Source organism: Podarcis tiliguerta (genome assembly GCF_965153285.1).
Source record: "Podarcis tiliguerta genome assembly, chromosome: 14".
NCBI classification, from domain to species: Eukaryota; Metazoa; Chordata; class Lepidosauria; order Squamata; family Lacertidae; genus Podarcis; species Podarcis tiliguerta.
This window is the reverse complement of record NC_139547.1, coordinates 10,853,762-10,925,850: the sequence shown is the minus strand read 5'-3', so window position 1 is coordinate 10,925,850 and position 72,089 is coordinate 10,853,762. Positions and strand designations below refer to the sequence as shown.

The 72,089-nt window shown below is 41.1% G+C and overlaps 2 protein-coding genes across 2 annotated transcripts; both read right to left on the bottom strand.

The window, feature by feature from the left end:
- Positions 1 to 919: 919 nt before the first annotated feature.
- ARPP19 (cAMP regulated phosphoprotein 19) lies at positions 920 to 10,337 on the bottom strand. The gene is made up of 3 exons (XM_083412357.1): positions 10,006 to 10,337; positions 7,253 to 7,375; positions 920 to 4,082 (listed from the first exon to the last, which is right to left on the bottom strand). Exons 1-3 carry the CDS (start codon positions 10,048 to 10,050, stop codon positions 3,912 to 3,914), a joined length of 339 nt encoding a protein of 112 aa, XP_083268483.1. The 5' UTR covers positions 10,051 to 10,337; the 3' UTR covers positions 920 to 3,911.
- Positions 10,338 to 13,939: 3,602 nt separating this feature from the next.
- On the bottom strand, positions 13,940 to 65,471 carry ATOSA (atos homolog A). The gene is made up of 12 exons (XM_083411920.1): positions 63,588 to 65,471; positions 31,956 to 32,140; positions 30,944 to 31,146; positions 30,214 to 30,339; positions 28,134 to 29,976; positions 26,898 to 27,008; positions 25,064 to 25,143; positions 23,645 to 23,753; positions 21,155 to 21,313; positions 17,129 to 17,197; positions 16,315 to 16,514; positions 13,940 to 14,945 (listed from the first exon to the last, which is right to left on the bottom strand). The coding sequence occupies exons 1-12, from the start codon at positions 63,601 to 63,603 to the stop codon at positions 14,792 to 14,794; spliced, it is 3,255 nt and encodes a 1,084-aa protein (XP_083268046.1). The 5' UTR covers positions 63,604 to 65,471; the 3' UTR covers positions 13,940 to 14,791.
- Between the last annotated feature and the right edge of the window lie 6,618 nt (positions 65,472 to 72,089).

Sequence of the window (72,089 nt, the reverse complement as noted above, 5' to 3'; positions counted from 1 at the left end):
GCTCTTAACCGCTACACCACACTGGCTCTCCATTGTGAGCCATTGTGGCATAAGGTAAGGGCTGGCTGCCATATTTCTTCAAAATGATATATCTACTATTCAGGGCTATAACCTGTATTTGGTTGACCAATACAATTTATTAAAGAAATAGGCAATCTTTGGGCAGCCCAGCTGAACATTACTCAAACAGCCTTAAAAACGTAAGTTCCATTGTAAACAATTGATAGACCACAAGGCACAGCAGATGAAATGCGTTCAGCATGGCAGAGAAAATGTGCAGTTGCTTTCACGCTTTGAATGCAAGTTCCAGGTTCAAACGCCATTGTGCCCAGTAAAAATATAACAGTCACTACCAGTCAAAGTAGACAAGACAGGACAGATAGAACGCAGGTTGGATTATGTTCTTCGATTGTGAGCTGAAGCTGCAGTTTGCAGATGTTTGCATTCTAAGGCAGTCTTGGTGATCGATAAACTTCCAGCCAAGTTGTATGCTAGAGGTTGTTGAGAACCTTGGTTTTTGTATTAGAAAGCACCAGATTGACTAGGCATTAAAGGGCTTCTCCAGCTCCTGCTTTAGACCCTATAATAAGAATCCCATCTGAAGGTTATTGCTGTTCAGTTAAAGTTCAGGTTAATTACCACAAACAACACTTACATCTCATAAGCATAGAAACAAGCCTATTATGGAATTAAAGTCAAACAATAAGCTTTAATACTGTTATTAGAAAAATAGGTACTGATGTATATAAAGGTAGTTACAATAAAGTATGTTATATTTTTGTAGTTGGAACATACACTACAAAAACAGGCCTAGTCATAGAAGTGCAAAGCAAGTTCTATTGGGACTTTTTAAGCTAAAAGATTAAATGAGTTGTGGAAGTAAACACAGTAAGAGACCAGACAAACTTCTACAGAGCGATGAAAACTAATTAGATGAATTTATTATGCATACTATACAAGGTGGATGTTGGTAAGGAGCAACTGAAATTTTCACCACTTCAGCATCAAAAATGCATTAAGGAATATATCAAACCAAACAGTTCTTTTGTGGCCTCTGCACACACACTCTCCTATGACAATGAATAATGAATGGATGGGATGGGAGTGAGGGGAAGAACACTTCTGAATTACTTAATTACTCCACTAGTTAACTACTGGGAAGAGTTTGGGGGTTACAACATACTGTCTTCATTATAGACGTACTCAAGCACTACTAATCACTGCATAAAGCTGATCGATTGCTAGACTATAGTGCAGATAGATCTCTGAAAAAGGTCATTTTATCAAATAGTAAAACTCATATTATACAGTATGTACACAAGTTTTACAGCTTTATCTTGTTGGAGTAAGCTTAGAGTTGAAAGTTAGTAATCCACTTGCTCTTCTATAAAATGATTGTTGATCTAGCTCCTTGTCTCCTTCACAGCATAGATGATCAAACTATCTTCAGTTGAGGTTTATCCAGAGACACAGGTCCAACATCAGACTGAACTGGTTGGTACTGTAGTATATATTCTTATGGATCACCAGCTTATGTTCTCTTTACAGTCTTTAACATTTTAATTCATTGGTGGACACGGAAAATTTGCACAGTCACAACAATAATATAAAATAGCAAACTGTAACTGGGGGAATGGAATGTTTAGATTTACATGGCTATTTATACCTCCCTATATGTCAAACCAGCTCATCTAACTATGATCTGTGGTGTAGTAGCAACTAGGAAATATTCCAAGTCATTTGCTGTTCAAAACTACTACTTTTAGGCCAGTCAACTTTTCAGAAAACCTAGCTTTTACTTATTTCTACAAAAATAAATTGTGAATGTACATTAGCAGCCTTCAATAAAAAGCCACTTAATGTTACCTTGTTCCTCTTGCATTAAACAGAGGGCTGTTCTCCTCAACTTCACTTCACTAATAACAAGGTATTAACTTCGCTATTAAGTCTGTTTCAGTGAATATATTCATGTTACAGGGAGATGAAATCAAAATTAGATACAACCAATTACTGAATTACTTCCCATAGACAAAAACTGATATGCTAAAGACTTTGCAAGTATTTTCCTCATTTAAGACAGAACAGATAATGAAAAAACAGCCCTAATCTCCAGTATATCTAAACCTATCACCCAAATATTTTAATATGCCCAATTTTGATACAGAAACAAGGTTAAGATTTTTTTAAAAAAATTAAGAGAGAGATGAAGACAATGGGAGTTAGTAGTAATCAGTACCTTTGAAACCAGGTCTCTTGATTAGTATTACAGGTCAGAACTAACATGATTATATTATTAGCTATATTGTCTCAAATTTGCTTTTTAAAGGGTGGGGGCTTTGCAAAACAAAAAAGGTAAGCTCTTTTGACAACTTTCCCCCTCCCCACAAAAGAATCCTCTTGGAAGAAGCCAGCAGAGTCTTGTTTCTTTTACAGTGAAGGTGTCAGGCACAAAGAATATGAAATTCCTTTAGCACAGACAAAAATACCACCATAGATGTTAACTAGTTTTAACTGTCATTTCTATCCAATATGCAAGACAAATAGGTCAATTAACTGAACCACTCCTGCTGTAGTATTGATAACATACTCTGACAAATAAAGACTTAGAATGTTTATCATGAATCACTACAATATATGGAAGAAAAAAATTCACTAGCACTTCCCAATCCAAATGTATCGATTACTTAACAACTACTGAATTAGATGTTCTTTATGTGTCAGAGACCTCTAACAGCATCAAAATATACCCATATTTTCACATTCCAAAATATCCTGCATAGATTTTAAAAGATGCAGATGTTGTAGTAGCTTTGGATACCCTAGTTATCTACAAGTTGCTTAATGTGATATACTTGCCTTTAAACTAATTTAGCCCCCTTGAAGTACTTTGCCTTAAGGTATACTAGCTAAAGTGTTTTGTATCTATAGTATATATTTAGACTAATCGCTGTAGGTTATTGTTAACACAGAGAAAGGATATACTAGCAAAGCCTTTCTATTATAGTTCTTTAAGTGATTTCCAGATTTTAAACGCAGAAGTCTGTTATTTTCAGTAACATAGTTTGACTCAAATGAGGATTACGACTTTCAAAGGTACAGAATTATTTGTGCTTCCAGTTGGCACATTTTTTTTAAAATGTAAAGTTAACAGATATTTGCAAAAGTTGTGCAAAACCATCTTATTTACAGAAATGGCACAAAAGTGAATTCAGTCTATGCACATGCACACTTCATTCACTTCAAAAATGTGTTCTACACTACAGGACCAAACGGAATACCAGCTTCAACAGGCAGTTGTCGATAAGCACGAGTTTTACAAGAATTACACCAAAATGAGCAAATATTGCCCAAGTAAAAAATCTATTGTTAAAGCTGAAGTAGGTTTAAGGCCATTCAAGTTCAAGAGCAGATACACAAATTAAGTCAGAGCCCCATCTTTTTTTTTTTTTTTAAATACATGCTTTACCTTCTAGCAACTTGCGGTCTAAAACCTCTAGTTTACAAAACCAAACACAAGAAACACAACAGGTGGTTGTATTCAATAGAAACATACTATGCTGTAACTAAGGTGAACTAAAGAAAGCAGAAACATAAAAAAAATTGTCAAACCTGCTATGTCACTTGCTGGAACCAGCCCTACACTAGCAAATAGGTAATATGTACATTTTTCAAGTAGATTACTTTACATTGCTCTAACAAAACGTGTCCTTTTTTAAAATCAGTGCATTGTTCTCAATTCTTCCATGGACTACACAACTTAATTCTTAACAGGACTCTCTTACAATAGCAGCACAAGCTACCACTACCTGCAAAGCGGTCAGTCAATGACTTAGTGGAAACAAAAAATGTGAGAAGTAACTATTAAGGAAATATTAAGGGAATGAGAAGATTCATGCAGTTCTGCCATCTAGTCAGCCAGCCAGCTTGCTAGCAACAAGAGAGGGTTTCCGCTGTGGAAGGTCCTGTGGAGTGGGAATGTGGTCACCTGTAACTTCGGTCTTATCAGGAGCTGCAGTAGGGAGTTGCTTATTCTTCATCTTTGCTTTAGCCATATTGTAATCCCCAGAATCAAAGTACTTTTGCTGTAAGGCAAGAAAGAATCGGTGAATTAAGTACAACAGAAACACACACTAAATATACTTTCCCCAAGAATTGCCTAACTGTGCGACATTCTGGGCTTACTGTAAGAACAGCATCCTGTTTGTTCTCGCAGTGCTCAACAAGATGCCTGTGGGAAACCCTCAAGCAGGTTTTATATAAGTTGAGACAGGAAAACGAAACTTATACCTGATCAAATAGTTACGACCCATCAAATGTAGCCTGTTAGTCCAAGACCAGATATGTAAAGGCTAAGGAAGTTTAAGAATAGTGCTTAAAGCATGTTATCTATCTTAATGAACAAGACAGGCATCTTTATATTGCAGCCATGTGAGTAATTAGCACCTATGAACGAACAGAGCAAAGTCTGAATAAAACTATTTCAGCCCTGCAGAATTATAAATAGAAATAATATTCAAAGATTATGGGTTAATTTTATTGCTAACATTTTCTTGCCATCAACAAGTGGAATTATTGTCTATTAGTAAAGGTGTAAAGCATTACAAAACAGGCTTCTCTTAATTGGCACGTCCACACTTTTAAGACAGATTATACTACTGTAGATTCCGGCATATTAGGCGACTGGGCGTATTAGATGACCCCCCAAATTGGCAGCTGCAATTTGGGGGTTCTTCTTATAAGCCCAGTTGCCTAATACGCTGGGCAGCTCCGAGCCGAGAGAAAACAGCCTGGCGCGGAGCGGAGCCCGCCGCCCCTGCTGCTGCTTCCGAAGCAGAAGTGAGCAGGCTCCGTGCCAGGCTGCTCTCTCCCGGCGCGGAGCAGAGCCCACTGCCGCTGCAGCGAGGGGGGGGGCCTCCGCTCTGCCCCGCCCATACCCAGCGTATAAGATGACCCCCAAATTTTTAACCTCTTTTCCAGGGTTAACAAGTCGCTTTATACGCCAGAATCTATGGTATTTGTTTAGGAAAGCATTTGTTTATATTTCAGACAGTCCTGGTGGTGAAGGGGTTAGTGTTGAGATATGACTACAGCAAGTATGTTTCTAGACTACAGGTCCCTGACGATTGGCCATGCTTACTGAGGCTAATGATAGCTGGAGTCCAGAGGGTCGCAGGCTCCCCATTTCTGAACCAGAGAGATGAAGTTTTGAATTCCTGCTCAGACACTACGCTCACTGGAATGTTACATTGCATTTCTTGGTTCTACCATGGTTCTACCATGATTTATTATCTTCTGCTCATTTTAAATTAGATATAATCCAATATATTTTAGAAAACATATTTGGTTTATTTTCTGTTAATTTTTTTTCACACTTTGCTCTGTTTAATATTTGCTTTCAACCCATTGTGATTAAATATGTTCTTATTTGTATAAACTGGGGAAAAGGAAGTTGGCACTGTTTAATTGCTTACTCAAATGTTTCTATCTATTCCCAGTCTTCATAAAGTTCTATATGGCATATTTTCTTAATTGTAATGTGTTCAGGTACAAAAAATATAAAGTTGGAGAATTATCACACCGAAAAATATATTCACACCTCAGATGAATGCCCCCAGTGAAATCCCCATTTGTCATTACCAGACAGTGGCTTAAACACTAGCTGGCACCAGTGATGGTTATAAAGTTAAAAAACTATTCTGGTGTACGCTATAGTATATAGGTAAAAGCCACTTCCATAACACTCTGGAGATAGCAGCTATAGTCCCCTTCAGAAATTGGTTACTTGATAAAATCAGAACTCTGCAGTCAACTCTCAATACAATCACGAAATGTTGGAATTAAATTTCAGAACTACTGAGTTACTAGTCGAGGCCTTGACAGTTATTTCAGCTTCACGTGAAAAGATGCATAAAGAGGTCCCTCTCATCTGAAAGGTTATCCTGTAGCAAGTTAAATACAATCTAATCTTAAGGGGTTGTTGGGCTGTGTTGTAAATTTCTTGGTGATGGAAAACAAGAGTACTTGCCAGACCTTTTGAAAAATGCTGTATAATGTTCTAATTTCAGAAAGCCTTTTTAAAAATTCACAGTATTGCTAAGGCATTGTCCACCACAATATTAATGTCACTTTTAGTACTGCTGCCCATTTGTGGTTTGTAAATATTTGCTTTAGACATTTGCTTTATGCCTGTTAATTTTTTTGCAGAGGGACAGGACAAAAAGTTCATATATAATTTAAATAAATGATCACTAATATGGAGTATGTGAACACTTCAGCATGTATGCTTTCACTGTTCCAGTTTAACAATCCCCACCTTCACAACCAAGTAGGCCACAAAATACTCTGTGTTCCCTAAAGCCTTATTAGTCTTTAAAACTAAAGGAGAATCTGTACCAATGGACCAATTTTAGTTTTCAAGTTAATGTAACTCTGTGTTTGAAACTAAGCAGGTACCAGTCACATTCCACGAATGGCATCTGGCCTTTTGTGAGCAAGTGGAGATGTCTGGTAGCCACATTTGGCGCCTAACATTTCCATCTGGCTGGCTGGTACTGCTGCAATGCTTGCTGGGCAGCTTGCACTAAAATACATGACTCTTTTACTGATGCTCTGCCCTGCAAATCAGCTGGCTTGCAACACCAAAACCCGCTCCAATGTAAAGAGGCTGTTTGCTGGATGCCTGATCTGCAGCTTCAGGTGTGTGAGGGTTAATGCTGCCTTGCACACCTCACATGTTGAGGGAGAACACAAGGCACTGCCAAGTACAGCCCGAGGGTAAGTGTCAATGGTGGGGACTGAGGCGAACCAAGGCAGAGATGCCTTGGTCCCAATAATGGTACTGCCCAACTGTGGATGCTGGTTTTTATTTTCTTCTGGATCAACAGTTACATTTGCTTTTTATTAAACTGTGTGTTCTTGAAGAAACAAGTAATTCACGCAACATATTTTCACAGCTCTTTTAAGCAAAGTGTGAAGAATGCCTACTTTTAAAAACACACAGAGATTGGAGGGAAAATGTCAATTTAGAAAGCACCATGCACCGTTTGTGGGCTCTGATATGAAGTGAAGTATGCTTTCACTGAATCACAACTGAAATCGATAGGCCTTTACTGCCCAGAAAGTATGATTGAGGTGTTGGTTTCAAAGCAAACTTCTCATACTTATGAGCAAAACTGGCATCATTGCAAGCAGACAGATTAAAAGGCTTTACTTGCTTAAACAGAGTAACTACACATGGTTCAAGCTTACTCACTCCTTTCTGGAGCCGCTTTCTCAAGAAATCTGAGCCCCCAGGCTTTTGTCCCAGATGAGGATATCTGGCCTTCAACTTTGCTTCTTCAGCTTTCTCAGGACTAATCACCTTGTCTTCCATTTCCTGAAAACACAAGGAATTAGTATTTCTACTACATTACTTATGCCTTCCTCTGAATCATCTTGCAATTTCACAAAATGCCCATCTTTAAATATTCAACTTTTATTGGCTAATCCCCCCACCAGCAATATATGATGTGATTAGCCCTATCAATTTTCACATTCAACATATACCACACTGTTTTCACTAACTGAGTAATACCAGGGTTACTGCCCATTTTACAAAAATATGTACACTGCTACCTTTTAAGTTGGGTAAAAATGCATGAACACCTAGAGATTAGACCTGTATATTTTGTAATCCACCCAGCTGAATAACCCTTCAAAAGATGTATACCCCATTTCTCAGCCAAGAATGGTTCTCAAAGCAGCTTACAGACAATTACAACCACACACAAAGGTTCAGTATTTCAATAATACTTTGCCTCTTCCCTCACTCCAGAGAAAGAGTAAAAGGCACTGCAGAACCCGGCTAATAGCCCTTCCACTGACACGCATGTAGCTCTTCTGCAGCCTAGGAGAGGTACAATAACCTTGGTCTGCAAACATAGGGGTTGTCAAACAAGCTATAATACAGCTTTGTAGGTCACAAGTTATTTGCACCCAGCCTACATTTATTGTCTGCTATTTGAGGAATCAACATGAGCCACAACCTGGGATTATGTGGCCAGTAACAGAAAAACATCAGAATATCCATGTGCTACCCCCTCAGATAACAAATAGATGCTGGACCGTAGTTTTCAATTAAGTTCCAAAGCTTCACTCTGATAATGACCTCCTGTAATATAAATGGTGCTAATATGAACACATGGCATAATAAGGATACAATCCAAACCATGAAGGTGTGCTTAGAATCCACTGATTTATTGGGTTAAAGCAGGCTTCCTTAAACTCGGCCCTCCAGATGTTTTGAGACTAAAAATTCCCATAATTCCTGACCATTGGAGGGCTGAGTTTGAGTTGAGGAAGCCTGGGTTAAAGTATCTTCAAGTTGCATGTGTGAAGATATTGTTTTTATTAAAAGTCAGTAAACAAAATGCAAAAACAGTTAATTGTTTTAGACTTATAATACATAACTCTTAAAAAGAACCCAGACCAATAAACAACTTTATATCCCATGGTAAGACTTCTTCAATGCAGGCCAGTTCAGAACAAACAAACAAAAAAATTACAGGGAGTTACAAGGTCTCTCCCCTCCAATGCACTTTCAGCCCAATCCTATGCATATTTCCTCAGAAAATCACACCAAGTTTAATTCTGTCTACTCCCAGGTATGCCCGTGTAGAAATGGCATATTGACCCTAGTTTTTGTTCTTTATAGGCTAAAGCAGTGTTTCCCAAACCTGGCAATCCAACTGTTTTGGGGGGACTACAACTCCCACCATCCCTAGCTAGCAGGACCAGTGGTCAGGGATGATGGGAATTGTAGTCCAAAAACAGCTGGAGTTTGGAACACTGGACTAAAGCATAAAACCGGTCCATTACAACTTCTTTACTGCACTAAAGCAGCATCAAAGCCTGCCTCTTTTGTATATACCAGTGATGGCCATACTTGGCCCTCCAGCTGTTGTTGGACTACAACTCCCATCATCCCTAGCTAACAAGACCGGTGGTGAGGGATGATGGGAATTGTAGTCCCAAAACAGCTGGAGGGCCAAGTTTGGCCATCTACTGGTATATACGAAAGAGAATGCTGGCAATTAACAAAAAAACTAAGGGTTACACCCATGGCGTGTTTTCCAAGCTGGGCATGAAAAAAATACCTTGAAGCGAGGAGGGCTAAGGGGGCTGACGAGCCGCGTACGCGGCCTCCACGCTGCACGTTGCGGGGGAGTGAGCGAGCGTGATGAGGGGCCGATGTCGTCACATTCACGCCGCGCTTTCCCCGGCTTGCTGCAAACCAGACAATACGGGCCCAAGGAGGCGCTTGCGCCCTCGGCGGCGGGCACGCCCACCCCGGGCTCCCTCCCTGCAAGTTGGGCACAGCGAATGGGGCAAGGCGACCCGGAGGCCTCATCAGCCCGCCCTACCTCGCCGGCGTTGGGAAAGCACACTCCCCGCGGACCAAGGGAAATAATAAATAAATAATAATAGTAATAATAATAATAACAAACGTGAGGCGAAAGTGGCGCCGCCACCCTACGCGCTGCGGAACAAAACGCCTCGGCGGCGCCCCTCAGCTTTCGCCCGCCCAGCGCAAAGTTTTGTGGCTCCTGCTGCGGCCGTTTCTCCACGAAGGAGGGAAACTCGCCTTCGAGGAGCGGAAAGGGAGGCTCTTGAGGCGACGGCAGGGATACCCACACTCGCATCCCCCACGGAAACTAGCAGCACACATACATATACATACATACAGAGAGAGGCCTTTCCCTAGACTTTGCGCCATATAACGCGCGCGCGCGCGCCAGGCGGCTGAGGTGGACGAAAGCTTCTCTCAGGAACCGTCCCCCTAAGCCCTGGATAAAAGAATTTGGGCCGAGAGAGGAAGGCAAGCCGGTGTGTGAGGGGAGACTCCCCTGACTAAACTTTCCCCCTCAGCCAAGTCGCGGCCTAAGCTGCCTCCGCCGGCTCCGGACATGGCGCCTGAGAGCTCTCCTTCCCTCTCGCACCGCCTCAGGCCCGGCAGCAACGCCTCACCTTCTGCTCCTCCGCCGAAGCGGGCTCCGGGCTCTCCGCAGACATGGCTTCCACACAACCGCGGCAGCAACCCACCGGAGGAGAAAGGCCTGGAGCCGGCGATCAGCTGCTGCTGCTCCTGCTGGTGGTACCACAACCGCACACAAGATGGCCGCCCGCGGACGACGGCGAGCCGGCAGGCTCAAATTTCTGCTCGCGTTCCGGGTTGCCCCGCTACCCTGCCGCCCCGCTGAAGAGCAAGTGGATGAGGCCGGAGAAGGGCAGGCGCGGGATATGCGGCTCTCTCGCAGGAGGATCACGGCTTGCAGCTTGCGTGCGTCACATTGCGCTCCCCTATGGGATCCCGCTCGTCCGCTGTGGCATTCTGGGAGATGTAGTTTATTGGTGCTTGGGGCTGAGCTTGATGTTCTCGGCAGCTCTCCTCTAAAGTAGACGCGGGTGTGAGAAGAAGGGTGCCGTCCTAACCCCAATTACACGGGAGTAAACCCCGTTCTTGGGAGAAAAGCAATGACAAACCTACACAGCATCTTAAAAAGCAGAGACATCACCTGGCCAACAAAGGTCCGTATAAGCTATGGTTTTCCCAGTAGTGATGTATGGAGGTGAGAGCTGGACCATAAAGAAGGCTGATCGCGGAAGAATGGATGCTTTTGAATTATGGTGCTGGAGGAGACTCTTGAGAGTCCCATGGACTGGAAGAAGATCCAACCTAGCCATTCTGAAGGAAATCAGCCCTGAGTGCTCACTGGAAGGACGGATCCTGAAGCTGAGGCTCCAATACTTTGGTCACCTCATGAGAAGAGAAGACTCCCTGGAAAAGACCCTGATGTTGGGAAAGATGGAGGGCACAAGGAGAAGGGGATGCCAGAGGACGAGATGGTTGGACAGTGTTCTCGAAGCTACCAGCATGAGTCTGAGGAAACTGCGGGAGGCAGTGGAAGACAGGAGTGCCTGGTGTGCTCTGGTCCATGGGGTCACGAAAGTTGGACACAACTAAACAACTAAACAACAACAACAAAACTCTGTTCAGTTCAGCATAATCCTAACTTGTAGAGTTGGAAGGGACCGCGTGAGTCATCTAGTCCAATCCACTGGGATGTAGGCATTTATTTATTTTTGCCCAACATGAGACTCAAAGCCATGAGATTAAGAGTCTCATGGCTACCGACTGAGCCTTGGATCCATCCATTGGCCGGCAAAGGATGAAAAACAGCAGCAGCCTCAAGGAGTTTGCTTCCCTGCTCCCTGCCTAAATGAATGCTTACAATCACTTTGTGGGTGGGGAGTTGGCCTTGCAACACCACTGAACCCTTTGAGAAGAAGTTGCGCCATTTCAAGTGGGGCTCTGAGGGCCGAACCTCTGCCATAGTTAAAATAAATCATGCTAGTGCAGGCTGCTGGAATTGCAGCACTTCATTCCTCCCCTACTATTGTTATTCCTCTACTGGGAAGGCAGAAAAAACATTGCATGGCTTGTTACTCAGTAAACATACATTCACTTCCACTTGTGGTTTGTTGTAAGAGAAACAAATCATAAGCCCAGGTTCCATGTAATGACAAGCCAGAATATGGCTTGTTTCTTCCCTTGGCAGTAGGGGAGGAATGAAGTGCCTGCAATTGCACATGTGCTTGTCCAAATTAAACCATAGTTTAACTGCTTCAATATGGTGTGTGAACCAGGCCAGTCTCATAAGTAGTCTAGGAGGAGGAAACTAAAAACCCTTCAAAATTAGCGTAACATGATCATCTAAGGGAGCCCCTTGGTGGTTGTGTTTACAGGGCTGTGGCGAAATTTAATAACTTGTCCAAAGGAGTAACACCCTTTGGTATCAAAGCAGTGCTTCAGTTCTAAATTGAGATGTGTTGATTTTCAGCACTGCTGAAGTCACACCCCTGACCTAGAACCTCAAATTGCCCTAATTTCAGATATGGGTGTGGTAGCTGCAGTTAACAAAGATGAAAGACACTCTTAGGCCAGTTGGTACTATTACAGCTTTCATGTGGAGGCAAATTTAAAGTAATATGCTTAGTGAGCAGTTGCCACATGGTGAGCTGTTTGTATGCAGTAGCTTATGATGCCAGCTTGGTTATTTCTTTATATGTATTGCAAAACCTCCAAAGGAAGAACCTGTTTATGGTCATAGGCGGCTGCATGCAGATTGTTATGAGTGAAATGCAACAATGTCTGTCTGCCAATGGAACAGACACTATTAGCAGAATAGATTCTGCAGCCTTCCACACTCCTACAATCTGCTCCAGAGGGCTGGGAGACCCTTAGGAGTCAGATTTGGGGGCACAGGGGACAAGAAAGGGAAATTATATTACATGAGCAGAAATCAACTTTCACAATGTTGGATATTGCCCTACGGAACAACAGTTGGTAAAGGTGTAACAACCTTGAGTTTACCTTTGTGTAATTGTTTGTTGAGACCAATGGGGCACTTTCCAATAAATTTAAATGACATTAATACAACACACACAAAAAGCCTTTGCTACTAACTGATGGTTAAATTATTGGCATTAAAATGCCTATCAGCAAGCTGTTTTTCAAACAGTTTCTTGAACTCAGAAAGGTTTCAAAGTCATCTTGAATCTGTAGAAGGTATTTGGGTTGAATGATTTACTTGAAGAATTCAGTTTTTTTTTTCTGCATATGACATTTCTGGTTTTTGTTCCTGCCACAGTTCTAGCACCACAGGACTCAAGTTCTTTGGAGGTACTGGCTTATAATCTGTTGCAGTTTCCTTAACCAGCTCCACACTCTGGAATACTGTATGTATTTTCTGGAGAATCCTCACAATCCATACAACTCCAACCACAAAATTCATGGTGATTTCTCACTCCCTTTTCAAAAACATCTCCCCCCTCCAAATACTCAGAATCTTAATTTAGTGGAACTGTTGCACACAAGCAAAATCCCACAATCTCCTTTATTGTGTTGGAATGTCTAGACATTTATTTGCCAGTATTAGAAACTGCTTTGCTGGAGTTTCTTGTGGGGGAAGATGGAAGGAGATCCTAGTGTCTTGGATATTGGTGAGTGAATTGTTTAAATTATTTCAAGGTACAATCAAAGGGATGACTTTCTAGAGCAGCTTTGGGGAACCTATGAACTACAGGCCAAGTTAGGCCCAGCAGGGATTCCTATTTGACCTGCAATGTTGTTTTCCCAAAACCGCACCCAACAAAGAGGAGCCTCAAAATGCTTGCTGTAAGTGCTGGTCAATGGATTGGTGCTTGCAGCAAACCTTACCTGCCAGGGAACAATCAGGAGCATCAAAGTGTGCTCCTGGTTGGTTCCCAGGAAACAATTGTTTGACCAGCACTTACAGCAAGCTTCAGAGAGACTGACTGCACTATGGAGTTCCCACAGTGGCACTTATTGCAAGCCCTGCAGGGAAAGGCTTCCTTTGCCCTCGTGGATATCAATCAAGCTGTTCAATGGTGGCTACAAACCCACTTTCTTTTCCTCCATGATTTGCTTCTCACAGTGGCCAAACAGATGTCTACTCGCTGGTTTCCCACCGACATCTGACTGGACTAGATGTGCCACTGGCTCGATCCAACAGGCTATTCTTACATTCTTCTGATTTATGCGGGCAAAGGAAAAGGCTTCACCTGAAGTCAGGTGATGTCAGGTGACTGAAGGGTGGGCAATCCCACCCATCAAAGTTGTCCATGGGTGCTGGGAAAGGTCTGGATACAGCCCACCGGCCAGGGCTTTTTTTTCCAGCCGGAACTCACAGGAAGTCAGTTCCAGCACCTCTCAGGTGGGACCTCGTTCCGGCACCTCGTTTTCTGGAAAAATAGCACTGCCGCTGGCTACCTCCAATCCCCCACCTCTGTTCTAGACTCAGCTAGTGGCCTATAGTGGACAAAAACAAAACCCTATTAAGAGCACAAAGACCATCTCCAAATAAAACCAATACAAATGTTGCTGTTTTCACATATATTTAAGATATAAATACTACTTTGTTTTCACAGTACATCTTTTTTTAAAAAAAACACAGTCTGAGAAAGTCAGGTATGGGACAGCAGTGTTATGTAGAATTTTGATACTGATTAGAACAATGTGAAAGGCTTTGATGAGGGGGTCTTTTAGGAGGGAAATGGGTGCTATTATAGGTTGGGGCCATGATTTGAATGAGTAGTCCCACAGTTTTGAAGTATGGTTTCATGTGTTATCATGGGGTGGAGGTGGGGAATTAGCAATATGGGGGGGGGGGAATACACAACCCCTCCTGCCCTACATGCTTGCATAGTATGATAATGCAATGGAAGTTCAAAATCCCATCCTTATTTTAAGCAGCTTACGTATCACTTAAAAACACATCACACAAAGTAAAGACTTCTGTATATATTTCAGATTTCAATAATAATGTCAAAAATACGTAGTATGATTTTACATAGGATTTGTGCTACATTAGAACAGTAAAGACAAACATCACTTAAGTAAAAGAAACATTAAATATTAAATAACCAAAAAATAAAATAAGGTGTAAACACTAAACTAATTTGGGAATCGGCTATTGCAACACGTCCAATGAAGTGGTTTATAACCAGTATAAAAAGATTAGGACTAAGTATGTTCCAGTCTACTTGGAATACACAAAGCTCATTCCAGAAGCATTTTTAAAAACTGGTCCAAGAGCCTAGAAGAGCTTTGACTCTCATCTGACCACCACCTCACTTTCTTCACTTTTAAACAGTTTAGTTTATGCCAATTGTTCATCTTATTAAATAGTAATCTGGTAACTGAGCAAATACTTTTCATTGTTGCATCTTGCTAACACCGGGGAGAAAACTGAGGGTTTGTTGGAGATTCAGTGTAAGATTTGAGTTCATATGCAGCGCCACTGTCAACTTCCATGGATTTTCGAGAGAACAGGAGTCTTACATCTCTGTAGAGGTAGATCTTTCCAGACTTAGAACTCTGGAACCTAGGAGAACAGATGTCAGTATTAGTCACTGCTGAATGTAAAGCACATGTAAGAAATGTCACAGAAGAACGAAGCTTGGAGAAGAAATTTCTTCAATAGTCTAAACTGTTACTTTTTATCTAGTTCAAAAGGAAGTGGGTGTTTTTCCATTTATCCTTATATAACCACTGCTTGAGGCTTGTACTCTAAGGATCAGACTGAGACATTTTATTTGAAGCAGGAAGAACAGATGAAAGAGTGACTGCAATTTTCAATTATGTTTATGGCACATTATTGAATCAGAACACATTAGCGCATATATTTAGGGTGATGAGCCTATTTGTTTGATATTTTTATAGCCTGTATCCCATTCTTTCAAAGCCAATGAGAAAACAAGATAAATCTTTACTGCAAAACTGAGCATGTCTCTCAGATTAACATCCTCTTGGAACATGCTAAGTCTGGGCATGAGCTTGTTTAAAAATCTTACAGAAGCTGGCTAGTCTCTAGACAGACAGCTATGGTTTGTGTATCAGCAGAATGTTATCCATCTCACAAGAGAAAATTATAGGTTATGTTTTCAGTCACATAGGCACAAAGTACAAAAGCAACCTGCCAAAACCTACAGGAGTTTTGATGAACACACAAACATGGACATGAAAAAATGAAAAAGCAAACTGACCCTTAGGTTTTAAAGGACTGCTTTTGTTTTTTAAAAGTCTGAATGGCAAGTTTCAGCCCTAGGCAAATGTTTCTGCTGACAACCTCTTGCTAAGGGGCTTTCACAATGGAAGCGCTGACACAACTTTAATTAGGGCCTTCTAAACAGATGCTGCCACAAAGCAGTTTAGAGTTGTATGACTTCATTTGTTTGGGAGAGAATGTGTATGGCTTCAGCAACTAAAACTTGAGTCACTCGTTTCACATCTATTGTTGGAGCAAAGAATGAAAAACCAATACATGTGGCCCTTTTGACTTTTTATCTGCATAAGCAAAAGTACAGTTAACAGGGTCCCAGTGCCTTTTTCCAAAAGATTTTTCAGCATTAATTAAAAAAAACAAGCTGCTATTTTGCTTCAAAGAATTATCTGCACTAAGTAACACATAAGAACACTGGGATATATCCAACATAGCACTAAGTCAAAATCACTAAGTAGTGTATTTCTTCCGCTGGTGACATGCTTTGCACCAGCAGGATGTGTTGCAAAGAGGATGCCTAAGCAGGTTGCTGTTAACTTTGCCCAATCTGTTGCACAGCAAGTTTCCACCAGCACAGCTACAGTGCTGGACTCCTCTGCTGCGTAATATCCAACCCCCCCCCCCCAGTGCAACAGCCCTTGCATTAGCAAGAAGACAGTGATGGATACAGCCCTTTGCTCAGCAGCCTTACCTCAGATGAATGAGGTAGCGTAGTAGCCGTTCTTCAGTATGTCGAATATTTTCTTTATTAATGCTTCTCTTTGTTTCTCGTCTCACAGGGACAGAAAAGGTTCTTTGCCGTAGGAATGTTTGATGATTGGCTGGCATCTCTCGTAAGTCATATATCACCACAAACATCTTCACCACAGTCTTGTTAGGATTAAATAAGGTCTGAAAAGGACAAACAGGTGCTTCAGAATGGCACTATTCTGTCGAACCAACAAACACTTGAAAATTCACGTGTCTTCAGTAACTGAACTTTCATACACAGCAGTTGCTTCTGGAAAGAGACTAAGAACTAATAAGCTTCTCAATCACCTTCCATATTATCCAAAAGTGACTGAGACCACCTCTGCAGTTGCTAGATAACTGCTGGCTATCTTCTCAAATATGATCTTTCCAAATACTTTCTGCTCTTCTAGCCAATGGCCTTTGGATAAAGAAAGGAGCTTTCTATCAGCTCATATCCAAGAGGTCCAAGTGATTAGCAGTACAGTGGTACCTCAAGTTACAAACACCTCAGGTTATAAACGCTTCAGGTTACAAACTCTGCTAACCTGGAAGAGTTACCTCGAGCTGAGAACTTTGCCCCAGGATGAGAACGGAAATTGTGTGCCGGCGGCGTAGCAGCAGCAAGAGGCCCCATTAGCGAAAGCATGCCTCTAGTTAAAAACAGTTTCAGGTTAAGAACGGACCTCCGGAACGTATTAAGTTCATAACTAGAGGTACCACTGTATGTTGGAAAGAGAAATGTTAATGTAACTCTTATGTCACAAAGTACATACCACTTGTATCGTTCCTGAAGGAGGTACCCGATAACCCCTTTTACCAAGTGACTCTAAAGCAATTACACCCTGTAAGGATCAAACAAGAAACGGAAAATTACAAATAGGCATCTTAATGTAAGCATCAGTATATCAAAGTGTTTAACTTTCAAAATTATCTGCAATAGAAACTTCAAAAAGTTTTTTACATGGGTAACACACCAGTAAAGTTAAAGGTACAGTGGTACTTCGGGTTACATACACTTCAGGTTCCAGACGGTTCAGGTTACAGACTCTGCTAACCCAGAAATAATACCTCGGGTTAAGAACTTTGCTTCAGGATGAGAACAGAAATTGTGCTGCAGCGGCGCAGTGGCAGCAGGAGGCCCCATTAGCTAAAGTGGTCTTCAGGTTAAGAACAGTTTCAGGTTAAGAACGGACCTCCAGAACGAATTAAGTACTTAACCCGATGTACCACTGTATAGGTAAAGGTAAAGGTACCCCTGACAGTTAAGTCCAGTCACAATCGACTCTGGAGTTGCGGCACTCATCTTGCTTTACAGGCCGAGGGAGCCAGCGTTTGTCTGCTTCCGCAGACAGTCTTTCCGGGTCATGTGGCCAGCATTGACTAAGCCGCTTCTGACAAAGCTAGAGCAGTGCACAGAAATGCCATTTACCTTCCTGCTGGAGTGGTACCTATTTATCTACTTGCACTTTGACGGGCTTTCGAACTGCTTAGGTTGGCAGGAGCAGGGACCAAGCAACGGGAGCTCACCCCGTCGCGGGGATTCAAACCGCCAACCTTCCGATTGAAAAGTCCAAGCAGCGCAGTGGTTTAAACCACAGCACCACCTGCATCCCAAAGTTAAGTTAGGAGTGTACAAAAATGTGGCTTGTAGAGGACAGTTTAGTCTCACCCACTCTGGTACGTAGTTTCCCTTTTAAGCATCATTCAGGACGGACAAATGATTATTTTGACATATTCACATACTCCTAACTCAAGGAGTAAAGAACAGTGTCAATTCCACAGGATAATAATCACAATGCATTTATTTGCAGGAAGGAAGACAGGACAACTACAATAGCTTCCTTTCCTAACTAAGGTGACTGGGCTATAATGGGGCCCACATAGTCTTTTCAATTCAGTCCAAAGCAGTTCATGTAATGTATATTGGATGTTTTGGCTGCCACAAGAGTGGGAACCGAGAGTACTGTTGGGTGCTGTATATGTGTTTTCTTTTTGTGAACATACGCACCTATTTAGTTTGGCTGACACACAGGAGACAAGTGAATATAACTTATCAAAACAAGATGTTCATTGGTAGCTTATATAAAGGGCTGCTTTGCATATGATGCTTTCCCCACAAAAAGGAAAATGTGCAAAACTCCGAAGGAGTTATGTAAAGTTGTAAAGAAAAACAGAAGCCACCAAATGGTGGAGGTTGGTATTGCAGTCTTACTGTAAGGCACCCAAAATAGAAAGGAGCCTCATTTGAAAGTTGGGTGAAGCTGCAACATATCCTTAATGATATGTTAACCAACAAATGGGTGCTTGGGACACCTGTGCCTCCTCCCCAGCCACCTTCAACAAGTAAGAAAAGTAAGGGTCTGTTGTTACACTCGGAGCACAAGGGGCACTCAAAGTACAGGGTAAAAGATCTGGTCAGGAAAGGAGACCAAGACCAGGAGTCACTTTCTTCCTTGTGAAGATTTAAAAGCTAATTCAAGATGCATCTTGATTTCCCAATATCTAAATGAGCTGCCCTCCCTAGACCAACTAGCAATGGCCTTACTTATATCACAGGGAAGATCTAAAGTGTTATTTATAAATGTTTATATTCCTCCAACTAGCTTAAATATTGACACCGATAGCAAGTGGCAAAGATTAGAAACCTTCGTTAAGTTGCTGATTTCGGATTATCCAGGGGAAAAGCTCCTGCTGGTGGGTGATGTAAATGCAAGGCTAGGGCCAGATGACTCCAGTTTAGCAACCAAATACAGGTGCAAAATCGGGTTTCCGGAGACATCTAGCCCAGAAGCCCACCAGACCCCAAGGCTATCTAAGGACCATTATTCAAACTATGCCGGCGCCTGCCTTTTCAAATTTTCAAGGCAGCTAAGTTTACACATTCTAAATGGCCGCACAAGAGGTGAGATCCCTGGGGAATATACATTGCTGTTAGGGTAAAAACTAGCACAATAAACTACATATTGGTTGATAGCGAATTATTAGCAAAAGCTAATTCGGTGCTATAGTTCTGCTGAAGGAGAGATTTGCTAACCTTTACAATAAATATTTTACAACTCCTTTTGGCTGAAATTATGAACAAGCGAGTTCATCCTACCTGGATGAGATCAGTACTATGATGTGACGTTTGTAAGCCAAACCAGCAACTGGGTTCTGATTGATTGGCTGACGCTGCAAGGCCAAAATGAACTACAGAAGGCTCTTTGCAGCCACAATCTGATTGGAATATGAATTTACTGCCACCAATGGTTGGCTGCAGTCATTAACTACTGACACCTTGCCAGGGTGTTCATGTTAACTGTGCTAAAGTTTTTGCACCTTTGTGGAACAAACACACAGCATGCCACTAGATTCAGGTAGGCAGCTGTGTTGGTCTGACGCAGTAGAAATAAATAAGAATAAGAATAAGAATGTCCAGTAGCACCTTATAGACCAACTAAGTTTGTTCTGGTATAAGCTTTCGTGTACATGCACACGTATCTGAAGAAGTGTGCACGCATACGAAAGCTTATACCAGAACAAACTTAGTTGGTCTATAAGGTGCTACCGGAGAATTTTTTATTTTTATTTCGACAGCATGCCACCGCACTGACTTCATTCTTGAATTAATCATGGGAAAGGCCACTAGCACATCTAGACCCATTGAAGAAGTAGACAGTTTTGCATTTTGTCTACGTTGCCAGTCTCTTGTTAATGCAGATGTTGTTTGTTAACTTGAATAAATACTGTTTAGCCATGCCAAGCTGAAGTCCCAGGTTTTTCTGGGTGGAGGTATGAGTCAGAAATGAGTACAAAAGGATACTAACACCTAGAGGTTGAACTCATCCCTGTGCGCTGATCAAAGAATTATAATCATTTCCTATCTTTTTAAAAATTATTTATAATTTTTATTTTACGAGCAAAAAGCTCTTTAAAATCAAATTATTACATTTATCATATTTAGACTCTCCTTTCCCTCTTTCTGCAGTTCCTTATGTTTACAATATTTTTACTGCATTTCCAAATCAAATTCATGTATTATGGTTTATCACATATAATCAATAGTTGTTTCATATCACTGCATGTTTTTACATTAATCCTGCTAATGTCTTAATCTGTTCACAATATTTTTGTAAATATTCAATAAATGATTTCCACTCTATATTAAAAACTTTTTCCGTCCTGATTTCTTATTCTTCTGGTAAGCTTCGCCATATCTGCATAATTCAATAGTTTCTGTTGCCATAGTCATTCCCTATCAACCAAAATGAGTTACAACAGGTTCTTATTTTCTGTATAAATGCTGAGATACACAGGGAATGTCCAGTGGCGTAGCGTGGGGGGTGCAGGGGGGGCCGGCCGCAACATCTGGGGGTTTGGGTTAGGGGGCGCAAATCCACGGGTTAGGGGGCGCAAATTACTTGCCTTGCCCTGGGTGCTGACAACCCACGCTACGCCACTGGGAGTGTCAACAGTTGTAATCATGCATTTTCATTTAAACTGCTCAGATTCCACACAAGAATGAATGGAAGTGGTTATTAGGCAAGAACTAGGTTGCAGTCTCATATTTATTGCAGGAAAACCCAGCTTAGCTGAACGGGTAGTCTGCCATTAAAAGTTCAAAAAGTAAAAGTGTGCACAGGGGACAGCAGGGACTACAGACCTTTGGCAACGAACTGCTACCAAAGCTGTGGTTCTGTGAATGCAAGAGTAGTATGCTTTGGATCCAAGGCAACCCAACTATCTTTACAAATGTAACAGGATTTAGTTCAGACATGTAAATGTATTTCCATAGCTAACTGTAACATTCAGATGTTTACCATATATGGAGAGGGTGCATTGTCATCAGAAACGCTGTAGAATGAAACTTCAACCGGAAGAGTCATGTGCGTTGGACAAAAGACCCCACTTGCTCCCACTTCAGCTGTGAAGCCGTCTACAATGCCCAGGGGATCCAAACGATAGTTCAGAACAGACTCCTGGAAGAATGGAAAAAAAACTCTGTTGAAAAAAGCTACCTATGAAGTGTGCAAACGGATGACAAGGCAGACGCCCGCTATCAGGTCAGATTACTTGCCCATCTAGAACAGTATGGTCTACACCAACAGGCAGCACCTCTGATGGACCTTTTCACATCACCTGCCAGTGGACGCTTTTAACTAGGGATGAAGGATTTCAGCCTGGGGTCTTCTGCATGCAAACCAAACACTTCACCACTGAGCTGTACAGTGGTACCTCAGGTTACAGACGCTTCAGGTTACAGACTCCTCTAAGCCAGAAATAGCACCTCAGGTTAAGAACTTTGCTTCAGGATGAGAACAGAAATTGTGCTCCGGCGGTGTGGTGGCAGCGGGAGGCCCCATTAGCTAAAGTGGTACCTCAGGTTAAGAACAGTTTCAGGTTAAGAACGGACCTCCAGAACAAATTAAGTTCTTAACCTGAGGTACCACTGTAGTCCCAATGTGGCAAATGTTATCTCAAACCTAGTTAACCCCAAGCTGCCATGCGAAGCACACTGACTGGAGTAGAGATTTGAAATGCCTGGTTTAAATTGACTTATGTCAGTGGGTTTTTTAATTTACACATATTGGGCCAGATTCCTCTAACCAGCCCTTTCAGTATAAGCCCTGCTCAAGGACTTCCGCCTGTGTAAAGGGGTTTTCCCCCTGCACCACCATTGGCTCTGGGGGGTTGGCAGACAATATAGTACTGATTCTGTAAAACCCAGAAGAATTGTTCAACTTGGCTTAAAGATACTGAATTTAACAGGGTTTGGCAGAATTTTGGCTATTAAAAATGAGTATTATGCCCCGGGGTCTTGTTTTTATTTTTAACCATAACGTTATAGCTGAACCTAATCAAAAAATGGCAAGAACTTCTGCTTAAATTTATTTGGGCAGATAAAAGATATTGAGTTACATCACAAACTACCAACAGAAAATATGGAGAGAAATGGCTTTTCCCAAAATAAAATACTATAATAATGTTTCTATGCTTAAGTCACCAGAAAATCTGGTTTATTTATATATGCTTTGGCCTAACACGAAAAAGGGGTCTTAAAATTATTAATGCAAATCCTCTCACACAAGATATATACATCATGGGGGTGGGGATCAAAAGTAAACCTAGCCCAGGTCTATAATCTCAAACCACAGTTTACTACAACAAGGAATGCAAAAAAAAAACCCAAACCACCCCAAAAACCTTTTAGGAGACATGTCAGAATGGTAAGCAAATAGACAAAGCAAATTAGGATAAATGATGAAATAAACTTTAGGCAAATTATACCATCAAGTAATCTATGAAATGGGGCAGCAGCAGGCACCCCTGAATTCAATTCTGTAGATGCAGCACAAAATACCATCTTGGGATCTTCAGATGAACAATGGTATACAAATGTAAATAACCACCACCAATTAAGAAGATTTTGTACTATTGAGGAAGCACAAGATTTGAAATTTTAATTTCAGGAAGTGACCTGTCAAAAGGAACCTTAAGACAAATATATAAAATAATTACAGAACTAGAACCAGCTCAGGTATCATTCAAAGTGGAATGCTGATATGTCTAGCAACATATACCCACCCCCAATGGACCTGGGTCTGGAAAAATGTTTTGAAATTTACACTTTGTATACATTTAAAAGAAAATTCCTATAAAATAATGACTCCAGCTAGGCTAAATAAAAGATATTCATCTGTTTGAGATGCAGAGCCCCTGCCCTGCCCCTCTTCTGGCGCGGTTTTCAGCATGCATGTCAACAGGAGCACCTGTGCTTATTGTATGCAACTTTTGAGATGGCTCTACAAATATTTCTGTACTTATCTATTCATAACATTATATTTATCAATGTTTTTTAAAAATCTGCAAAAGAACAACCACCACCACCCCATTTATCCTTAATTAAAAAGTCTGTACACAGCCATTTGCACCTGGCACCAGAAAATGAAAAGAACAGGCACCAAGTGTGCTGAGAATCACACTGGGCATATCGTAGTGGTGCAGGGGTCAGCAAACTTTTTCAGCAGGGGGCGGTCCACTGTCCCTCAGACCTTTTTGGGGGCCGGACTATAATTTTTTTTGGGGGGGAAACGAATTCCTATGCCCCACAAATAACCCAGAGGCGCATTTTAAATAAAAGGACACATTCTACTCATGTAAAAACATGCTGATTCCCGGACCGCCTGCAGGCCGGATTTAGAAGGCGATTAGGCCGGTTCTGGCCCTCGGGCCTTAGTTTGCCTACCCATGTAGTAGCGTATCAATACATCAATTGCAAGAAGTAGAGTATTTTAGGAGCATGTACATACCTCAAAGTTTCCAAGGAGGCTAAGACTTGTTACAGGTGGTGCACTGGAACTCAGAAATGGTTTCTCGTGAACATCTGGATCACTCTCTCTTCTTATACACCCTCGTGGGCTATTTAAAAAGTTTTTTAAAAAAATAAACCAAGAGTCACTACTTTTAACCTCCACAGTTACCGTATTTTTCCATGTATAAGACGATCTTTTTTCTGATTTTTCTTGTGATAAATTGAGGGCCGTCTTATAAATAGGTTAATATACTAAGTAAGCGAGGGCTGGTGCTGCGACAGTAGCACGGAAATGTCTGAGATAGGCTGCTTACCCGCTCTTCCTGGCTTAGGAAGAGTATTTGGTAAGTGCCAGTATGCGGTGTATTACGGCACCAGTTCCGTCAGCCAGATCGTCGAAAAGCTGCTCAACAGCTCAGCAAACTTACAAAATATGCTCAGCAACTGTTGAGGGTTCCCAAAATAGGGGTCGTCTTATACATGGGGTCGTGTGATACATGGAAAAATACGGTATATGCACACAGACATTTTCCACTGAAGCTGCCAAGTTTGAACTACGTATGCCAGGAGTGACCAACATGTGGCTCTCCAGATATTGCTGGACTACAACTCCCATCATCCCTTGCCACAGGCTATGCTAGCTGGGGGCTGGTGGAAACTGTACTTCAACAATACCAAGAGGACTACAGATCAGCCCCCTCCACTGCCTTATGCTTTGAAGTTAAACTAATGTACATTTCAGAATGTATAAACACCAATTAAAGCTACTCTTTAAAATGGCAGTTTGACACACACTTTTCACAGATTCTGCTTCCACAGATTTGAAAAACTGCTAGTTTGACATTGCACAAGGTAACAGTCTAGCATATATCATCCAGGCATCTTTCTTTGCAATCATTGGGAAGTTCCCAAATGTTTGGATTCATCAGCATTCCACAGAAGGCCTGTGTGCATTCAGCAACACAAGTAAGGCACAAACTTGTCTTAGCCTGCCAGTTAAAACAATGACAAGGTACCCATTTTTGCCAAGAAATTAAATAGGTGTGACTAAGTGACTATATAATAAGTGATCGTGATTAAGTTGTATATAAATTGTTGAAATAAATACATCTGTACCTTTTAGAAGTTTTTTTCTAAAAAGAATTTACTGTCTTGCTCAGTTAATCAGGGGTATCTTTTTATTTAGTTGGTTTTTAAACCAGATAGATTTTAAATCAACCAGAAGGTTGCAGCGCTAGTTACTGTATGCATAAAATTAGCTGAGTCCGAGGAGATCTTGTTGAAGATGCACATTGGTGCTTTCTTCATAATACTCTCTCATGCACGCCCACAGTTACAGATTATATTGTAAAAACATACAAATATTATAAACCTTTTGGTAAAAGGTTTTTGGTGGACAAACATTTGGAGGACAAACCTTTTGGAGGACAAACATTTCAATTGTAATAATGATGTATCTAAATCAAAGCATCCCGATCGTGTTTTTCTTTCAGGAACCTCAAAGGAAGGAGATTGGGGAGAAAAACAGACTTAGGTTTTGACCACAAGACCTTAACAGAGTTTGAAATCTTGGCATCAAACATTTAAAAATGTTTTAGGGGCATAATGGAAGCAAATGGATATAATGAAAGCAGAGTGTATCTAGCCTCCCACCATTGGCCAGCTGGTACATTTGTCCCAGGCATTAGAACTGAAACGGGACTCTGTAACAGGGGTTCCCAAATTGTGCCCATGTGGACCACCAGTGGTCTGTGAACTTCATTCAGGTTAATGGTTGTAAAACATTCTGCGTCATGTTTGTGAAAATTCAATTAAAAACAATACTGCCTATAGCACAGTGTGTTACAATTGCTGCAGCAGACAGAAAAATAATTTAAGTTGTCCTCCAACACCTTTAGTAATATTCAAGTGGTCCACAGGGGTATGGGTGACGAATCACTACCATATAATCAGTAGTTTGAATAATATTTATTGGTTTGCTTTTTGAATTAAATCATTTAATATGGCAGATAGTCATCTGTGATGCAGATAGGCTCTCTCAATTTATATTAATTGCCAACAACGCATGAAAGCAGTATGTGCAAATTCGAACACAAATGTATTTCCACATCAGAGTGCAATCTAAATCTATCATTATGTAGTTAAATCTAAAATTATATATAGCGTTAAGCTAACAACAGCTCTAAATGTGCAACAGAAAGCTCAAATTTTCTTGACTTTAATCTATTGTAACCGTTTTTTAATATTTTGCTTTTGAATTGTTGTAACCCACCCTGGGACCTCATGGTAAAGGATAGGTATTATTAATAATGCTGAACCAAGAAGTAATAGCTGTGTGAAGCTTATCTTTTTGGATAAGATCCTGTTTAAAGGAAGCATCTCCTACATCAATTGTCTGGGGTTGCACACACACAATGACCCAATGTTGTGTGCATTTTGTTCAACAAGTTACCATAATACTGTCACTGACAGTAATTTGTATGGGAGGAAATGACCCATTCAAGTTTTCTCCTTTCCCAGCAGGCAATCAATGCTATCTAAGCTGATTGCATTGACAATTCATTTTGTGGGAAGATACTTTTTTTTTTGTAGTGTTATCTATGGATCAGAACTAGGGTCTATGAGTTTCTTCTCAGTCGCTGCCCCCAGACTTTGGAACCCTCTCCCTAGGGAAGTTAAAACAGGCTTCCTTCTTGATGTCCTTTCACCAGAAAGTGAAGACCTTCTTGCTCCCACAGGCTTTTGGGAACTGACTGTTTTAAATGATAGGGTGGGTGCCATGCTGTCTCTGTTGTGATTATCTATATGTTTTAATAGGTTATAAATATACGATATATAGTTATATAATTGTTTTTTAAGAATTTCCCCCGTGTGTTTAGCTGTTCTTCTTTTATCTGTAAGCTGTCATGAGTCCCTGTCAGGGAGAAAGGTGGGTTATGAAGCAGCAGCAGCAGTCCATGCAAGCTAAAATTGTGCAGTTTAAATTCTGGTCCTTTTTTGGTCATTTCACCATGCTTTCATTTGCACTCTGAAACTATAAAAGAGACTACTATAATTGTTATCTCCCACCCACCAACTGAGGCTAGCTTTTCCTAATTTATTGCTTTGTTTCTACGTATAAATATTTTAATAGGTTAATGCCTTAACAAGGAGTAAAAATAATTTGCAGGCAAAGTATCTAAAATGCAGCACCTCCTGTGTTTTTAAAATATTATTATGAAATATAACAAAACTATGTAACGGCAACTTACAGGACTTGAAAGTAGAGGCAATCCAGTTCGAGGATGGAAAGCCTTCGTAGAAGTCCCAACCAAATGGTGAAAATTGTTCCTATGCAACACATGTTTGAGTGGTGCTGTGCGCTGTCCACAGAGGAAAAACAATCAGTTATAAATAGGAAACCTATCAAGTTCAGTTCTCTTGCACATTTAAAATTGTATTTGCACAGGTGATTTCTCAGGGACAATGTCTCATCCTAAGTATACAGAGCTTCCAAAATTCGTAAGGAAGTGACAAGTGCAACTTACTCCATGCTGGTTCTCCATATGTCAGGGCTACAGACATATGGCAAATGTCATATGTCGGGAGCAATGGCAAATCAATGCAGGTAGCATCTACAGTACAACACCAGTAGAAATCCCATTAAGGCAGGCATCCCCAACCTTCGGCCCTCCAGATGTTTTGGACTACAATTCCCATCATCCCTGACCTCTGGTCCTGTTAGCTAGGGATCATGGGAGTTGTAGGCCAAAACATCTGGAGGGCTGCAGGTTGGGGATGCCTGCATTAAGGGATTCTCCAACAGCAAGTTCCTTGCTTTGGGCTAAAGAAGGGCCTATCTCCATGTTTCTGATTTAGAACTAAAGAACCAGACTGAAAGCCTAAGGAAGCTCCTTTGCGGATGTGCCTTCAGCAGCTCATTTTAAGATTACAGCTCAGTTCAAACAGCTAAATTGTCAAATTACAGTTCACAGAGCAACTCACTTACATTCCAATCAAAGTAGATACTGCATGCTGACTTGTTTTTTACTTGCACTACTGCACAAACAGGCATTGTTTATTTGTACAATCAAGCATGCATTATGGAGCATTGATGCTAGGGTAGCCATATCAAAATTAAGGGATAGCATTGGAATCAAGGTGCTTTCCCTTGGGAATTAAAACAGCATCTGTTTTATAGCAACATAATGTTTTGGAAAAATAGATAATCTTCTAGACAGAATAAGCCACAGCGGGCAATCAGAGTTTTGGTACATAAGTGCATTATTAGCAAAGATTATAAAGAATCTACAGACATTCAACATCACATGCAAGGGTACAGCATGAATGTGCTTTTGACTGACGTACTGTCAACTATAAGGATTTCAGTTGACCCACAAAACATTGAAAGTGTCACCTTCAGCACTTTATAGTGGGGCCAAGTATGATAGAAATTAAATGCATGAGTAGTAGCAAAAACAAAAACATGCAAGTTAGCTAACACCCACCAGCATCTCTGCATTCTTCTTTTGTTCAAACAAAGCCACCGAGCCTTCTTCAACCACCTTCTTCTGAGAACGTTTTTGAACTTCATAGTCTGTTGGGTCTTCATTCTCATCGTGTTCATTTTTCACTTTGTCTTGTTTATTCTTGCATTTGAAACTTTCATGATCTCTATGTAAATAATTTTCAATACTAGTCAGTTGGGAGCTTTGTTCACAAATATTTGGTTGTTTAGAGTCTTTGTTTAAGCGCTTAAGTTCATTTCTGTGCAAACTATCAGGTGCCTGTGTTACAGTCACTTTTATATTTTCAGGTATTTTGGACTGATCCCACGGTGGATTTGAACAGTCTGGGATGTTGTTTTCGCTAGTGATTGTTTTGTCCTTATGTTTATCTGTGCAAACTACTTCATCAGTGCTACTGAAATCAGAACATTGCTTGGCAATACCTTTCTTTACTACTTGAGATTTATGGGAACAACCAGAAATCACAGATTCTAATTTATCTGCCAGTTCAGATTTATAATCTTCTTTGCTACATGATTGGTTTGTATAGGTTAATGGACTTTTATTTCTATTGACAGGAGACAGCTGAAATGTGTTTTGGACTACTTCATTAGGCTCTGCTAGCAGGAGTTTTCTTCTTGCTTGGGATTTTGGAGATAACTTCATTTCAACATCATATCTAAATGAATTCAAAGGGGTTGCTGGTGTTTTACCTCTTGTTTTTTGGTTGTCTTCCAAGAAAGTCAATTTTGAACTAGAGAAGGAATCTGAAAATATTCCCTTTCCTTTCTTCAGTGGGCCGTCCTCTTCACAGGAAGTGTGAAAAGTCTTTGGATTTACTGAACTAATTTCGTGGACATTAAACACTGGATGACTAACATGAGACACGGGTGGATCACAGTGAATCAGGTGTTGGGCAATCCTTGCTATGACCTCCTGCCGCTCTTGAAGTAAGGAGCTTATCAGAGGGTTAGTTTCCTCTACAGTTTGGCGAGAGCACTGGTTCATTGGAACATAGGCATCAGACAACGGTGTTTCTGGTATTATTCGAGGTTTTCCAACATTGCTATTTTCTGATAAAGGAAGTTCTGAGTTAGCAGTAGGAGAAGAGAACAATTCTCTTCCTTTCTTCTGCAAGCCCTCCTCTTCGTACGCACAACGTGCAACTTTCGAGTTAACCAAACCTGCATCATTTGTGTTGAATGGCCGTCCTATGGTGGGTGACGTTGCTGGATCACAGTGAATCAGATGTTGGGCAATTCTTGCTATAACTTCATGCCGCTCTTGGAGTAAGCAGCCTATCAAAGGAATAGACTCTCCTAATGTCTGGCGGGAAGAGTAGCCATTATGTACGTGGCAGTCAGCTAAACAAATTGATTTTAACGCTCTCTCTGACGGTTCCTGCGGTAACCTCTTGCTGTCAACAGAAGCTGTGTAGCACTGAACTTTAGACTCCGATGCCCCAAAGTCAGACACAGGCCCAGTTGGTGGATAAAGTTTCATATTTTTAACAGCTGTACTAAACTCAGGGCCTTTTCTCACACCAAGCAAGCCTTCAGTCCTCATTATTCTGCCACAAGCACGCTGTGAGGTGGGCACAGTGCATTGCTCTGCCTTGATGGAATCACAGTGCTGATGTACATTATGATCTTCGATCCCCTTTTCATAAAACCCAAGGTTGGTGTGAATACTGCAGGTCAGGACTGGATAGTTAGATTGTCTAGGCAAAGACTGGACACTGACTTTCAAGGCCACGTTGTGAGAAACGTTGGGAACAGGGAAAAAATGCTCAGTTGGGGTCTGGGAAAATGTCCACTGAAGATCCACATGTGCCGCACTTACTCTGAAAAATTAGAAAACATATGGGATTTTAAATGCAAACCAATTCCTTATACGCAATCCAATATAGTTGTGGGGAGAGGGTTCCTGACCTCCCAGCACACATACATTTTCTTTAAATAAAAAACCTCCATTTTATCCCAAACTAGGTCATACAGAGAAACACAACTGGAAAAATCTTTGTTTCTTTCTAATCACCAGATGTCTGTTAAGTGAGAGGTAATGTCTCATTAAGGCCTACCTGTAGAGTATATTACGAGGGACTGCTCCATGTGATACACTCAGCCAAGCACTTAACTGAGAAAAGAACACAAAAGAGCGGACAGCCAACAGGAGAGTCTTCTCTTCAATAAATCGATCACCACTTCTAAAAATACATAAAATATAAACAAACATCTGTTTATTAAAAACATTGTATGGAAAAGAAAGCAAAGCATTAGTTTGGCTTTGATTAGATTATCCAAAAAGAGAGTGAAAATACTCTCCCATACACACTTTTGCTACAATAATTCCCCTCATAAAGGGATTCTTTTGCATCTTGCAAGAACTGCACAAGGAATCAGAATTATTAAAAGCCAATAGCAATGAGTAGCAAAATCTAGCCTGCTTTCCAATTTCTACTGTACCTACAAAATATATCATTAAAAACTAAGGTAAGAAATTAAGCACACACTTTCAGTGTCATTAAGAATAGAGAGCCTTGTGGATTCACTGAAATCTATTCTAATTACTCACAATCCATTAGCTCATAAAGCTGGAATGCACTATTTGCAAAGTCAATGAGTATGTAAAATTACAGAAAAGTAAAAATCAACTTCAATTTAATATTTTCCTTGCACAAAATAAACAGTCTGACAAAATGTAACTAATGCCCAAACCAAATAAATGAAAACATATACACTAGCCTGTTGTAGACTTAAGATTCTATGCCAACTGTTATGTATTTCACCAACCCTCATATATAAACTTACTGTCGTGGAACTGGCTCCAAAATCCACCTTTCTAGTAACAATGCATCTTGCTTGATTGCAGGATCATTTAAGTCATTTCCTTCTGTAGTAGACCCTTCATCACTATAACAACAGTCTGGAAGTAGCATAACTTCTATCATGATCGGAATATTGTTCTTCCACAACAACGTAACCTCGGACCTAGTGCGCCTAGCTTGACGACACTTGAAAAAAATATGAGAAAGCAGTATATTAGATTTAAATCTGCCTCTTATGTACAAGACACACTTCTGTAAGATACAAAGTTTATAATGTGTTTTTGAAAAGGTGACACAGCTTGGCAAAGCTCTTCTTGAGCTATTTCCAATTCATCCAGTTTCCACTTCATCCTTGATTAAAGCATGTAAGTTTCTATGGCTAACGGTACCCAAGAGGGTAACATGGCCAGACTCAAACGCTGCAGCTTTCTAAATTCAATGACTTGCTTAAGTTTTTAAAAAGTGATTAAACTAGCTCAGATCCAATAAATGATAAGCGTTGAACTCAAAAGCATCAGGAATACGGTCGTATTTGCTCAACAACATGTCCATTTTATATCTCCACTGTATATTTGATTTTTTGTACTCTTTCAGTTTCTGATATTCTACAGCCTCTTAACTATTTGAACGTTAGGACACTAGAACAGTTTATTCCCTAATCAAAAGATGCAAATTAGAATGTTCTATTCTAAATTTACCTCCTATACACTGATTCTGCATAGCATGCATAATCTACAAGTCCCACCAGTGGTTTAAACAGATAAATCTTATCAGAACACCAACCAATATTTGACTATTGTGCTTTAAGAAAACTAGGGATTCTAGCATTTTATTGAATGACAAATACTGATAAGATTTTAGCCAAGTGTCATTGTACTATATAGGTGGTCTTTTTAAGGTGTTAAATACAACACACACAGTACTATACACCATTTGCAATTTAATTTATTGGAAGAACTACTTTAAACTGTAGAAAAGTCTATTGATCATTATACCTGGGCCAATTTGTCACTGCATTCATGTTTAGTTGTTACGGGCTGACTTGATTGCGCTGGAGGGCAGTGGAAGCCTTCGGTCCTACCCTTCACAGAATATTCTGGTGTTCTACCTTCAGTAATCAGCAAGGCTAAGTTGACGAGGAATTCCTCTGCTTCATATTCGAAGTATTCGTCCAGAGTGTCTAAGAGAAACCAAAACATCCACTTATGTAAGTATACCAATATGCACAATAGTTCAAAATCTATTTCTTTGTTACACACACACACACTTTACCTTGACAAAATTCAATCATATTTTTAATTCTTTTTAAAATTATAGTATACAAACTGCATCATCAAACTGCACCATAACACTCTTTTTGCACATCACAAAATCAGAAATTGTATTCTAAATGTCCTTCTAAATTTTGCCACTAGTTCTAACAAAGGCCAAGCAACTTTCTGTATCCCAGTGCTGATCGGTTACACAGAAGCAGCCTTTCCGCTGGACTGACAGGGAAGTATACAGGGCCAATGTCAAAAATGAAATTTGTACAGCTGTATGAAATAGTTCCCACAATATCATTTCTGCCATCTAAGTTTTCAGTCTTCTCATGCTTGCATATGCACAACAGTGGCTATCAGAATATTCTGAATAATGCTAAGGTGTGCAGTTTGGAACTAATGGGAGGGGAAACTAAGGTGGAGAGCAGTAAAATTCACAAATCAGCCCAAACTCATTGACATTAAACTGAGAGATTGAAAGGAGGGGCATGACAACCAGGTGACAAGTAGGAATGGGCAGAAAAGGAGGAAGGGACACAAAGATATAGAAATGTAGATTTAAAATTCATCACCTGGAAAGGTCATTTCCTGGTATATACTAAGAAGTTATTATAAAATCTTCTTGGGGACAGAAGAGAGAGCTGCCCATAGACACCAAAGAGAAACCACAAATACCCTTTAAAAAGATCCCAAAATGGAGAAGAAATCCAAAATAGGTCAACAAGACCAAACCCAATCAGTTGGTACAAAATGCTGACTAATGAATAAAATTAAAAGGAACATTGGGGGGTGTGGAATGGCATTTTGGGGACTCTGAACAGGAGCACTCAGCACAGCAAATAGTCTGCTGCTCAGCCCCCACTCGTTTACAATGATTTTTATTATGAATGTTTTAAAAACTTCTATTCCTAAAAATGTTTCAAATAAGTATATACTTCAAAAGGTTTCTCTGAAGAACTTTTACTGAAACCTGCTATTTCTGATCTCTCAAAAAAATTACTATATTTTGCTGGATTAAATTGAAGTGGCAAAAAACCCAACCCCTTCTAGCTAGGAACAGCAAAATTTATTTTAGTAACACATGGCAAGTTTGAAAAACAAGCACAGTTTTATAACTTCTCCTGAAAACTGCCTCTGCTTCTTACATTTGAGAGGCATGGAATGTGTGACTATGATACTCTTGGATTTTATGTCATCTTACCATTTCATGAGGGAATGTTTTGCTTTAGAAACCAATTTCACTTTTCTTAATGAAACCCTTCAATGTTAACTTCTTCCTTGTTCAATTCTGCTTTTTGAGCAGGGTGGATAAAAATTAATGATTTTTTTAAAAAATCAGATTTTAAAAATTTACGGTAAATTGGATTTTTTAAATTTAAATTGGATTTTTTTAAAATTTAAATCGGATTTTTAAAACATGCCTTGGGAAGAAAAATCTTTCTAAAGAAAGTTTTCTATTTAGGTTACATTATAGTCCAAAGGCTATTCATCAGGAAATAAGGATTTGTTTTAAGTTTTTCATGTGTGCTAAGTTGTTGTTTTTTAAAAGTTTAACCACATCAGTTAACAAATATGGATACATATGCTATAATGTTATTGCTTTAGTTAAATAAATTGTTTAAATTGTTATTAAAGAAATGATTATTTTTCTCCTTCCAATAAAGTACAGCAGAAAAGTTGTCCAAATATAAACAGTTAACTTATTAAACCTCACAATAATTTCATAATTATCTGTGTATGTATTTCTAATAGTATAACCAAATCAGTGATGTTTGATATAACGGTAAAAACTACTCTGAAAATTTATTATTCCAAAAATGAAACCTTCATCTGGTTGTGAATATTAAGATTATACCAGCAAGAATGAATCTTTCTGTAAAAAAAATGGTTGAAATCAAGTCTTACTTACCAGTGATTTAAATCAAGTCTTACTGGCTAGTGATTTAAATCAAATCCACCCTGTTTTTGAGTAAAGTTTTATAAATTTTAAAGAACTATCTCTGCATAGTAAACTGCAGCAAGTGCACCAATAAATACTACTAAGTTTTACAGAAGCATTAATTCCACAGACTGGAGATTTCTATTTGTATCAGTTTGTTTACAATCTGTCTTTTTTCTTCATCAAAAGATTCCAGGGCGGTATACAAAAATGTCAGTGTAATCATGTATAATTGAAGCACAACTGAAAAAGCCTGCAAACACCCCATTCCGTCCCACCTCTTTTTGTGATATTTTTGTGATGTTTTCAGGTCACTTCCAGGTTCAGTGCAATGCGCGGTCATACACATATTGAACATGCAGAAATAGGGGGGGTTGCCTGTATGTGCATAATTGTACATATTGTTTTATTGAATAATTACTTTGCAAAATTCGGATAAATTCAAATCTCAAAAGACACCAGTGTTTTGATTTGTGTGTTGGTTTGAGAAGTGAAAATTAGATAGTTTCTCATTAAAATGTAAATAAAATCTAATTTCTTCACCATCCCTAGTTCCGTGTTAAGTCTAGGGGGGGACAGAAAACATTAGACTAAATATATTAATATTCACTGGGCAAGAATCAGTACATCAGCTTAAAAAAATTACTTTTGGATAAGTTTTGAAGGGCTTCCACTCCTATATTACAGAAGAATTTTTTAAAAGCAGCTTTGAATAATGGACACCTCTTGTGCCAAGCAAGATTTACAAGGAGCACACAGAATATGCATTGTTACAGCACAAGTCCAGTTTAAACTAGTATAAGGAATTAAAATTCACCAACTCTCAGTAGATAAAGCAGCAGCTGGCAGTGCTCTTCATAAATTACACTCACTTGATTCCAGCAGATGCATAATGTAACAAATTCCCTTGTTTTATGCTTCTATCACAGTACTCCCCATTGTGAAAAACTGCAGGCCTCATTTGCATTCTGCTTCAGTGGTACTGTGTCCAAGCATTTTTAAAGATTACAACGTTTAAAATGTAAGTTTATGTTTCACAATGGTTTAGTTACAGCAAAGAACAAACCCATCTACCACCCACTTTAGCTGAATTACCAAAGGTCAAGCAGAGTAAATAGCAAAAAAAATCCAACAACCCTATTTCCATTTAACTTATATAAGGATAATGTTTTTTAAAGACTTCTACCTTTAGAAAACATTGAGCAACAAGGAGGAAACCCAAAACAGTAGTTCAGGTTTTACTGAAACCTATAGCTGAAGGCTGAAACTTTGTTCAAGAGATGTTCTAGAATTTAGTTTCAGGGAAGAGGAATGTAAGAAAGGAGACCAGAGCAGCAAAAGACTTCAAATTTGCTTGTGCCTTTCTAGTGTTCTGTTTCCTTGGAATAGTCAATGAAGACTGAGGTTTCTTTAGGATATATGGTTTTATTTACACACATACACAACCTGAGCATACAATGGAAGAGCTCACAACATTAACATTTCAACAGATATTGCCTCCCTATTAGGTTTCCAAGAACCCAGGAGCTACAGCTTTGGGTCCCACATAGATCAAGACAAGCCTCTGTCTATTGTTCTTCATCCTAGGAAGATGTGACACCCAGCTAGGTTAGGTGGGCTAGCTCTTTAAGATGCTACAAACAGGTACTTAGCTGAGCTGCTAAGGCCATTATCTTAACAAAGGAACTAGTTTGACTGCTTCAGCAGGTTTCCTCTTACAGGTTCTTAACTCACAAATACAGGATCAAAGATTTGGAAAGGATCCATGGGTATCATCAAGACTGACCCTATAACTAGTGAAGTTTTTAAACGGACAGAATCTCTGAATGGTAAGCAAGGAATTCATTGACTGTATGGAAACTCACAACTAGAACATAGGAAGTGGCCTTCCAATTTTTGTTCTACCATTTATGTAGAACAAGTTTGGACTGAAGGAATTTAGAAAGGAGCTGGTGCCTCCCCTAGCAACTGTGAGACAAAATGAGACAAAAATGAGACAAAAATATACGTTTTGCCCATTTTTACAACACCATGTTATTCATTAATGTCAAAAGCAAGCAGCTTCCATAACATCAAGGTACAGAAAATAAAATATGCTGGTACAATTGGACAAATCCATTTCCCTTTGAGTGACTTTGTGGGGGAAAGAGAGAGGGATGAACCAAGTCCACCTGCCCCCCCAAAACCCTTTGAATTGTGTCTTCATGGTTATTTGTGTTCAGGGTAATATTGGGGTGGCTGGAAGACAATGCCATTTTCAATACTGACTGTGCCTACAAAAGGTTTGGGGTGGTCATACTGCTTTGTTTTCAACTGGTGAAATCCTCCAATTGTCCATACCACTGTTGTTTTTTTCCAGGTGTGTGTGTGTGTCCCCTGCTTCTGTTACACTACAATGCAAGAGTGGCCCTCCAGATAGCAATAATGCAGGAATATTGAGGAAGTATTGCAGAAATAATCAAGTGGAATGATGTATGAACAGCATAGCATAAAACTACCACTAATGCACTATTATAGCATCAATGACATGTTGCAGAATACACCCGTAAAAAAAATACCAGTCCATAGGGGCCCTCATGCAACATAAAAAAATTAAAGCTGGTATTGAAAATAGGATGATACCCAAAACAAGGAATTGCTATATACCTCAACAACACATAACATTCTCAGCTAACACCCCTTTGGTTCCAATTACAACAAATATTAAGTCAAGCTTTGTCCAAGATGCCATGCACACTCTAAGATACTAAAATTGACATTTCTATTTAGCAAGATCTAAATCACAAACAGGTCTCAGCAATTCAACAGGACTTGTAAAATAACTATTGATTATTTCAAGAACCCGTGATTTTCTAAGCTTCAATCAAACATGCCAATTATAGTCATAAAAAGGAAATATTTTTTTCCACCTGCCGGTACAAACAACAGCAGGACATTCTAATACAAAGGTAGTATAAGCATTGTCACAATTATGATCAAGGCAGTGGGATCTTACAGAGATTTATAGTACAAAGGCAAATACCATAGTCCAACTAACTGAACAAATTCACATACTTTGCAATATTTACATGTTGGGATTTTGTCAGGCGATTATTCTGGTTCAAAATAATTCAGAATATAAAATAGTTTGCAAATGAGTAAAGCTAGAACTTGCCCAATGCTTCGGTCTTTTGCTAGCAGTTATACAATGGAGTTATTAGAGATTCATGCAGATACCCACCCAATCAGGCACTTGCCAAAAGAGTGTTTTTAAAAACTTTCCATTAAAACAAAGCTGTATGAAAAATATCACAACATTTAAAACAAAGGGCAACAATTTGACAATATACTCCCTCGACAGTACTTGGAAATTGAGGTGGATTTCATAAAGAAGTTCAATGGGCAGAAGAGGATATTGAATAACATTGCAAGAGATTCAACCTTGGAAGGCACTGGTTGTGAGCTCAGCTTTGGTAAAATACCTATGTTTTGTAATCAGGTCATCAGACATGTTGAGTCCCCGACAGAGTGATCAGCTACAACTAATGAAACTTGAGAAGGTCTATTTTAAATTCTGTAACTTTAGACTATCAGTAAACATACACAAGTTCAAAGTCAGCACAGCTTAAGCTCATATCCCAGGACAGAGTGTTTTCAGTACAGTATGTTTTACTGGAACTGTATTACAGATCCAGTTTTTAAGCAGGTGGTAAAATATTCCCACAGAAATTTTATCAATTTGATTCTAAGAACAACTTTTACTTTCTTGATTAGGTGAAAGTTATAGTCTTTCCATGGTCTATATATAGCTATATATGGCTAAAATGTTAACCCATATATGGTAGAAACTTTAAGCATATCTACTTGACTGTCCCAGGAGTCAATGGAGCTGCCATCAGGTAAACATACTGAGAACAGAATAGTAATGTGCATAAACATCAAACTAACAGACAAGGGAGTCCTTTACATAAGTATCATTTAACCAGTGGTCAACGACTCATACATTTGGTGAATGTATACTCAGTGCTTTTTTTCTTTAAAAAAAAATGTTTAGGGGTACTCTCATTTTCCTACTCACACTGAAATACTGCCCCACAATGAGGCCAAACTTAGATTCACAAAATGTTTAGAGGTATGCGTACCCCTGCGTCCTCCCAGGAAAAAGCACTGTTTATACTTATTTATAGCATTTGTTTATTGCAACAATTTTACTCCAAAGAGGACACGGTGTGATTTGCAACCCAAAACCCTAAAATCCAGATTGTAAACACACAGACACACAAGAGTACATGAAACAGTATTTAAAAGGAGATGATTGCATGAAATATAGCATTATCTGGAGCCACAGAATGTGCAGGCTGATCTCCCATGGTATATTCGCACAGCTCTGACCTAGTTTCACCCGTTATCCCAGGGAGTTATCCCAGTTGCAAGCCTCTCCTGAGGGGAGGTTATTGTTGCATGTGTATTTTGTAACAGCCTGTACTGTGTATTCTTAGAACATATTTTTGGAGGGCCAGGATTCACAGCTCAAAATATACAACTCCAGCGTTAGTCCCACCTCCACTCCCTTGCAATCAAAACAGTTTAACAGCTGCATGGCTTTTCTAATCAAGTGCTGCATTCTTCCAGCCCTGAATAGGGAAAAGGAAAGGAGACCCAGGAACAATGCTGATATCAGATCTAATAAGGAAGCATTAACATTGGGGGGCCTCTGTTCCTAATAACTACTCAAGAAACTACTCAAAAAGTTTCATATAAAAATTGGATTGAATTAATATTAACGCAGACAATGGCCCAAGTCTTTTTCTTTTAGGTCTTTTGCTGCCAATGACGGCTTTCCTATGACTATCAGGTTGGGCCTAAATGCAAGGCTGTTCTACATCATCACATTCTTACACATAAGACTCTGAACATAGGAACAGATTTGATGACTACAGATTCAGCTGACAGTGGGAACCTCTTGTTTTGTGTGTGCTGCTGCTTCGCTCCCCTCCATACTATGCTTGTTTCTCAAGGCTTAATACTGAGGGAAAAATACAACATACTGGGGTAAAATGGATCCCAGTGCCTTGTTCCCTAGAAGCCTCTAGCTCAGGTATGGGAAACTTTTGGCCATCTAGATGTTGCTGAACTACAAAGCTGATCATCCCATGCCATTATTCATGTGTGCTGGATGGAACTGATGGGAGCTGCAGTACAGCAGCTCCTGATTTGCATTAGCTTCTTGGGACAAGGGCTTAAAAGAATAGCAGGCCCAACATCAGTAGCAGTACCACCAAAGAAGCCACAAAGGATGAGGGCATCAATCCCCTGTGTCTCATCAGATTCCTGGGTGAGAGGCAGAAACAACCAAAAGGGGAGGAATGCACTTTACCCAGTTTATCAGTAAAAGGTGGAGTGACCTAGGGAGAGGATGGAAGCTATTCATGGACACATACTCAGAATACATAATGGATGATTACGGAACGGGTGCCGGTGTTGGGGGCATTTCTTTTGGGAGGGTCTTTATTCAGGGTTCTGGGTATTCAGGATGTACCTGGGTAGAGGTAGTAGAAGGGTCAGATTCCCTTTCTTCAGGGGGTAAGGTAGAGTAATCAGACAGATGTAATTGCATACAAGGCCATGGAAGCACTTCTACAAACCTAGCCTATGCATGTCATTGTGATAGAGGACTCAATCCCAGAAGCCCCAGTACAACCCGAGCCTCCCCTGCTCCATCAGACAAAAAGCCTGCTAGAGTGGGCTGAAACCTTTTAACTGAAAAGGCACGTGGTTGTCTCTGAAGAGTTTGCAACTGGGCCAACTGATTCAAATCTGCTGCTCTTATACGGGGCTCAAACTTAAGTTTGTTGCTAAAGCAACATTTGGGTCCTGCTTTCCTATAGCCTTGTTGCAGTGGAGGTCTGTGGTTGTAGGACAGGGAGGCCTACAGGTACAGCAACTGGACATAGGTATGGGAAGGTCTAGATGACTACAAAGTGTCTCTTCTACCAGCCCTATCTGTATCTCACAGGTATCTGGGTTGCGGCATCTATGGCAAGGTGATATTGCTTTCAAATGCCAGGCCAATTCATAGCAAGATCTTGCTCATCGGTGACATTTTTATATAGATGAGGAAGCTGATGTGGATGGATGGGCTGGGTGGAGCTGATCTGATTCAGCTTTGCCCACCCAAGTACTCGGTGCAACATCAACCTTGGCTACAGGGGAGGGTGGAGGAAGTTCTTGTGGTCCATAACATTTCCATATTGCTCTCCATAAAACCTCTCCACCCTGTGCCACACCTATCTTAACCTCTGCACATCAAATGCTGGTCTTAACCAACATAGCTTAACATAAATTGAGGTTTCGGATGATGGACTGAGGGAACCAGATCCTACAGATATCAGAATAGTCAAATACAATGAGAGAAGTCAAGCAGCATTACAATTGCCTGCACTGCTAGTTGGCAGATACTGGACGTATATATTGATTTCTCCCATTTGATGAGATTCTGGCCAATTAGCTGGCTTGACATAATCAGCCCCACTGCCAGCCCTGTATTTCCAACTAGATGTCTGCTTCACATGGTGATAGGGATGAAAAGAAAACTTCTGTGGTAATCTATCCCAAAACCTCTCTTGCAGCCAAAATGGATAGTGGAGTACCATCCTCCTAGATGCGTATAGAGCTGAGAGTATCCCATCCCAAAAGGGGAGGGCCACACAGGGCCACATTAGGGCTGCTAGTGGCAAAAGATTAGTTGGTACCCATTTTTGACACCTTTGAGTGTCCACCAACACACTGGCCCTGTGGTAAGCTCCAGTTCCAGGAATGCAAAAGCCCTTCTTCAATTGGTTAACTGCATCCCCCCCCCCCCCCGGAGGATAATCATGGAGGGGAAAGAGCCCCAAAGAAATTTATGAAATAAAGCACTGAGATGCTTCTGATATTACTGTGAAATGTATATAAAGGACTGCCTCTCTGAACAGAAATAAGACTAGGCAAAACATTTATTTTGACTACGTTGACCTTGTCCCAGAGACAGTTGTGTCCACCTGTCAAGGTCTAACCTTGCTTACACAACTATTCTTTCCACTTTTACCTTTCAGTTTCCCAGTATGTTAAGGCTGTAGGATACAAATAAAATTACCAGGAATCACAGAGGCTTGGGGGTAGGATTTTGTTTAAGGTCTTGAGTTCTGATTTAGACCAGTTAATGCTATAACTCAAGAGCAATCCGCATTATCCATGTGGTTTGGGCAGGTATCATGCTTTCTGAAAGTAGCATGTCATCTACATATAAGAAAATCTTGTGCTCCTCTCATCCAACGTACATCCCCTTGATGCAATGGTTCATACAGATTGCACAAACCAGTGACTCTAAGCAGAGATTTAAAAATAAGACATGGAAGAAGGCAGCTTTTCCAAGTCTACATCTCTAAAGCAAAGGAAGAGAGGACTCTTTTAATCATCACTCGCAATGTGGGTACCAAACAGTAAAGTTCCACCCAAATTAACAATTCCCAACATACTAACCCAAAGGCCTTCTATGCACTAGTGTCTGCAAAGGGCCAGTGTACTCTAGTGAGTGCTTTCTCTGCATCTGGCAAGATGAGTGCTGAAGGGGAATCCATACATTTATTCAGAGTCACAAATATCATATTATCAACCCCCAGGTTGAGTTTTAGAACTCTCACCTGATTTGGGTGGTTTAGGGTTGCTATCGCCTCCTATAACTTATCCTCCAGATCGCTGTAAAATTTTTATCAGCATTAATCAGCGACATTGGCAGACAACTTAAACATGAAGTACAGTATTTGCCTGGTTTAAGAAAGAGATGTGTGCCTTATATAGGGAGAGGGGTAAGACTTCTGTTCTACAGCTCCACAGTAGGCTGAAAGTAATATTGGTGCTACTGCTATATGCCTTTTCTACCATTCAACTGGAAACTTCTCCAGACTTGGCTCTTTACCATTTTTCATTTGCTTAATGAAGGGACCTGCAAGAAATACCAACTGGTCTGCATTCAACTGTGGCAGCCCCAGCCACACAAGAAAAGTCAGTTTGCTGACACTATAATTCAAAATAAATTAAATTGAGCACTAATTTCCTTTGGTGAAAAATGTGCCTTATTATATTTATCTTTGATTAGAAGAATGTGGCTTGGGGGGGGGGGCAGGTGGTATGCCAATAGCTGGCTGAGATGGCATGTTCTTGCAAGAGATTAGAAATATATTCAATGAGTAAGGTTTTCACTCTCTCACCCACAATTGGCAAGTCCTTTCTTTCTGTTTTTAGGGGATAGTGTGGCCACACAAAGACTTTGCTGGCGTTCCATTCTACTGCATAGGATATTGTGGTGCCTTTCTACAACCCCTCCTTGGAATTTAAGTGCTAGTGGAAGTTCTGCTGCAAAAGCTTCTTGAAGGAAACCAGATTACCTGTGTATTGACACATTTTAATCTGGGTTTTAGTTGAAGTACGTGTTATAAGGAAGTTTCCTATATTGTTGCTGCTTGCCTTTTGATATCTCCCCTCGCGCCATTGGAAACCTAGCTGCTTATCTGGAGTTCCTCAATCGGATCAGTTACAGCAGACAAGTACAATGAAATACAGCTTCCCCACCACTACTGATACTCACTTCTAATGTGGAAGAGTGCTAGGTATGCTCTATGTCACACACTACCCTGGGCCCGGTGTGAACAGAATGGGTCCCCTAGAATATGCCTCTTGGCATACATTCAGCAGTTCTCTGTTGAAAGCCTACTCTAAGATTACGATACAGGAAGTTTGCATATCATTTTCATGAATATATGGAAGCCCAAACCACAGCTGGTAGCTTTTAATTGACTCTTTAATCTGGAATTAACTTCTAATGTAAAAACTGCGACAGCTGCATTAGAAAAGATTTTAAATATACTTGAAAACACACGACTATGTTTAGAAGCCTTTCTATTTGCCACCTTGAATCTGAGCGCTTCTATTTTCAGACTTAACTAAAAAAAGGCATACTTCAAAAAACCAAAACAGAACCTAACCAAAGAATGTTTTCTTTAAAAAATTGATTAAGATTAGATTCTGAAGAGCCCACTCCTGTGGAGCATTGGAGTCTATGTTTGAATAATGGAGAATTACAGCACAACCCACATTTTCTGTCTAATCATGACTTGTTGAATATATTAATTCCACTATTAATTCCACTGTCCTGAGGTTGATCTGGAAAAGGCACTGAATCATAATTTTCAGAAATCAAAACAGGCACATCCATGTTTATCAAACTAGGATACTGATATCTTTTCCAGATCCCCACAAATTACAGGTTATTAGGCAAAGATTCCAGAATCACAATGTGTTAAATTTGCACCCAATAATGTTGTACAAGAAATAATAATGAAATTATATTAGTTGAGTTGAAAGGGAGAAAGCCAATAATTGACAACGTTCTTGCTCCTGCTCCCTTTCCCGGCCACTATTTTGCATTTTTATTTACTATTATTTATTTCGCTCAATAATTGCTTCCTATAAAACAGCCCAAAGTGATTTAACAAGAAAAACATTTCATCTAATACAGGTACCAACTGGAAAAAAGCCTCTAAATTCCTGTTGAAAAATGGTTTTCAATGAGTGCTGAAAAAACAGGACCGGTCCACCCATGAAAAGGGTGAAGCAGCTGCCTCCAGTGGAAGTCCTAGAGGTGGCGCCCCTCTTGCCCTAGTGGGGTACTTCCCATTTCTTCTCAAATGGTAAAATGGGATGTGTGGCCCTTGTGAAAGGTTAAGAGTGACAGCACCTGCCCGATAGGCAATAGCAAGAAGTTATAAAGCAGAGTGGTTCAACACACAGCCCACGGGCAACATGCAGCTCCCAATGCCTTTTTTGGTAGCTTTGGCAACATTTGACTCGCACCCCTAACACCTGTGCTGCCTGGCTTTGGGAAGATTTGAGGGATCTGACAGGGTCCTTGAGTCTTCCTGCCTCCTTCCTAAAGTCTAGTTGGCACTTTCTCAGCTTAGGGAAGGAGGACGGAGGGCTCTAGGACCCTACCAGAGCCTCATGCCTCCTTCTCAAAGCCCTCACTTAGCCATCTTTGGGAAGGCAGTATGAGGACTGAGAAGGGAATCAAGTTTTGGCCTCGCTTCCCCCCTTCCTCATGCGACAAGGCAGTGTGTGGTCCACAGGTTCCCAGTCAAAGTACTCATGGCCCACTTGGTATGAAAAGTTGGACCGCCCTGTTCTAAAGGACAGGTGTTACCACACTAAAAGCCCACTTCCTACATCATACAGAACACATCTCCTGATGAGGGGATATTTGCAGAAGGGCCTCTCTGGCAGAGCACAGTGACTGGGCACAGAAGGGGCAAGACTGCAAGGGGCAGATTTCCTGGTCCCAAGCTGTAGAGGACTTTGTACACAAATACCAGAACCTTGAACTGTTGGCTAAATGGCAGCCATCTGAGGCAGCATCTTGCATCTCAAAGCTGCTATTTAGTGGTAGCTGAGCCTTGGACAGTGGTACCTCGGTTTGCAAACTTAATCCGTTTTGTAAGTCCATTCTTAAACCAAAGCCATTCTTAAACTGAGGCGCGCTTTCTCCAATGAGGCCTCCTGCCGCCGGTACCCTTCCATCTTTCGGCTTCCGTTCGTAGATCAAGGTAAAGTTTGCTAACCAGAATACTACTTCCGGTTTTGCGGAGTTCATATACTGAATAGTTCATAAACAGGGCTGTTCTTAAACCGAGGTACCACTGTACTTGAGATTGTATGGCTAGCATCATTTAGTAGACGTACTGTCATGAATCTCAATTTAAACAAAGAAACTTTTGATTATAGCTCCTAAGTTCTTGCTAAATGACAATTCACTGTTTTAGGTAACTTTCTAGCTAACGTGCACAATTTTAAAGCTTCCACAACTTATTGAATTAAAATTGGAGTTGCTTAGGGCACATACATGGGGTGGGGAGTTGTTTGCCCAACTCAAATTGCTGCACAATGATTGGTATAAACTATTTTCAGTCCAGTCTTTTTCAAGTACAACTCCAATGACAAGAACATTGGAATCTGCATTACAAGCAACTTTTGATTGATTTTAATTTTAATACGTTCTCCAGGGACCATGACGATATCTAGTTGCAGGAGGATTTACAGAGTGCCTTGTCAAGGTAATATGATGGCTTGGATTGGTGGCACAATTTTATGGTGCCTTCTGTATCGTTCCTGGAGGATGGATCTCAGAATGTAGTACCAATGGCCTTTAAGGTTCTAGAAGGATTGTCTTGTTCCATTTGTTATTCTCTCAGCCTTTCATTTAATTATTTAGGTCATCTGGAGTACAGTGTTGTCAGCATGCTCATCACTCCTCCACCCACTCTCTTTCTACCTAGTTCCAGGCAAACTGTGGCAGTTCTGAATCCATCTGAGGTCAACTGAGGACTTGATGTGGCCTAACAAATTAACCTTAATCCAAATAAGATGGAAGTACAGATGGTAGGAGGGAGGGCAGATCTGGATAGAGGTACTAAAACAGTTCTAGAGGGGGCGGAACTCCTCCTGAAGGATCAAGGATGCTGAAGGATCAAGAACACCAGGTCTTGACCTTAGTCCCAGACAGACAGGTAGTGTCTGCGTCCAGAAGCACCTTTGCTCAGTTTAAGCTGATGCATCAAGCACAGCCTTTCCATGGGGGTGGGAACCATGATCCTGCCACATTCCCTGATCACATCTAGATTACTAAAATGTGATCTACATTATGCTGCCCTTGAAAAAGAAATGTCCAGAAGCATCAAAATGTGATAGTGATGTTATTGACAGGAGCCTAGCCTTTTGACTGTATCACATCAGTTGCATTATCTCCCTCCTCAAATAAGTGATTTCTCAAATATACATCTGTGTTTAGTCTTTTATAGCAACTACTGAGGTAATAATGATCCGTAGGATTCTAAATCTTTTCATACCTTGTGGAAAACTGTAGCGACTCCCACAGTTAACAAGCCATAAACTCTTTGAGACAGCATGAAACCTTACTGTTTTTATTTAAAGTTTTCTGGGCACACCCACTATAACTCAACTCATTCTGCCCAAGCTGCAAAGATACAACTGAAATCTTGCCGCTTAAGAACATACTATCTTTACCTGGGGCAGTGTTTTGAGAATTGCTTTTAGCATACCTGCAAACCAAGAAGAGCATACAGAAATACATGTAGACATATTGTGATATAGAACTTTGGGGTTTTTTTGCCCAAAGAAGTCAGTCACACTTATTGGTGATTCCATTGCCAAGTCTGTTAATGTTGCCCATGCTTCAGATAGAAAGTCCACTTTAAAATATTATTCTGAGTGCCACCTGTACTTTATCACCTCAAGTTTAATCATTGCTTTAGCAACAGCAAAAGTTAAAACACTGCAAAACTGCTCCAGTGAGATAGGGAAATGTCACAAGCCCCAGCCAATCAGCACTGAGCACAGCCTGCTGCCGAAAACTAGGAGAAATAGTTTCCCCTGAACTTGTTCTGGCAAAGAATTAGGTACACGTCACATGTAGCAAATACACTGTCAAGAGTTCAGCAACTCCTCTTGTGTGTACATCTGCACACAGCATTTGCTTGAAAATACTTAATTGGAAGAATACAAAAACCCACACTTCACCATAGTAGTTTTCTTTACAAAGAGGTTATTATGAATAAATATCTGGCCTCTATTCACTTTTAACAATCATTAGTGTGCTATTCAAGAGACTTGTGCTCGCTACACATTTTTGCCACATTTTCTTCCTACAAGACTCTTGGCATTACAATGATCAGAGAAAAAGAGCCTCATGGGATTTTAAGATTTCATCTTGCAAATCCTTTTGCAGAGGACTCAGAGAGTCAAAGTTAAATCAAGCAATTGCTACCAAGTTTTCAGGGAATTGCTTTTCGAATTAGTTGCCTTTGGATTGAACAGTACTACAGGAAGTGTATTAAGCATTACAGGTGACTATTTCTGGAACAGGTATGATCTGCCTCAACCTATATCTAAAGACATGAAAAATGTTCTTATCAATATGATCTAATAGTTCCTAATAAAACTAAATATATACATTGTATAGGAAAATGCTTGTCATATATAGAAAAGATAATACTACCACCAAATGGACTAAACCAGAAATGGGAGGAACCTGTGGTTTTCCAGGTGTTGCCAGCACTTGGAGGGGTCAGTCGCCTAGGAACAAGTACACTGCCTTGGGCTCCATGGCAGAAGGCAGGTTATAGATGTAATAAAGTAAAAACACAATTCGCAAATGGTGTAGAGTCTAGAAAGCAGCATAGTTAGCAGAAAAATACTGTAACTAAAGCAAATGCCAAGGTTTCTGAGGAAAAGAACCATTAAAATAAAATAACTGGAAAAAGAGGGAGGGTAACTGGCTAACCATGACAGATGATGCGACACTGAAAACAGGTCAGTGACTTGAGGCTAATGCCATTTTAGATTATATACACAAGACAATAATTTCCAAGACTTGAGAAGTAGTAGGAGGCAAAAGATTAAAGCTTCGGTAAAAAGTCTCCCGTTTTGGCCATGACCAAAGGGCAGGTATGGGAAAAAGTGAAGAAGAAAAACAGTTCAATTGGAGTGATGGAGGGAAGCATTACCCACATTCTGAATTGGGTTCATGTCATCACAAAGGTTTTGTAGTATCAAACAGTGACAGTATGAGACCATTCAGGAATGGATGGAAACTGGTAGCAGAGAGGAAGAACTGTTGAAAACAGAAAAATATGTTTTTGCCCTAGTACCATGTTCACTATAGGTTTGTTACCCTCAAATATGCATTTCTCATGTGATGCAGAAACATCTTGGTCTTCCCTCAAGGTAATAAAGCAGATCACATCTCTACAAACCTACCATCAAAACCAGAGTTTTCCCAGGAATCTTTAGTTTATCCTATTGGTCACTAAGGGCATGTAAATTATTTAAAAACTACAGATGATGTTAAAGACATTCCTAATCATCATGATAATTTACCACTAGAACTATCATATTGCAGCTTGTGTAAAAAGAAAAGGATGCATTGGAAAATGGTACCATTTCCTTCCTTGGAGATTCTCCAGAAAAGTTTGGGCAAACATCCACCATGAATGGATACAGATTTTCTGCCTCAGAGCAAAGAATGGTCTTCATCAGAGACAGAAAGCATGTGTTCTTTCAAATGTTGATGGTCTCCTAACTCCCATCATCCCTGACCGCTGGCCATGCTGAGTGGGATTGATGGGACTTAGAAAGCCACAAGTTCCTTGTACCTGGTCAACATATACCTTCCAACTCTGTGAGAATTGTAGAAAACCTAAATTGTATAATCAATGTGTAAAATGTGAAAAGATACAGATAAAAGATAAAGATACTGTGGGGGAGGGAGACAGTGCTCCTGAAGGTAGGAGTCTATTAATTGATGAAGATGATCATCCAAATGTCATAGACCAAATGGAGCAAACAGCAAGCAGACCTAGTGGTGGGAGGAAAAAATCCTTAAATAAGAGACACGGGGGAATGACTAATGGACTTCAATGTCTGTACACTAATGCACAAAGCATGGGAAATAAACAAGATGAGCTTGAGCTCTTGGTACAGCAAACTAAATATGACATAATAGGCATCACTGAAACCTGGTGGGATAAGTCCCACGATTGGAATGTAAAAATGGAGGGATACAATCTATTTCAGAGAAACAGACCAGACAAGAAAGGAGGAGGAGTGGCGTTATATGTCAGGGATGTGTATACCTGTGAAGAGATCCAAGATTTAGAACCTCAAAGCCAAAGTGAGAGCATTTGGGTCAAAATTAAGGGAGAGAAGAATAATAGTGACCTCATTGTGGGAGTTTACTATAGATCCCCAAGCCAAACGGAGGACATCGATGATGCCTTCCTGGAACAGATGGCCAAGCATGCAAAAGGAAGGGAGATAGTAGTAATGGGGGACTTCAATTACCCAGATATTTGTTGGATGTCAAACTCAGCCAAGAGCATAAGGTCAAACAGATTCCTCACTGGCCTTGCAGACAACTTCATTGTCCAGAAAGTGGGAGAAGCAACAAGAGGAACAGCCATTTTAGATCTGGTCCTAACCAATGTCGATGACCTGGTTAGTGGGGTAGAAGTGGAAGGATCATTAGGCGCAAGTGATCATGCTCTTCTGAAGTTTACTATACAACGGAAAGGAGCAGCCAAGCATACTAGGACTCAATTTCTTGACTTTAAGAAAGCCGACTTCATAAAACTTAGGGAAGTGCTGGGTGAGATCCCATGGACAGTAATACTAAAAGGAAAGGGAGTTCATGATGGCTGGGAGTTTGTTAAGAGGGAGATAGTAAAAGCACAACTTCAGGCAATACCAATGAGACGGAAACATGGAAGGTGCCTAAAGAAGCCAGGGTGGCTATCTAAAGAACTTTTAACTGAGTTAAGATTAAAAAAGGATGTGTACAAAAAATGGAAAAGGGGGGAAACCACCAAAGAGGAATTCAAACAAATAGCCAGCACGTGTAGACACAAAGTCAGAAAAGCTAAAGCACAGAATGAACTCAGGCTTGCTAGAGAGGTTAAAAGCAACAAAAAAGGCTTCTATGGGTATGTTCGTAGCAAAAGGAAGAACAAAGAAACAGTGGGGTCACTCAGAGGAGAAGATGGTGAAATGCAAACAGGGGACACAGAAAGGGCTGAACTCCTCAATGCCTTCTTTGCCTCAGTCTTCTCCGATAAAGAAAACAATGCCCGACCTGAAGAATTTGGAGGAAATGATTCAGCAGAGGAAACACAGCCGAGAATAACTAAGGAGATAGTACAAGAATACTTGGCTAGTTTAGATGTATTCAAGTCTCCAGGGCCAGATGAACTGCATCCAAGAGTATTAAAAGAACTGGCAGATGTGATCTCAGAACCACTGGCAGTCATCTTTGAGAATTCCTGGAGAACAGGCGAAGTCCCGGCAGACTGGAGGAGGGCAAATGTTGTCCCTATTTTCAAAAAGGGGAAAAGAGAGGACCCAAATAATTACCGCCCAGTCAGTCTAACATCAATACCAGGGAAGATTCTGGAGCAGATCATTAAGCAAACAATCTGTGAGCACCTAGAAAGGAATGCTGTGATCACCAATAGTCAGCATGGATTTCTGAAAAATAAGTCATGTCAGACTAACCTGATCTCATTTTTTGACAGAATTACAAGCCTGGTAGATGAAGGGAACGCAGTGGATGTAGTCTACCTTGATTTCAGCAAGGCATTTGACAAGGTGCCCCATGATATTCTTGTAAAGAAGCTGGTAAAATGCGGTCTTGACTATGCTACCACTCAGTGGATTTGTAACTGGCTGACTGACCGGACCCAAAGGGTGCTCATCAATGGTTCCTCTTCATCCTGGAGAAGAGTGACTAGTGGGGTGCCACAGGGTTCTGTCTTGGGCCCGGTCTTATTCAACATCTTTATCAACGACTTGGATGATGGACTCAAGGGCATCCTGATCAAATTTGCAGATGACACCAAACTGGGAGGGGTGGCTAACACCCCAGAAGACAGGATCACACTTCAAAACGACCTTGACAGATTAGAGAACTGGGCCAAAACAAACAAGATGAATTTTAACAGGGAGAAATGTAAAGTATTGCACTTGGGCAAAAAAAATGAGAGGCACAAATACAAGATGGGTGACACCTGGCTTGAGAGCAGTACATGTGAAAAGGATCTAGGAGTCTTGGTTGACCACAAACTTAACATGAGCCAACAGTGTGACGCGGCAGCTAAAAGAGCCAATGCAATTCTGGGCTGCATCAATAGGAGTGTAGCATCTAGATCAAGGGAAGTTATAGTGCCACTGTATTCTGCTCTGGTCAGACCTCACCTGGAGTACTGTGTCCAGTTCTGGGCGCCACAGTTCAAGAAGGACACTGACAAACTAGAACGTGTACAGAGGAGGGCAACCAAAATGGTCAAAGGCCTGGAAACAATGCCTTATGAGGATCGGCTAAGGGAGCTGGGCATGTTTAGCCTGGAGAAGAGGAGGTTAAGGGGTGATATGATAGCCATGTTCAAATATATAAAAGGATGTCACATGGAGGAGGGAGAAAGGTTGTTTTCTGCTGCTCCAGAGAAGCGGACACGGAGCAATGGATACAAACTACAAGAAAGAAGATTCCACCTAAACATTAGGAAGAACTTCCTGACAGTAAGAGCTGTTCGACAGTGGAATTTGCTGCCAAGGAGTGTGGTGGAGTCTCCTTCTTTGGAGGTCTTTAAGCAGAGGCTTGACAACCATATGTCAGGAGTGCTCTGATGGTGTTTCCTGCTTGGCAGGGGGTTGGACTCGATGGCCCTTGTGGTCTCTTCCAACTCTATGATTCTATGATTCTATGATTCTATGATTCTATGATTCTATTACTTTTAGCTTGAATTCAAATGTATTCAAAAATGTATTTATTCTATTTCTAAATAATTTCCCATGAAATATGTACAATGTATCCTGCATTTTTGCCATTATGGAATGCAAGGCAATATGTAAGGATTTCCCATCTCAGCACTGGCCAGACCTAGACCTAACTCGCTTCTACAAAGGGGTCCATCATGTGCCCTTAGACCACAAGTGTGCATATACTGAGCAATGATCCATAAGGTGGCCATAAAACTGCTATTGTGTTGCTTTCTAATATCTTTAATTGGCTGACGTGATTCATGGATAATTTCTTGCAGCTTTTTCTTCTTCATGAGTCATTCTGAGACTTTATAACTAAATTTGAGAAGTTGTAAAAGCTCCCAGAAGTTCCACAACAGAAAGACACACACACACATACACTATTTTTATTTGTTTGTTTATATAAAGGAAGTCGTTATAGATACAGATAACTTCAAACAAGACAGCATAACATCATAGAGGAATCCACTATAAAAAGTGCTAAATCAGTGCTGGCCCAACCATTAGATAACTGTCTCAGGCAGCATACTGGGGGAAAAGAACAAGGAGGTGGAATAGCAAATGTCGAAGGACAGAGATGTACAGTGGTACCTCGGGTTAAGTACTTAATTCGTTCCGGAGGTCTGTTCTTAACCTGAAACTGTTCTTAGCCTGAAGCACCACTTTAGCTAATGGGGCCTCCTGCTGCCACTGCAGCAAGATTTCTGTTCTCATCCTGAAGCAAAGTTCTTAACCCAAGGTAATATTTCTGGGTTAGCGGAGTCTGTAACCTGAAGCATATGTAACCTGAAGCGTATGTAACCAGAGGTACCACTGTATATGCAATGTGGCCTACCCTGTATCCCCATCCCATTTCCACTTTGACCTAAGATTCAACTATCAGTCCCGTTGACTTTTGTACATGAAAAGGAGTCTGCCATCATGTCTTTGACCTCAAGGCAAAATCTCTTGGACCAACATCGGGTGCTTATGGGAACATTATGGCCTGGCCCAGTTATTTAAGCACACTCCAATATGCATATAGGACTCCTGTGTGAGTGGACTTTGCTTTCTTCTAAGGAAGTCAAATGGTAACTCTGTTCATGCAAAAGAATGGGCATGCAGAATTGCCCCACTCAGTAAATGGAACAGGAAAACTGTTGCAGGGCAGAACTCTTCATTGTGCACATTGAAGCTTCCAAAATGAACTTCAAGCCTGAGCACATGTCCGCAGTGACCAGGGCTACACCCTCTCAAATTTACCATAGTCTTCTATGGAGAGAGAAACTTTAATCGGGTGTATGACGCACATGTGGAACTTCCCAACACCTCCCCCCCAAAAACCCCCTGAGAAATCCATGCTCCTATGCCCCCTTTCTATTGCAGGATGATAACTCGGTTTTGGAACTTATTTATCTATAAATAGGCTGGATAGCTTGAAAGAATAGCTACTCTGAAAGAACCTTCAGTCCCTTTTGCTATCCCTAGCTGCAACATTCTTTCATAGCAAAGCATAAGATTTTCCTAGACATCAAAAAAATAGAGCCCAGTGAAAACATTCTTCTTCCTTCAGAGGGCATGTTAGATACCACCATGATCACGTAAATCAAATGGTTTTCCCTTTCTAGGCTATCAAGAGATGCTCCAAATACAACTAACATCTGTGTTACCAGGTCACAATTAGACTCTTGTGTTTCTCAAAAACCTCATCTGACTCACAATACCATTGGTGAAAAATGGTGTGGGGGCTTTCAGTGTTTTGTTAACCGGCTTTGCAGAACAGTAGCTCAAAAAAGGTACATGCCGCCTTGTTTAATTCCAAATTATTACTGGGGGTTTTTTCTTAGTATCATTAAAATTTGCTTCTCAAAACGGCCAAATGGCTGGGTGTTATTTTTATAACCTCTCTTTGGACCAATGCAAGCAAATGGCAAGAGATGGATAATGCTGTATTTACTAGCACTAGATATACTAGTAGAATAATGTAATCATTTCCTTGTGTTCTGAAAGAACTTTGACCTATATGAACAAAAAGCACACACAAAAGAAATACACTGTCAGCCAAGTCTTCCATTTTCACTGTGAACAATAAAGCAAGCATTATGCCTGGCTATTAGTGGGTCTTCTATGGAAAGTAATATACATCTCTGATATCCAGTATAAAATGCCATATAACAGGGAGGATATGCCCAAAATTCTGATACTTTTAAAGTTATTCTGGAAACCTTTGGTTAGTTTGAAAAGGTGTATTACTGGAATACTACAGGAAGAGAAAACATGAAGCCATGCAAAATATAAACTTAGTATATGGTAGTATAATTTTCATGGCATTAAAACTGAATGAGCTTCGCGATCAATAATGGAGCTGTTCAATAATCAAACACACACACACACACAAAATTTCACTACCTACTACTGGAAGTGGCTTTTTTATGTGAAGTGGTAAGTTCCTCTCTCACATATAATTTTCCTTTTTCCTTTCCACCTTTGTTCGGAATCAACAATTAAATGATTTTCATTATTGTTTATCACCACAAGTGAGTTCTAAAACTGTCACAAGGAAATTATCCATGTGTAAGATTTCCATGCAGACAAAAGACAAACTGCAGCTTATAACACCAAGTACACAGAATAGGGAAGAGAAAAGAAGAAAAACAGTCAGGGTTCATAAACAACTTAAGAACATTTAAGAATTACTCCTTTCTTTTTACACACCTTCTCTGTGCAGCCCTTTGTTTCCACTGTAAACCATACTGGAATCGGGCGGAAAAAGTAGTTGCCTTCTGGCAGCAAAATGGGCTACACTGTCAGTATCTCAGGAATCCAGATGTCTGCAGTGGCTAACACAAAAATGTTCAGCTTTGGCTACATATTCAGCCTCTCTGTGCAAGACATTTTTTCCACAAAGAAGGCAGAGTAAGAGTGCACATAGCAACAGAACTCGCAGCTGATTGGACGGAAGGCGTGCTTCAACCCTTCACTGCTCACAAGGTCTACTACAGTTTCCTGTCTGTTTGGCAGTAGTATCATGTTTTCTTTTCTCCTCTTATGAACCCAGCTGTGTTTGGGCAATTTGAGAGCAAAGAAAAGCAGAACAACAAGAAGCAGGACACACTAAATGTGGCACTGAGTGTTGCTATTATTACAGTTCAAATATAAAAAGATAAATGGCATTTTTAGCTCAACATACCCAAAATGTGTACATATGACAAACACAAGACCATTTGTTTTGAATGGTAGTTTTGCTCACAGTATGTTAATAGTTAAAAAGGGGGGGGGACAACACATACACTGTTGAGAGATGTCAATTGATACTACTATTTCTATTTCTACTCTATTGGGAATTATTTCTACATGTATGTAAAGTTAATAAAGTTTGTTAAATGTTCTTCACATGCTAAACAGCCAGGATTTTTCCAGAATCAAAGACTGAGGAACAGAAACATGCCCTCTCAGTGTACAGAAATTTAAGATTTTAAAATCACACAACTTCATTTACCATGAAGTCTGTAAAATTTAGAAAGTTGCAGGGTTTTCACACAACAGTTGCAGCTTTTGAAGCAGGCATACCCAACCTGTGGCCCTCCAGATGTTTTGGCCTACAACTCCCATGATCCCAAGCTAACAGGACCAGTGGTCAGGGATGATGGGAATTGTAGTCCAAAACATCTGGAGGGCCGAAGGTTGGGGTGCCTGTTTTAAAGTCACAGGGCCAGATAGCCAGGATGAAGAACAAGCCTCTTAAATTTGGTTGTGGTTGAGAAATCATATCATCTATCTTTGCTACAGTACCTGGAAGGCCTAAGGCTGGAGTAAGGGAACCTGTGGCCCTCCAGATGTTATTGGATTTCTAACTCCTATCATCTCTGATCACTGGTCAAGCTGACTGAAGCCGGGGTTCAAAATTAGCAGGGCACCAGGCGCATTTTGCACCTAAGGATTCTCCATTTGCAAGCACCTCAAAAAGTCTGGGTGCCATTTTTTTGCACCTGACACTCAAGGATTTCTGAAATGTATGTGCTTTGAAGTTTCAAAGTATATGTTGATAGACAATATGTTAAGAAGTTTAACAACAGAGAGTTGAGTATTTGAGAAACTCAAGTATGGTACCAATATTTTTATTGTAAACACCGAATTAAACATGTATTAACAATTTCTGCAAAAAATGTGATATTAACAATGTGTCACTTATGTGAATTGTATATTAATTCATGCTTATCAAAATAATGAATAAAAAGTGTTGTCAACTCTCACATACCCCGTGACGACTAGACATTCTGTTTGGTGCCCACAACCCAGGTCCCAGAAGCCATTTGGCTCCTAGCTTTTCTACCCCAGTTTCTAACACTGGCTGGAGCAGATGATGAAGAAGAAGAGTTTGGATTTGATATCCTGCTTTATCACTACCCGAAGGAGTCTCAAAGCGGCTAACATTCTCCTTTCCCTTCCTCCCCCACAACAAACACTCTGTGAGGTGAGTGGGGCTGAGAGGCTTCAGAGAAGTGTGACTAGCCCAAGGTGCATGTGGAGGAGTGGCGACGCGAACCCGGTTCCCCAGATTACGAATCTGTCGCTCTTAACCACTACACCACACTGGCTCTCATGACAGCTTTCCTTGTGGTACAAGGATGTCCAGAGCATCAGTAGATAACAACAGAGGAGGGAGAATAACGCTGAATCACCTTCAAAAACCTCTATCTTGTTAGGATTCAGTTTCAATTTACTGGGCCCCATCCAGCCAACGACTGCACCTAGGTACCGATTCAGCACCTGCACATCCTCATCTAACTCAGTTTGTAGAAAGAAAGAGAGACCTGGGTATTAACAGCATACTGATGGCAGTTCACTTCGAACAGCTTCACATGGGTGTTAACACAGCAATGGGGACAGAAACAACTTATCAGAACCCCACAACCCAAGAGCCTTAAAGTTGAAGAAGTGTCACTCAGTGCTACTCTCCGATAACAACCCCTCATGTAGAACTGCTGCAACACAGTGCCTCCAACTCCCATCTCAATGCATCGCCCCAGGAGGATATCATAGTCAATGCTATCGAACATGGCTGAGAGATCAAGGATAATCAATAGGGTCACACTCTCTTGTCTCTCTTCCAGTCAAGGTCACTCATCAGAATGACCAAGGCTGTTTCTGTCCCAACTCTGACCGGAAGCCAAACTTTAACAGATCTAAAAAAAAAAAAGTTCCTTCTTCCAAGATTATCTGGAGTTGTGCTGCCACAGCATCTCAAATACTTTCTCAAGTAGCAACCAAGCAATAGTTGTTGCAACAGTGTGGCTGGTACACCAGCAACATCCTCACCTTGTCTCTTTGACCCAAAACCAGGTATACCCCCTCAAACCTGGGCCCATGAAAGGCTTAATGATCACCGTACTCAGGTTGTTGAAGCTGGGTCCGATCAATGATCCAAGTCACTTAGAAAGTTTATGAACAACACCAATCCTAGGACAGAAACCTGCAGCACCCCACATTACCTTTTGACAGGGTAGTGAGGAACATTTGGTGGTCACTTTTTAAGTTTGGTCAGTTAACTAGTAACATTGTCTAGCCCGTACTTTACTAGCTTCTCCAGAAGAACATCATGGAGGACTTTGTCAAATTCTTTACTGAAATCAAGGTACATTACATCTACAACATGCCCCTGATCCACTAATATAATAACTCTATAAAATAAATAAATAAATAAATAAATAAATAATAGTCTGGCATAAATTGTTGAGAAACCCATGCTGGTTCTGAATAATCAAAGCATCCCTTTCCAAGTGTTCGCAGAACAACTGTTTAATTATCTGTTCTAGGACCTTTCTTGGTATCGGTATGCAACTGACTGGTCGGTAAAGTAAAGGTAAAGGGACCCCTGACCATTAGGTCCAGTCGTGACTGACTCTGGGGTTGCGGCACTCATCTCGCTTTATTGGAGGGAGCCGGCGTATAGCTTTCGGGTCATGTGGCCAGCATGACTAAGCCGCTTCTGGCGAACCAGAGAAGCACAGAAACGCCATTTACCTTCCTGCCAGAGCAGTACCTATTTATCTACTTGCACTTTGACGTGCTTTCAAACTGCTAGGTTGGCAGGAGCAGGGACCGAGCAACGGGAGCTCACCCCGTCACGGGGATTTGAACCGTTGACCTTCTGATTGGCAAGTCCTAGGCTCTGTGGTTTAACCCACAGCGCCACCCGCGTCCCGACTGGCCGGTAGGTCAATATAAAATAATGACAAATGATCTCTCATTCTAAAAAAAGCCAGAAATATGTTTTAGAAATAATTTTTAAAAATAGATTAAAGAAATAAAATTATAAGATGGTACCTTAACAGACTGCAGTAGACTTTTGATGATGAGCTGCAAATCACCCCTGTATCATACCTGCTGATCTGAATATCACACTGCAGGATATACACATAGAAAAACTGCAATATAGTGGTACCTCAGGTTAAGTACTTAATTCGTTCTGGAGGTCTTAACCTGAAACTGTTCTTAACCTGAAGCACCACTTTAGCTAATGGGGCCTCCTGCTGCTGCTTTGCCACTGGAGCACGATTTCTGTTCTCATCCTGAAGCAAAGTTCTTAACCAGAGGTATTATTTCTGGGTTAGCAGAGTCTGTAACCTGAAGCGTCTGTAACCTGAAGTGTATGTAACCCGAGGTACCACTGTACCTTTAACTTTACTGGTACCTGAATGATTTCGCCTGGTTTCGCTGCCCGCACATGTGCAGAAGCTCTCAATTGTGCTTCGTGCATGTGTAGAAGCGCTAAATTGCGCCGCATGCGCAGACGTGGCACTTCTGGATGCAAACGCTTCAAGTTGCAGACATGCCTCCGCGATGGATTACGTCCACAACTTGAGGTTCCACTGTACTGTACTCCCAATAGCATGGAAAGTAGATTGCAATTCCACATAGCTTACAGCACTAGAAGCCATGTATCCGGAAGCATCCTGCTTGAAAAAGGACAAACTAAAACTAGTTAAACAGCCTCTTCCTTTGACATGTGAATCAATCTGTGTCAGAGCTAGGGACTAGGTGTTGCTGGACTACAGATCCCAACATCAACCATGTTTACTGGGGCCAATGGGGGTTAGGAGTCAAACAAAAGCTGGAGAGCCACATGCTCCCCAGATCTGGTTTACACAGTGGTCTGAAGAATATTTCAATTCCTAGGCATAATATTGAAAGCATCTGGGTAACAGAAAATGAGTCACACACATTACACTGTCATGTGAATTATGAGTTTCTTGCCCATTATTGTTTGAAGTATCCGACTCATTACTATTCTAAACTAATTATTTCACCTTATTATTAATTTGTTTTTAATGTTAGCCTTCTTGTTTATTTTTATTTTTAATTTGTTTGGTGCTTCCCACAATCAAGAAAGTCTCAAAGTAACACTAGGTGAAGTCATGGTTGTTGTTTTTTCATACTATTCACTCTGAAAGTGACAGATCAATATCAACTCCGATTGCTCCCAGAGGCACTTGTATTTTCATTCAAAGTCCAGTGTGGCACAATAAAAAACTGATTTTCAGAACTGAAATATTAGAGTGGTTTCTGACTAGATCATGCTCAGAGCCGGCCCACTGAAAGACAGTGGACAACTTAAGTCCATTGGTTTTTCAATGGGTCTACTCTTGAGTATGGCTTATACCACTCATGCCTTTTTCTACCAACAAAGATGGTTCCATCCAAGGACTACAACCATGAATCCAGAATTGTGACAGGACTACTGCCATAGATCCAGCCACGCCTCATATAAAGCCATAAAAATTAATCAACTACAAGGATGCACTGCTGAGTGGAAAGAGATAGGTCACAAACTTAAAAGCTTAAAACCTTAACTGAATAAATTACAGTTGCTATTTCCATTTTTACTTTCAGTACAAGATGAAAGCACATAATTACTACTTTATTATAGTTTGTACTTCACTTAAGATGTTGTCTCCAGTAAATGCTCAATTATATTTTAATCCACATCCTCCATTTTCCACCCAAGATTCTTCTTCATCATCAAGTTTTCACTTAATCTTTGATTACTAATAAAAGGTCAGTGGTACTAACAACTATGCAATTTTGTTTGGCAGCAACAGAGCAGGTGAAAATTAATTAGGAACCGAAACACCAGAAAGTCCTTCATCTACACACACAAAATCAGAGCAACTTACAATTCTTTTGTGTCTGTACACTATACACTACAATGGCACATCTGTTTTTCCCATAATTAAGGCTAGATTGCCCACATCATTATCCAAACCACCAGACAATATGATTGCCATCTGAGCCATCTTCTTCTAGGATTTCCTAATCCTCACATTTCTTATAAAGTAATCCAACAAACATCACAGATCTCTCCCTTATATTTACTTTTCAGGAGTACAATCCAATAGCAAGAAAAACTGCCAGAACAGCTTCCCTGCTAGAACAGGATGCAGCATCACTACCACTTCATTGCCTCATCCCTGCATTTACCTGCGGCTTCTATAACTAGAAGCACAATTTAGGCAATCTTCAGAACAGCTGCCGCCACCCTACTAAACAGGAAGTAACATCACCTGGAGCACATATGCCTCTTGTTTATTATTCATCATCCTAAACTGAATTTTGCACCTCTTATCTGCAAAGATGAACACAATCCTATGCATGTTTACTTGGGAGGTAGTCCTGCAATCTTCAAAACAAGCTTACTCCCTGCTAAATCTAAGTAGAACTATCAAATATGCCTGTTGGCTATTTACAAAACTCTCAATCCACAATTACAGAGTTTCGGGTTGTATGTGATAAAAGTTAGAGATGATACATCAGTGGGCTGGAGTTGGAAAGTTTCAGTTGTCATAAGCAGTTTTACTTACAAATTAATGGGACATATTTCCAAGGAAGCTTTAAGGCTTCCCTGACACATGACAAGAAAAAGCAAGTCTCCACAGTAGGTAAACCATCTATTTCCAGCAACATCTGCAGATGGGTGATAACACTGCTCAGGACTTGTTATAGATATGCATATCCTCTTCTCCCCTTCAAATTACTAGATTTAGTAAGTAAATTGGAACTAGGTTTTTTGTGGGAAATATTGTTTTTAAGGTGTTTCTTTACAGTTTTTCAGGTGGACCTCACCACGCAGCTTAACAAAAATTACAACAATAAGCATATTTTTTAAAAAAATATTCTACTTCTTCTCACTCCTCTCAGGGCAAAAGAGTCATTCAGACACCCCTCTGGTGACAGTTGGAGAAGGGAGGGGGCCCTATGGGAGATGAATGTTGACAAATCCCCAAGTTTCTTTCTTCTCCCCTCAGGGCAAAATGAATTAGGCTACAGTCTTATACCCTCATATCTGGAAGTAAGTCTTCATGAACTCAGTGAGATTTCTGAGTAGAAATGTATATATATGACTGTGATGCTGTCAGCGGTACTTTAAAAAGTGGTTAAACCTTGAATGATTTAAAAGCAAAACAGAAATGTTGGCAGTTCCCCAAGCCTGGAGACTAAGATCTACTAAACTCAGTGATGCTTAAGGGATGCAATGGAACACTATTTACTGCATACCTTAAACTTATATAGTACAAGCAGTTGGGGGGCAGAGCGCTCTCTCTGACCCCTCCCCCTATCTTATAAATATAAGATACCTCACACATTTTGAATATGTTAACCGATGCCCTTTATTTCAGAGCCAAGTTTCTAAACCTCCATCAACCCATCTTTTCTGCTACCAAATCAATGAAAATGCTTCTCAGTGTCACTGACAGAGAATTAGTAATAAGTGCCCCTTTTCATCTGAATACAGGAAGTTATCAGATTCACTAGCCCATTATTTAAAATCAAGAGTTTCATTCTATTTTTACTTCTAAATGCATGTTTTTCTACCCAAAATCCTAGATCGGACAATCACTTTGAACTTAAGTTCAGCTATTACTACTACTACTACTACTACTACTACTAATGAAAAAGACAAAACTGCTACTGATTAACCAAGAATATCATCTGGAGAAACAAACAAAACATTTCTCCTTTATAGCCAAGTGCAGCACAATTTTCCTCCTATCTGTCCAGTATTAAACAGACTGTACTGCAGCTTAGTTAAATGCTCTGCTCATCCTGTGTCCTTCACTATTAATTTGCAACTAATGGAAGCAGGTGATTTCATGCTTCCCTGTGGTGCAGCTGCTGTTGAATGGGGGGGGGGGAGAGAATCACATGTAAACATTTGCATGATTATGCCTTCACAACTGCATTGGTAGGATGAATATGGCATTTAGGCCACAGTTTAACCCTTTGTAGATGCTTCACAAAGAGTAACAATTTGTGGACAGTTAAAACTATGCGCATTGGAATTATAGTTCTTATTTGCTTTCAAAACTGCAACTGGCACTTAAAGTTCCAACTTCACCTTGCTGCTGCAAAAAGGCAATTTAAAGCACATTTTGCTACTGTTACGTGGCCTGATGTGTCTCAGAGACATTATAATTTCAATATATCAAAAGTTGTTTTCTGCAAGAAGTCTTCATTCACCTTTATTTCAACTGCATTACACTGGCTGACTACTCTACAGCTATCTCACCATAAATCGCCACTGTCTCATATCAGATCTATTGTGCCAAAGCTTTCATAGTGTGAAAGGAGTTACAAATACTGAACTTCTGCTTTATCTCAGTATATTTAGTAATTCCTGCTTTCCCTTTGAGTATTTAGGCTGCAAACCTAAGAGCACTTATTGGGAAGTAAGTAACATTGAATAGTCAGCTTTACTTCAGAGTAAACATGTTTAGAATCATATTGCACACGACACAACTGAAGTCAAATAAGGATTCTGCAAATAGTTGTCAATACACAATGCTCCTTTGTTTGACCGTATCCCACCAGTTTCTTTTCTTTCAAGATCAAGCAGTTTTAAAACAGCCATGACACATGTACTTCTGTACATTCACTTATTTAATATATTAATCATAAAATAACATACTTTTCGTAACAAAAAAGGATACCCAATAAGCAAGCATCTCAAAAAACAAAGCACTTCCTAGGTAAGTGCCTATAGGATCACAGCCTTGATACTTTTACACATCCTCAACCACTTTAATATATAATCTTACATGCCTGAAATGATTCATACAGTAACTGACTGTGTATTTAAAGTTATGGAAGTACAATACAGTATAGCAAAGGTATTACTCCCGGGTGCTCATTGCTCCAATGTGAGATATGAAATTTAACCTGCAATCCTGCAGATGCTTGAGACACCAGTAGTACTTACTTCTGAGTATACATGCATAGGATTGCACTGTTCACTAAAAATAATGTTCAAGCTAGTTACAACAGTGAAATACATTATTGCAAGCAATAACTAATGATGAATACACAGTTAACATTAGAAGTCAGGACTTGCTTAACTCTAGTGGCGTGAACCATTTTTACAATAGCTACACAAGTTCTGAATCAGTAGAATGATGCTATCTGACCCACAGAATTTAACTACTAGCCACAAACACAATTAAAGGAACTAGAGCAGATTCTACTAGAAGTGGTCAGGAGAATATAAATAGAATGAAAGTTTTAGCTGCTTTGCATGAGTTTCGATGCTGTCCTAACCTGTGTTTATATCATGCATTTATACAGAGATTGAGTTGCTAACAAAATTCCTGATAGCAATCTCTGACAGATTTTTTTTCTCATGTTGCAATTGTATGATAATAGCCTAAGCCTAAGCACAACACTGTTCTGACATTTAAAATGATCCTCCCAGGGCAAAGGGTATTTTTCACAATGAGTTTCTGTCTTCCAGTTCTTGATTGATGAAGTAAACCCAGCTCTTTATTGACAAAGTCAATCCAATAAATTTTCACAACCTCCTTAAAAAAATAACACTACAGACACTAACAATAATTATCAATTTCAGGCATTAATCCTTCCAAAACCCTCACTCTTCCCTCCCCCCAAAATGGACCCAGTACCCACCTCATCACAATATTATCACCACCCATTAAAAAAAAACATTTATCCAGGATAAAAATGTTAAGCATAGGATTTTTTATTGAATCATTTACCTCGGTCAGGCTTCATTTTCAGTCCAAATCTTTCTTCTTCTTCTTCTTCAAGGAAAAGGGGGGTGCAAGGGCTTATCCGGGCTATTTTCTCTCCCTCTTCTTTGTAGTCTCACTAATGCTGTCTGCAGCTAATTTCTCTCTCTCTCTCTCTCTCTCTCTCTTTGCTATTGTTACAGGAATAATACAATAAAAATCCCCCCCCCTTTATCCTTAACAGCTCACAAAAATCTGTAGCAGCTAGGCCTCCTCCTGGCATTTATTGTGGTGGCAGCAGAAGTCTGCTGGGAGGGGGGGAAGCTAGACCCGGCCAATGCCTGCCTTCTTCCCTCCCTCCTTCTCTCTCTCTGGATCTTGCCAGTGTGTCCTTCTTTAACACGGCGTCTGAACAGGTCTATTTATAACCTGCCTGGGCCAAAGCTCAGACAACAAAAAGTTAAAACTTCCCCCCCGACGCGTATGCAACACACTCGCCCGAATCAAAAGGCTCTGAATCACAGAGCCCCAGGGCAGGGTCAACCCAGGCTGGAGTCCATGGCGTTTTACCTGTTCTACGGAGCCAGGCAGGAAGGAGGAGGAGGGAGAGGGAGAGAGGGCAGAACTCCCGACCTCCTTCCCCCAAATTCCCTGCTCGCGCGCCGAGACTAAATAAAAACAGTCTGACAACAGCCGCCGACGCTCATTGTCATAAAAGGAGGGAGGGCTTTAAAAAAAAAAGAGGAGGAGACGACGACGGGGAAGCCGCGCAGCGCAATGGTCCACTTTGTTCCTTAAGTCCTCGGAAACGCGCAACAACAAAAAAGCCTCGCGCTGTTAAATTAAACAGCACCTGGATTGAGCTCCGCGCAAGGGAAAAACAACCACCACCTTCCTCCTCCTTGGCTCGGCTCGACCCTCACCTTACACAACCCGGCCGAGAGGGGAATAGAGGGGGAGGGAGGAGAGAAGAGGAGGGATGGAAGGCGACTTCTTCTTCTTCTTCACCGCCCCATCGCTCAAGTCCCGTGTCAACGGCAACCGCCAGCCCCTTTCGGCGCTCCGGGCCCTCCTAGACACCCGCCTCTCGCGGCGCGAACACCCGCGGAGATCCCGAGGCGCCCGAATGTGCCTGACGCGCGCGGCGGCCAATAAAAGGCTCCCGGCTGCTGCTGGCGTCCTCCTCCTCCCACTCGGCCCCTCACCTGCCCCGCATGAGCCTGGCTCGCAGTCCCGCTCTCGCGCGCACCTCAGCGGGTCAAGGCAGGCTGTCGCAGCAGCAGCAGCCGCCGCATCGCTCCCGCTCTCGCTCTCTCTCCTCCCCACAACCCGCGGCGACTCCGGAGAGGGAGGCGAGCGGACACCCGCCGCTGCTGCTGCTGGGCCTCCTCAAGCCCTCACGCAAACAACGCGACGCCGGCGGCGACGCCACCCGGACCTGCCCGCCTCAGTCCAGTCTCGACGAGCAGGCTCTCCCTCCCCGCCAGCCGGGCTGTTGTTGCTCTTGCGGCGGCTGCCGAGTGTTTTCCATGACTCCGCCGTGCCCTCCTCCGCTGACTAACTCTCCTCCTCCTCCTCCTGACACTTCTCTGCCTCCCAGCCAAACGGGCCGCCGCCGCCGCCGCCACACGCTCCCCGGTCACGGGCTGCGGCGGCGTCGTGCGAAGCGGGCAAGGGAGGAAGAGTTGGGCAGACAGACCCGCTGGCGTGGAAGCTTAACGCGCGAGGCAGAAGCGGGGTGCGGGGAGAGTCGCGAGGGTCTCTGCCCCGCCTCCCATGCCCCGCGCAGCTCTAGGACTCTCTGGGAAGCCTGCCTCAGCCGCCCCTCTCCTCGCCTTCCCAGGCGGGCATCCCTCCCTCCCTCCGTCCGCTCCCCTCCTTCCTCGCCGTCGCTATCTGGTTTATTTTGCCTTGTCAAAAAAAAACCAACCACCACACAAAAAAACACGGCCGACGTCACGTGGCCCGCCCGTGGCCAATCCATTTGCAAGCTGCTCTTGCCTTCCACTTGTTTCTAAGCCTGGCGAGGAACTGCGTTGTTATGGCAACCGAAGCCCAAGTAAAAGTTGGGCCTGTTGAGTAGTGAGAGACCAAAACAGGCCCTGTATGTTTTCCTTATTTATACAAACGCACGCACGCACGGCCGTATTCCCAGGATCCTAGGAGGAAAAAAACTAAATGCCGATGACGGCTTTTCCGTTCCTACTTTTGTGGGTTTTCGCCTGAAGCTGAACAGAAGTTGGGAAAGTTCTAATGCAAACAGTGTTTGCCGGTGCAAAGTTCCTCAGTCTGAGCTCTTAACTTGGGACAGAAGTCATTGTTCTTTAACTTCCTTACTCCTATGTGCAAAAATCATCCAGACTTCCCATGCCCTCTTCAGTGTCAGGCTTCATTGGGAAATCTTCACGTGAAATAAAGTCCTCATTTTACATGCAATCATCTCTTCTCATTCTAGTTCTAAAACCCAAACCTTGGGGGTGCAATTGCCCTCTTTTGCTGTATTGCTTATGCAGAAGTAAACCTACTGTGCAAATTCTAGAACGTTGTCACTTGCATAATAGTGAACAATGTCCTCAAATTTCAGCTGCTTAGCATTCAGTTTTCTTTCTGTTTATAAAAAGGGTACTGAAAAGGCATGGAGCAAATAAAAGCCAGAAAGTCCATTGATTGTTTTCCATAGAGGTGTCATTGAGTTCCTGCCGGAAAATAACAAAAACTGATGCAGATGTAGGTGATCAGTTTTCTTTTTTGAAAAGCGAAAAAGGACCTGGGCAAAAAAAAACACCCAAAGAAATCATTGTCACTGTGGTGATTTCCCCACCAGTTAGTATTAACATATTGGGGGTTTTTTAATCTCCTGTGGTATTTTTCAAACAAAAACTGATAGCAGTCTGAATTGCCTTTCTGCTTTGGGACATTTTACATCTCCAATATGCACTGGAATTTATCCTGGAGTAGAAAAATGTCTCAGTTTTTAAAATAATGTTTTGTAGGGTAGGTTGGGGTTAATTGCATTTGACATCCTCTGAATAATAGTTTTGTGTTTGGTAGCTCTGGAACACTTTACAGAGAAAAATGAAATAGCATAGACAGCCTGATTCTATGCATCTGAAGAAGGTATCTGAAGAAGTGTGCATGCACACGAAAGCTCATACAAAGAACGAACAGTTGGTCTCTAAGGTACTACTGGACTTTTAAATATATATTTCTGATTCTATGCATGTTTACGCAGAGGTAAGTCTCGCTGACAAGTCAATCTTATGCAGCATTCAGCCCACATAAACCTATTAAAATAAATTAATTCAAGTTCACCCAACTCTGCATAGGATCTAAACTGTGCATACATAAATCAAAAACACCTTTCTACATGGCAACATGATTTCCCCTTTGATGCTATCGAATCAACAGTACTGCTCAACATCACACAGCAAAAAATTAAAAATCTTGTGTGCCTATAGTTCCAGAAGTGTAGCACTATTAACTAGACGAAATGTAAATAATATATACATAAACTGCAATCCTAACCACTGTTACCAAGGAGTAAGACTCATTTTTTTCAATAGGTCTTATGAGTAGACATTGTTAGGATTGCCCTGATAAATATCTGATTCCAAAATCCAAATTAGGATATTAGGCATCACATGTATTTTTTGTGGAGGTGATTGGGTGGGATGAAACATACTTGGAGTGTAGGAGCTGCAGTTGTACACTTGGAAACAATTGTATTTCAAAGGGAGATAAGGAGAAGGGTTGGGCTTTATCTCCTGTGGGACCTTTCTTCAAAATGTGGTAAACAATGTACCTGATTATCTAAGCCCCCTTCCCCCCATTAACTCCAATCCAATCTAAAACTACCCAGCTGCATCACTGCCCTCAGGGAATGCACAAATTGCTCTCTCCCTCTCCAAAACTGCCAGCTGCCCTTTGGTGTGCATGTGAGAATCTGCCCCCTTCCCTCAGCTATAGAGCTTACTTTCTCCAAAGTTTGATAGGTATCTCACTGCAAAAAAGGGGCTTTCCAAGTATAAGGAGACAGACTACTAACCACTAGCTCCCATTAATGAAACATCCACTAAGGATCATCCTGGGCTATTTACACACCTAACAAAGAGGGATTGAAGCAGCCCTATTCATCAGTGTACAGTATTGTGTTTCACTTCGCCTATTTGCTCCTCATATGCTGTAGCAATTTTGAAATACTGTTACAGGGTGGGAGGGTTACTTTTGATGATGGCTATGAGGCCCCTCCAGCCCTGTGGTTTGTTATCTTTAAGATGGGAGTTTGCAATAGAAAGGACCTCTGATTTAATCAAACCAGGCTCTTTGTTAAGGTAATGATGCTCTTCCAGGAGGGCGTAGGCCTCCATCCCTCACCTGACTGGATGCCAGTCATCTATGGGGTAGTAGAACAATAGTAGTAGAACTACCCATAATCTGGGCTGGACCTGGGAAAACACAGAAGTTTGACTTACTCGCCTTGCTAAATACAAAGCTATGACTTGGGGGACCCCCACCAGAAACCTAACAGGGAAGTGGCGTCTCTTAGAGTGTTGATCTTTTGAGTCCTACCATCTTATGCTCAAGTTGTATATGTAAAGGTAAAGGTACCCCTGCCCGTACGGGCCAGTCGTGTCCGACTCTAGGGTTGTGCGCCCATCTCACTTAAGAGGCTGGGGGCCAGCGCTGTCCGGAGACATTTCCAGGTCACGTGGCCAGCGTGACGAAGCTGCTCTGGCGAGCCAGCACCAGCGCAGCGCACGGAAGCGCCGTTTACCTTCCCGCTATAAAGTGGTACCTATTTATCTACTTGCACTTAGGGGTGCTTTCAAACTGCTAGGTGGGCAGGAGCTGGGACCGAAAGACGGGAGCTCACCCTGTCATGGGGATTCGAACCGCCGACCATACGATCGGCAAGTCCTAGGCACTGAGGTTTTACCCACAGCGCCACCCACGTCCCCAAGTTGTATATAAGTTCAAGTAAAACCTTATGTTCTAAAGAAACAGCAGTCTCCAGTGAACTTCAGTCCAAGGAAACCAAACCCTAGGTTAGCCCTGGAATCTCTCGCCGCCCAAAGATTGAGCTGCATGTTACAACACCTTTCTAAACAATATATCACTATGTAGAAAGAGTTCACAGTACAACCCTTCAGCATCAAAGCGCATTGCCAAACACACAAAACTACTATATTTCTCCAGCCTTTCATGCAGTGTTCAGTTACAGTGACCAGAGGTTTTTATATACCTCCTAAATAATTAGAGGTGTGTGACATCATATATGAGCATAACCTTTCTTCATCCCAAAACTCTTTACAGGATGTAGGATGATGGTAAAAGCAGTAATCAGCAAGTGCAAAAAAAAAGGAATCTCACTGAGCAACAAGGATTACAGATGTATGAATGTGACTATACTCTCTATGAGTCAGCCACCCTCAGAGGGCTTAATATAAAGAGTGACATCCTTTAGGATAGGGCTGATTAATATTTTTCAGGCTGAGGAATGCATTCCCTTTTGGTTAACCTTCTGGGGACCACATGCCAGTGGTGGGCAAGGCCAGAAGGCAGAAGCGGGCAGGGCAATGAAGAGAAATTTTATATTTGTATAGTAGGCTAGTTTCTACACATGCTCCCACAGCTCCCACTCAAACAAGAGCCATCATTAGAATGCAAGGACACATTCCAGCCAGGCAAAAACATTTGGGGTACAAAGCAGAGACAGTGAAGTCCACCTGCATACGGGACCTTGTTGTATCAGCCATGCAAGACTGCTGTGGGCATCACTTGGAAACGCAGCTCAATAAAGGCATTAAGGACGCTGGGGGGAATTTGGTCAGATAACTAGCTTTTAAATGCTTTGCTCTCAGGAGTGAATATCAAGGGGGGAAATGGATGCTTCTGATTAGTTGCAGGTTCCTTTTGGATTCCATTCAGAAGAGTCAATCCCTTAGTTGACACTTATTCAAGGTCAAAGCAGAGTTCAGTTCTGGAAAATAATAAGAGCTGCTTTCCAGAGTTGGCTATCCTCCAATTCCATATAATACAGAGCAGGAAAATGCTCAATAGGCATAGTGGCAATTTTAAAAATATACTTTAACTGAGTGCAGTCTGCTCTTGCCTTAATTGTTGGCCACCCGGATTCTGTAAGAAGAGCTGCTGAGATTCTTGGTGGTAGAGAGTATACGTAGCTTCCGGGTGGAAATATTCAGCTCAGTTGGTAGAGCATGGGTCTGAGCCCCACATTGGGCAAAAAGATTCCTGCATTGCAGGGGGTTGGACTAGATGTCTCCCGTCATGCCCTCCAGCTCTACAATTCTATGATTCTATGACACTTCCAATGAGGCTTTCATTAAAGAGTATAGCCAGGTATCTAAATGAGTTTGTTCTATAGTTAGTCACCATCTATACCTAGGACTGTGTCTGCCCAAAATCACAATCTTGGTATTAAATTTATAGGTAGGCTTTCCTGTTTACAGTAAGTAGGGGCACCGGCTTGGCCCCCCCACTGTGGGTGCCCAACGTCAGTGCACAATGGGCCACACCATAATGATGTTGCAATGTGACGTGATGTGATCACGTCATGTCCTCATGACGGTGCGGTGCACATGCTCCAGTGCCACAGCAGCGTCTGGACTGGGGGTCCCTGCTGAGTTTCCTTCAGTTTATATGAGCGTCTTAAAAACATTCCTTATCAGCTAAATGCTACGTCAAGTCAAAACAGCTGCTCTCCCAGTGCCTGTCCTCCAATTAAATATATGGCTTTCAAGCCCACATAAAAGTAAAGCAGATAAAGCAGATATGCTCCTTGCCAGCATGTTGCAATTAATATTAACAGCTGACCCAACTGACTTTAAAATTATTCAAAATAAAAGCAAATTTAAACAGACTGTGGAGATCAAGAACAAGCAGCCTTACTCGTCACCCCTGTGAATCTAATAGCACCTCCAGCAGGAGGATATAGATTAGATAAGCAGCATGGAGAAAGGGTTTGACCAATTACATGGCTGCTCTGATAAATTTCAGATTCCCATGCACCTGCTTTAAAAGGTGTTTGTTTTTTAAGTCAGGAAATGTGAACAAAGATCTCCTTTGTGTAATTTGGTCCTGTTTCTCTGGATCGTGTCAAGTGGCCAGAATGTGCTCTGTGTTCTCCCCCCAGACACACACACACACACTACTGAAATAATTCAAAGGTTCATGATGTTTTGTCCACTTTGATTCATAAGTTACATTGGCCATAACCTAAAATCAAGACTGACATTAAATCCTCATCATCTTTGTAAAAATAATGCCTGAATCTTTGCTTTTCAGAACTCATTTTCTTCTGGCCACTTATATGTAATTTGTTGAGTGCTCTATTTCAGATTCACTGCACTTGGGCACATTCAAGGAAATGACGTACAATGTTGTAGGTCTAGATTCTTGTGATTCCGAAGGATAATTGCTCCTTCTTAAGTGATGTGGCACTTGGAGTCAGAGTTAGTATATGTCTGCTGGCAGGGATAGACAAACTTTGATAAGGTACTTTGAGATTATTTGCCCAAACTTCACCCCCAGCCTCCTCACAGTAGTCTGACTTCCTGGTCAGTGAATCCATTGCAGTTGCTGTTTCATTCCTCTTCTGCTTCTCGTCTGCTCCCACTTCTAGAACATTCATTCATTCATTCATTCTTTCTTTCTTTAATTACATTTATAGCTCACTTTTCCTCCAAGGAGCTCAAGGCGGTATACATGGTTCTTTCCTCCCTGTTTTTATCCTCTCAACAACCCTGTAAGGTAGGTCAGGCCGAGAGACAGTGTCTGTGACCCAAGGTCACCCACTGAGCTCCACAGTTGAGTGGGGATCTGAACCCAGGACTCCCAGGTCCTAGTTCCAACACTCTAAACATTACACCACACTGGCTGTGCACAAATAAAAGGTTAAAAAAAGGGGGGGTAAAGGACCCCTGAGCAGTTCAGTCCAGTCAAAGGCGACTATGGGGTTGCGGCGCTCATCTTGCTTTCAGGCCGAGGGAGCCGGCGTTTCAAAGCTGTGCACAAGTAATGTGCAGTATACAAAGCACACAGAGAAATAATGTGATCAGACCACAGGTGTTCTTGAAAAAGTACATTTGGTGGTTGGACAAGAAGTAACCATGTGCTTTAAGATTTTGATTGTACCTGAAGAAAAAGAACTTTGATCTATTCCATCCAGGTACAAGGTACAGCATCACACTGCAACGGCCCCTACTCAGCGGGCACAAACCTTGCAATCAAAATAAACACTGGCCTCTCTTTTTTTGTAGCAAGGCAAGGCAGAGAACTGGTAGGGTTTCTGGCCAGTGGGCAAACATTGCACAAGGGAAGTGGGCCTGGAGTGGAAACACCTAAAGGCGAATTTTTCACAACCCTGTCCTACTAACCAAAGTGAATGTGAATCATCTTCTTTAACAATTCAATTTGATGTCTGCAGTGTTCTTCTGCTACTTAGTAACTCCAACTAGTCACTGTCTCGTGGGTTGCCTCTCTAGAACAGAGATAATCATAGAGTTGGAA

What these genes read in the sequence shown, in the direction of transcription:
- ARPP19 (XM_083412357.1), bottom strand. Translation starts at nt 10,050, where the DNA reads ATGTCTGCGGAGAGCCCGGAGCCCGCTTCGGCGGAGGAGCAGAAG. An exon ending in CTTCGGCGGAGGAGCAGAAG is followed by an intron (nt 7,376 to 10,005) that starts GTGAGGCGTTGC and finishes TTGTGTTTTCAG; the next exon opens with GAAATGGAAGACAAGGTGAT. An exon ending in GAAAGCGGCTCCAGAAAGGA is followed by an intron (nt 4,083 to 7,252) that starts GTGAGTAAGCTT and finishes CTTGCCTTACAG; the next exon opens with CAAAAGTACTTTGATTCTGG.
- ATOSA (XM_083411920.1), bottom strand. An exon ending in ATGCACCCTCTCCATATATG is followed by an intron (nt 17,198 to 21,154) that starts GTAAACATCTGA and finishes TGATCCTTACAG; the next exon opens with GGTGTAATTGCTTTAGAGTC. An exon ending in CTTCAGGAACGATACAAGTG is followed by an intron (nt 16,515 to 17,128) that starts GTATGTACTTTG and finishes TGTCCTTTTCAG; the next exon opens with ACCTTATTTAATCCTAACAA.